Source organism: Cajanus cajan, chromosome 10 (assembly GCF_000230855.2).
Source record: "Cajanus cajan strain Asha chromosome 10, NIPB_CcT2T_4, whole genome shotgun sequence".
NCBI classification, from domain to species: Eukaryota; Viridiplantae; Streptophyta; class Magnoliopsida; order Fabales; family Fabaceae; genus Cajanus; species Cajanus cajan.
The window spans coordinates 29010779-29082867 of NC_138526.1; the positions used below are offsets into that span (position 1 = coordinate 29010779).

The 72089-nt window shown below is 36.1% G+C and overlaps 3 protein-coding genes, 1 long non-coding RNA gene and 1 other non-coding gene across 5 annotated transcripts in view; 2 read left to right on the forward strand and 3 right to left on the reverse strand.

Annotated features, from left to right (window-relative positions):
- Positions 1–26938: 26938 nt before the first annotated feature.
- LOC145952411 (ERBB-3 BINDING PROTEIN 1-like) lies at positions 26939–28377 on the reverse strand. Its single transcript, XM_083064769.1, has 5 exons — positions 28329–28377; positions 27790–27846; positions 27449–27629; positions 27172–27325; positions 26939–26998 (listed from the first exon to the last, which is right to left on the reverse strand). The coding sequence occupies exons 1-5, from the start codon at positions 28375–28377 to the stop codon at positions 26954–26956; spliced, it is 486 nt and encodes a 161-aa protein (XP_082920895.1). The 3' UTR covers positions 26939–26953.
- A 94-nt stretch (positions 28378–28471) lies between these two features.
- Positions 28472–29511, reverse strand: LOC145952836 (uncharacterized). The gene is made up of 3 exons (XR_014430328.1): positions 29454–29511; positions 29133–29242; positions 28472–28914 (listed from the first exon to the last, which is right to left on the reverse strand). It is a non-coding gene; the product is annotated as an uncharacterized LOC145952836 (long non-coding RNA).
- Positions 29512–37304: 7793 nt separating this feature from the next.
- Positions 37305–39265, reverse strand: LOC109806985 (uncharacterized). Its single transcript, XM_083064770.1, has 6 exons — positions 38644–39265; positions 38315–38562; positions 38017–38199; positions 37700–37780; positions 37453–37515; positions 37305–37355 (listed from the first exon to the last, which is right to left on the reverse strand). Exons 1-6 carry the CDS (start codon positions 39263–39265, stop codon positions 37305–37307), a joined length of 1248 nt encoding a protein of 415 aa, XP_082920896.1.
- An 18148-nt stretch (positions 39266–57413) lies between these two features.
- Positions 57414–57520, forward strand: LOC145952967 (small nucleolar RNA R71). The gene has a single exon (XR_014430471.1). It is a non-coding gene; the product is annotated as a small nucleolar RNA R71 (small nucleolar RNA).
- A 9239-nt stretch (positions 57521–66759) lies between these two features.
- LOC145952582 (cytochrome P450 87A3-like) overlaps positions 66760–72089 on the forward strand; it is a 16248-nt gene continuing 10918 nt past the window's right edge. The window contains exons 1-3 of the mRNA XM_083065216.1: positions 66760–67066; positions 71019–71340; positions 71448–71597. Of these exons, the coding sequence (XP_082921342.1) occupies positions 66873–67066; positions 71019–71340; positions 71448–71597 (666 nt within the window). The 5' untranslated portion in view covers positions 66760–66872. The remainder of the gene's footprint in view (positions 67067–71018; positions 71341–71447; positions 71598–72089) is intronic.

Sequence of the window (72089 nt, forward strand, 5' to 3'; positions counted from 1 at the left end):
GATTTACCCTCTGATTATGGAGTCAGCACCACTTTTAATGTTAGTGATCTTAAACCTTTTGTAGGTGCTAGTGATGATGAGGAAGATTCTTCAGATTCGAGGACGAATCCTTCTCAAGAGGGAGGGAATGATGGAAGAGCATGGGCTAAAGGCCCAACCACTAGAGCCATGGCCAGGAGGTTACTTGAAGATTTGACTGCTTCAGAGCTTAGTGGGCCCAATGGGCTTGGTGGGCCTAGGGTGCTTCTCACTTGGGCTTCGATTGATTAAACACCATGATTAATTGTATTTTCTTAGTATAGGAATTTACTTTGATGTTGGTCTTGTATTTTGACCATAGATCAGGGTTTAGGTGTCTTGGGCTTAATTTTGGGCTTCTTGGGCTTTGGGCTTTTAATACCCAATATTGGGCTCATTCTTCTTCTTATATTTTTTCCTATTCATTGTATTCATTGGACCAATGTATTTCGGCCAATAGCATAGGATTATATGAAGTATACATTAATAGGAGAAATAGGTTTCATTTAAGTATTATTTAGAAGTAATTTGAATTGAATTTGAGTCACATGGATGGCATGGGGTGGATCCGGCCATGTGAGCTTCAAATTCACTCCAAATCACTCCTAAATGATACCTAAATGAAGGTAGCAACCGGTTTAAGCTTGTAGGAAGCCAAAGTTTGAATTTCAAATTTGAAATTCAAACTTGGCGCCAACTTTGCTAGCCTAAGTTGCCGCAAACTTTAACCTAGTCTCTCTCCTATATATGTAACACTTCCCTCCTTTGTAAGACACTTTTGAATATATGATAATCTAAATTTACTTCAGCCATTTCGAAAGTCACCGAAATCCCCAAGAGAGAGCTATAGAGAGTGCCTTCATAGTTTCTTAGGAAAACCCTAGTTTCCTTCACTTTGAAGTGTGCAATCCCTTGAGTTCTTGAGCTTGGATGCTTCCTTCAAGGTCTTGACCTTGTCTTCAGCTGGAGAACTTCGTTCAAGGAGTTCAAAAACTTAGTTCCATCTTCATTGAAGAGGATCTGTGCCTAGGAGGAGCTTAGGAGGAGCTTGTTCATCACTTCTCCTACTCACCTCCATCATGAAATGTATACTTTATCTTATTTTTCATTGGATGTATCCACAGAGATCACATTAGGTGCCCTTGTAGAATTGACAGAGGAATTATCTATCCTTTTACAACATTATTCCTCTGCTTTTTAGGTCCCTCATGGTTTACCTCCTCCACGCACTCAAGGCCACTCTATTTCTCTCCACGATGGGGTCTCAGCAATTAAAGTGAAACACTACTGCTACCTTTTCTCTAAGAAGGCAGAGATTGAAAATATGGTTACAATCATGCTTGAAGAGGGTCTTATTCGACCTACTACAATTCCATTTTCAGCTCTTGTTCTTTGGTGCATAAGAAAGACGGGCCATCACACTTTTGCACTGATTATCGAGCTTTAAATGCGGTCATGGCGAAGGACTCATTCCCCATTCCTACTGTTGACAAATTGTTGGACGAACATTATGGTTCACTATATTTTTCTAAGTTAGATCTATGGTCCAGCTACCATCAAATTCTTGTTCTTCCTGAGTATTGCCATAAAACAGTGTTTCCTACACACAATGGACATTATGAGTGGTTGGTGATGTCGTTTAGCTTAACAAATGCACCAACAACCTTTCAAGCAATGATGAATAATATTTTCAGACAATTTTTACGTAAGTCTGTTTTGTTGTTCTTCAATCATATTTTGGTTTATAGTCCTGCTTGGGCCGTTCAGCTTGATCATTTGGCGAGTGTTGGAATGATTACAACAACACAAGGTGTGGAAATCGATCCTTCCAAAGTCTTGAAGTGTCCTTTTCGTCAGACTAGACTTGTTTACTTGGGGCATATTGTATCTCATCAAGGTGTGGAAATCGATCCTTCCAAAGTCTAGGTAGTCCGCGAATGGCCCCGTCCTATTTTTGTTACTCAGTGTAGACCCCTAAAATTGTCCGGGTCGGAAATAAAACTCGAAGACCCTCAAAGATCGAAGGAAAGTCAGCCAGAAGGACTCCTAGAAGACCATAGGATGGCTATCTGTAGGTTTAGAGGTCTTAGAGTAGCTTAAAATAAGGAAGTGGAGGGAATGAAGCCCAATACGGCCGTACTAAACTTAATACGGCCGTATTGAAGCTTCAATATGGCCGCAGTGAACTCAATACGGCGTATTGAAGTTTCTGAAACTTCAATACGGCCGTACTGAAATCAATACGGCCGTATTGAAGCTTCAATACAGCCGCAGTGAACTCAATACGGGCGTATTGAAATTTCTGAATTTCAATACGGCCGTATTGAACTCAATACGGCCGTATTGAAGTTCAAAAATTTCAATACGGCCGTATTGATTCTGTAGCCCGTATTGGGCCTGTTCCCTATAAATATGGCGTCATTTTAACGTCATAGGACACTTTGGAACATAGTTTCAACCCTCTCCTTGAGTATTCTGGGGTTTTTGAGCAGTGTTCTGCCCTAGAAATCACTCGGAGAGTTGATCCGACAAAGTTCTTGAGCCCTGAGCCATTTTGCTTGAGGATCGAACCTAGTCGAAGGGAAATCCTCCGGATTTCCATAGTTAAAATTTTATAGGAGGGAGCGAGCGGGCTTGTAGAGCGAGGGAACGCCAAAAAGCTTCCCAGTTTTACGAAATATATAAAAGCACGCTTCAAAGGTTTCTTCTTAAATCCTTCCTTTTACTGCTTTCTGTGTGCATATTTAAACTGTCATCATGTAGATAGTTAATTTATAATTGCTTAGAATAAATAGGGGTAATTTAGTAATTTTACGCTATTATTTTAGAAATAATCTGTCATAGGGAACCCGAAAGGGGCGCTGTGGGGTGCTAACACCTTCCCCACGCGTAACCGACTCCCTTACCCGACTCTTGTTGTAATGGCCGAAGTCGATTTTTGAATCGATTGCCTTATCCCTTTTTCCAATGTTTTGAGTAAAACATTGGTGGCGACTCCAAAGAACCCTCCTTTTGCGAAAACCACTAATCCATGGAGGGTCCCGCTTGGGATTAATATGGATTGGTGAGACATTTTAATAAATAAATTGGATAAGATCGACAAGGTCTCAGTTTGAGAACAAGTCGTTCTAATAATCCAATACATTTTCAAAACTAAAATAAAAGCGAGCTCGACCGTCTTCGCGACCGCCGAGGCCCGTTTGGGCCGGTGGCGACAGATGGCGACTCCGCTGGGGAAGCTTCGAGAGTCAGTCCCATTTAGTGACAGATTATTTTTAACAAATAATAGTTAAAAATTACTTTATTACCCCTCACTTGTATGATAACATGTTTATCTATTTGGCTTTAATAACTGTTGTATTTTTAAATTTACGCAATTGTTTGAAATAAAAACTGCACACAAACCTTTGCACACAACAGTTCCCTCTATACCCGGGGGCATGAGTGATTAACCATAGGGAGTGGATGTTAGTACGGCCGGTTGTCGAATGGGTCTATAGGTGCCCGTAGACCGTTGTCGGAAAACATCACTCAAGGTGATAACCATGAACTTGAGTCCGACGGTGCGTTGGAGCTTTCCATCGACCTACGATGAGAGGAATTGGGTCCCTATAATGGGGGCACCTTGGGGGCCTCAGACCAGTGAGAACAGTTAGATCCACCTTGAATATGCACTTTTCTGCAGGATACCCCTACCTCGTGATTCGCTCGTGACTGTTCGTGGATGAGTGAATTGTTTGTGCATTGTTTATGTGACATTGTTTGAGCATACATTGCATTTCTTTAAACATACAACATTCCTTTTTAAAAATAAGAATAAATAGGAATAAGAATCTTCCATTGCATGGTGTTAACATCTACCTTCATCACATTCATATAGGTAGTTTCCCTTTTCACCCAAAAAATAATAATAATAATAATAAAAAATACCCAAAAAAGAAAAAGGGTTATTTATCCAAACCAAGCAATATCATGCATCATCTTAGGGACATCCTAAAAACATGATAATGCTTAGTTGAATAAACACAATGCATGCATATTCAACGTCATCATCTCATATCATGCATATAGATCATGGAGAGATCTAGGAGTCATTCATACATCTCTCCTAGTAATCCATTAATAAACATTAATAAAAAGAAAGAAATAATCGATGCGTATATTCAAAGAATGGATCACACGTCGTTCGTTATCAAGTGTAAGCCAACAACCGCGCCAAGCGAGCACACGTCAACTCCGTTGTTGGTAATCAAGACAAACAAAGGGGAAGGTCCAACACCATTAAGGATCACAGTTCCAAGGCCTTTCCCTTACAAATCAAATAAGGTTGTGCCGTGGATATACGACATCCACTCTTCTGCCGACAGCGATATCTCCAACATCGCTGGACTTGGGGGCATGACTAGGAGTAGTAGGATCTACACTCCCGATGATCTTCATAACAAAGCCCCCAAGAATAAAGAAAAAGAAGAAAAGAAAACCGAGGAAAAAGAATCCGAGGAGGAGACTGACAAGCTGTTAAAATTTATCCGACAGAGCGAGTACTCCATCGTGGATCAACTTCATAGGACGCCAGCAAAGATTACGCTGTTGTCGTTGATCCTATGCTCCGAACCGCATCGGCAAGCTCTATTGAAAGTCTTGAACGAGGCATACGTGTCGCACACTATCTCCCAAGACGAGTTTGAGGTGATTGATAGTCACATCAAGGCTAATGATCACCTCACCTTCATCGATGAAGAAATCCCCGCCGAGGGATCAAACCACAACAAGCCCTTGCACATCTCTATAAAGTGCAAGGAGTATCACATCGCTAAAGTCTTGGTAGATAATGGATCTTCCTTGAACGTAATGCCAAAAAGAGCGCTCGAGCAAGTGGCAATCAAGGGAATCCAAATGCGCCCGAGCAACATGATCGTTCGAGCCTTCGATGGATCTAAAAGAGAAGTGGTGGGAGAGATCAATCTTCCAATACAAATTGGACCCACTATCTTCAACGTCGAATTTCAAGTGATGGACATCACTCCCGCATACAGCTGTCTCCTCGGCCGACCTTGGATTCATGATGCGAAAGCTGTACCCTCTACGCTCCACCAGAAAGTCAAGTTCATAGTGGGTGACAAACTGGTGACTGTACAAGCTGAAGATGACATACTCATCAGCAAGCCATCCAACATACCTTATGTGGATGCAGCAGAGGAAGCTTTGGAAATCGCCTTCCAAGCATTGGAAATTGCCAATGTTGAAACGTTTCCTCGAGAAATGAAGAAGGTAGCTCATATGCTCACAAAGAACGGATACCTGCCAGGACAAGGATTGGGCAAGTACTCCCAAGGAATCCCGGAGCTACCCATTATCAAGGACAATCCGGGGAAACAAGGGTTAGGATACAACCCTGTTAAAGATCAAAGAACGAAGAGGAATCAAGATCATTCTCGACGTTCTTTAAGCCAGATCTTTAGGAAGGCCGGTTCACAAGCGTCAAGGCCGGTCGTCGTCGTCAAAATGTTTTTCTCCTTCCGATAGGGATGTATAGACTCAGTGACTATTAGAGATCACTCCTCGGGGACAGCCCGACCCCCGAGCCTCGATAGGGCACATGTTTCCGCTGCGATTATAATAAATTCATTCTTCATTAATTCTTTATTGCCTCTTTTCTTGCTTGCAATAAAATTCTAGACCACATTATTTTAACCCTGTTTGAATAAGCATAAATGAGGTTAAAATCATCTTGATAACAATAAACCCGCATCATTTTTATGTGGAAATGTGCATGACAGCTTGGAGCACCTTTTCTTGGCATCAATAAGTGCCATCATGGATAAAAGAAATCCTAAAGATAATAAGCTCGGCAGGAAACCCAAAAAGGGGACTGCGCAAAAATAAGAGCAAAAGACCCGCTAGGAATCCCACAAAAGGGTGACCTAGGCAAAAGTTAGGGTTACAAAATGAAGACAAAAACCCGCTAGGAATCCCACGAAAAGGGTGACCTAGGCAAAAGTTAGGGTTACAAAATGAATACAAAAGCCCGCTAAGACATCACAAAAGGGTGTTTTAGGCAAAAGTTAGGGCCGTCAAAAAAAAGAACAACAAAATAAATCCATGATGGTACCATCAATTGAATTCAACAAGGGGCTCAAGAAAAGCTATCCAAGTTGTCAAAGCACAATCATTAATAACAAAGATGTGCTTAACCTCACAAGTGTTTAATCGAACAAACCTAAACACAATAAGCCTACCTTGGCCAGCCATTCTTACAAAAACAATTTTTCAAAATAAAAATAAATCCCCTCTAAAACACAAACTTTCGAAAAAATATACCTTTCCTTCTTTTCTCTCTTGTCCCAAACGATTTTAGAATAATCTAGTGGAAACATGGAGATATAGTGGTCAATAGGAGGGTTGACACGTCTTCTAAAGAAAGGGAAGAATCATTTGATTGATGACACCAAAATCAAATACGCATCATTCCTCGGTAACAGAAATCGGCAGAGCACAGTCCATCTGGAGGAATGGCAAAATCCAAACAGAAAAACGCATCGGTTAATTCTTTTGAAAAGAGAATCAAATAGAATTAGGTGCATCATACTGCATACATGCATACAGATGATAGGTGTAATGGAAGATCACTTATTCTCTGTTTACTGAAAAAAACAAAAAAAAAAAATATATATATATATATAAAAACTTCAGAAAAACAATACGCCCGTATCATGTTCAGTATGCCCGTACCAAAATTAGGGTTATGAACAAATTTTCAATTCAATACGGGCATACTGAAATGAATAACGGCCGTATTGGCAATAACAGAAATCCTCCCTCACATCAATGACAAAATTCCTCCAAGAAGAAGAGGATAGGGGGAGCCATTCATTTTTTCCAAAAATAAAATAATTAAACTTGCATTTTGTGCATCGCGCACATTAATTGCACATTCAAAGACCTCGTCATGAGGCAATTGCATAAAATAGAAAAAATAGAAAAATTGCTTGTGTATGACAGCAGCAAACAAAATGCAAAGATTCAGAAAATCAACAGCGTCATACAGAATAACTGAGCCTGGAGAGGCTTGCCGAAAGAATACTCTCAGAATAACTGAGCCTGGAGAGGCTTGCCGAAAGAATACTCTCAGAATAACTGAGCCTGGAGAGGCTTGCCGAAATAATACTCTCTCAAAATAACTGAGCCTGGAGAGGCTCGCCGAAATAATACTCTCTCAAAATAATTGAGCCTGGAGAGGCTCGCCGAAATAATACTCTCTCATAATAACTGAGACATTTCTGTACAGAAAAAGCCGAAAAACAACAGAAAAGGCAAAAATACAGAAAAAGCCAAAAAATGACAAAAAAGGCAAAAATACAGAAAAAGCCAAAAAATGACAAAAAAGGCAAACATACAGAAAAAGTCAAAAGTCGACAAAAAAGACAAAGATTTCACATCTTTCAGAATAATTGAGCCTGGAGAGGCTTGCAGAAATAATACTTCCTCAGAATAACTAAAGCCTGGAGAGGCTTGCAGAAATAATACTCCCCCAACTGTACAGAGTAAATGAGCCTGGAGAGGCTCGCAAAAATAATACTCCCCAGAGAAACCTCAACTCAAGCTCACGGAACAAATCCCCAGCGAGAGCTATCAAAGCAAAATCGTCAAAATCCCCAATGGAAGTACGATCTCCCAAGCAGAATATCCAAGTCAAAGGACTTAAACTTCCTCAGTGAAGATAGCTCTCCAACTCAAGTGTTGAGTGAGGCTAAGCCTGTAGAGGCTTCCTAAATAATACTCTGGGATACATAAGATCCCTCATTCCCCAATCGCCTACTCAGAGGCATCCCTGCAAAAGGAGAAAAATCAAAAAAACATCAATAACCATTCCCCAAGCGGAATTTGGCACTCAGCCGAACACTGAACTTCAAATCCCCAGTCGCCTACTCAAGAGGCACCCCTTCAAAAAGAGAAAAAATCAAAAAGATCAATAACCATTCCCCAAGAGGAATTCGGCATTCAGCCAATCATCAAACATCAAGATAATTCGCCTATTCAGAGGCACTCTTTCAAAAAAGAGAAAAAAATTGAAAAGATCAATAATCATTCCCCAAGCGGAATCCGGCTCTCAGCCTATCATTGAACATCAAGATGATCTGCCTAACAGAAGAGGCCAATCACAACCAATGACAAAATCCCCTGGCGGATAACAGCCTACACAGAGGCAACAAAATCCAAAAATTAAAAAGAGTTACCCGAATAAGGATAACCGGGATACTCCACCAACGTCCAAAGGACGTCAGCCAATCATAAGGCACTGCTCGTCTCAGAAAGAGCATCTTCGTGTCTACACCCCAAGGAAACAGAAATTCCTCAATGGGCGCCAACTACTCAATGGAAAGTTGGGACACAAGAACCTATGAGTAACTGCACATCCCCTAGACGGATCCCTGCGTTATCCAGCCCTCAGTGGCACAAAAATCAAAAAACAATCGTCGAAGCAGCATCGTGGACTGTGGAGACAAAATCAACATCCAGAATCCCCAGCGGATAACAGCCTACACAGAGGCAGCAAAAATCAGAAAATCAAAAAGAGATACCCGAATAAGGATAAACCGGGATACTCCACCAACGTCAAAGGACGTCAGCCAAACATAAGGCATCGCTCAACTCAGAGAGAGAGCATCTGTGTCTACACCTCAAGGAGTCAGAAATTCTCCATGGGTACCAACTAAGCAATGCAAGTTGGGGCACAAAAACCTATGAATGACTGCACATCCCCTAGACGGATCCCTGCGTTATCCAGCCCTCAGTGGCATCAAAATCAAAAACAACTGTCGAAGCAGCATCGTGGACTGTGGAGACAAAATCATCACGACAAAATCCCCTAGCGGATAATAGCCTACACAGAGGCTACAAAATCAGAAAATCAAAAGAGACACCCGAATAAGGACAACCGGGATACTCCACCAACGTCAAAGGACGTCAGCCAAACATAAGGCATCGCTCAACTCAAAGAGAGAGCATCTGTGTCCACACCCCAAGGATTCAGAAATTCCCCATGGGTACCAACAATGCAATGCAAGTTGGGGCACAGGAACCTATGAATGACTGCACATCCCCTAGACGGATCCCTGCGTTATCCAGCCCTCAGCGGCACAAAATCAGAAAAAACTGTCGAAGCAGCATAGTGGACTGTGGAGACAAAAATCATCTCAAATCCCTGGAGAGGGTAAACTCGCATTGCCGAAGTGATCAGAAGACACGGACGCAGTCCCTGGAGAGGGCAAACTCAGCTGCCGATGTTAAGACGCAGTCCCTGGAGAGGGTAAACCCAGCTGCCGATGTTAAGACGCAGTCCCTGGAGAAGGTAAACTCAGCTGCCGATGTTAAGACGCAGTCCCTGGAGAGGGTAAACTCACCTGCCGATGTTAAGACGCAGTCCCTGGAGAGGGTAAACTCGCATTACCGAAGTGATCAGAAGACACGGACGCAGTCCCTGGTGAGGGCAAACTCAGCTGCCGATGTTAAGACGCAGCCCCTGGAGAGGGTAAACTCAGCTGCCGATGTTAAGACGCAGTCCCTGGAGAGGGTAAACTCAGCTTCCGATGTTAAGACGCAGTCCCTGGAGAGGGTAAACTCAGCTGCCGATGTTAAGACGCAGTCCCTGGAGAGGGTAAACTCACCTGCCGATGTTAAGACGCAGTCCCTGGAGAGGGTAAACTCACCTGCCGATGTTAAGACGCAGACCCTGGAGAGGGCAAACTCAGCTGCCGATGTTAAGACGCAGTCCCTGGAGAGGGTAAACTCACCTGCCGATGTTAAGACGCAGACTCTGGAGAGGGCAAACTCAACTGCCAAATGTTAAGCGGCAGAGCCTGGAGAGGCGGTACTCAATCATCAGGGTGATGTTAACACACTGGTGTCTAGCTTCCGGCTCGGGCGTCGAGTGAGGCTAGGTCTGGAGAGACGGTACTCAACCATCAGCGTCATCAGAGGTGCGTTGGTGTCCAACTTCCGGCTCGGGCGGCGAGTGAGGTTAGGCCTGGAGAGGCAATACTTAATCATCAGGGTGATGTTAACACACTGGTGTCTAGCTTCCGGCTCGGGCGTCGAGTGAGGCTAGGTCTGGAGAGACGGTACTCAACCATCAGCGTCATCAGAGGTGCGTTGGTGTCCAACTTCCGGCTCGGGCGGCGAGTGAGGTTGGGCCTGGAGAGGCAATACTCAATCATCAGTGATGTTAAAACACTGGTGTCTAGCTTCCGGCTCGGGCGTCGAGTGAGGCTAGGCCTGGAGAGGCGGTACTCAACCATCAGCGTCGTCAGAGACACGTCGATGTTCAACTTCCGGCTCGGGCGTCGAGTGAAGTTGACCCTGGAGAGGGTAAACTCAGCTACCGAGGATGTCAGAAGCGCCGAGGTATGCACCCACCTGGAGAGGCTACTCAACAATTTTCCACCGGAAGACATTACAAGTCAGAAGGTCGGCACATCACCCGGACAATTGGGTCAACTCCTTTACTTGTCAGCCGGTACACCAAAAGGCCGTCCGACTAAGTAAAGGGGGGGCAGCTGTAGACCCCTAAAATTGTCCGGGTCAGAAATAAAACTCGAAGACCCTCAAAGATCGAAGGAAAGTCAGCCAGAAGGACTCCTAGAAGACCATAGGATGGCTATCTGTAGGTTTAGAGGTCTTAGAGTAGCTTAGAATAAGGAAGTGGAGGGAATGAAGCCCAATACGGCCGTACTAAACTTAATACGGCCGTATTGAAGCTTCAATATGGCCGCAGTGAACTCAATACGGCGTATTGAAGTTTCTGAAACTTCAATACGGCCGTACTGAAATCAATACGGCCGTATTGAAGCTTCAATACAGCCGCAGTGAACTCAATACGGGCGTATTGAAATTTCTGAATTTCAATACGGCCGTATTGAACTCAATACGGCCGTATTGAAGTTCAAAAATTTCAATACGGCCGTATTGATTCTGTAGCCCGTATTGGGCCTGTTCCCTATAAATATGGCGTCATTTTAACGTCATAGGACACTTTGGAACATAGTTTCAACCCTCTCCTTGAGTATTCTGGGGTTTTTGAGCAGTGTTCTGCCCTAGAAATCACTCGGAGAGTTGATCCGACAAAGTTCTTGAGCCCTGAGCCATTTTGCTTGAGGATCGAACCTAGTCGAAGGGAAATCCTCCGGATTTCCATAGTTAAAATTTTATAGGAGGGAGCGAACGGGCTTGTAGAGCGAGGGAACGCCAAAAAGCTTCCCAGTTTTACGAAATATATAAAAGCACGCTTCAAAGGTTTCTTCTTAAATCCTTCCTTTTACTGCTTTCTGTGTGCATATTTAAACTGTCATCATGTAGATAGTTAATTTATAATTGCTTAGAATAAATAGGGGTAATTTAGTAATTTTACGCTATTATTTTAGAAATAATCTGTCATAGGGAACCCGAAAGGGGCGCTGTGGGGTGCTAACACCTTCCCCACGCGTAACCGACTCCCTTACCCGACTCTGGTTGTAATGGCCGAAGTCGATTTTTGAATCGATTGCCTTATCCCTTTTTCCAATGTTTTGAGTAAAACATTGGTGGCGACTCCAAAGAACCCTCCTTTTGCGAAAACCACTAATCCATGGAGGGTCCCGCTTGGGATTAATATGGATTGGTGAGACATTTTAATAAATAAATTGGATAAGATCGACAAGGTCTCAGTTTGAGAACAAGTCGTTCTAATAATCCAATACATTTTCAAAACTAAAATAAAAGCGAGCTCGACCGTCTTCGCGACCGCCGAGGCCCGTTTGGGCCGGTGGCGACACTCAGCTACGAGCTTTTCTTGGCTCAACAAACTATTATCATCAGTTTATTAAAAATTATGCTTCTCTTGCAAGCCCATTTACTGATCTCTTATAGAAAGAAATTTCAATGGTGAATGGTTGCTCAAGCAGTGTTTACCTCGTTACAACAAGCCTTTAGTGATCTAATTTATATTTACATTTAATTGGACTCAATAAAAGTGATATAAATTTATTGAGCCTTCAGACTGTCAATATAGGAAAAATTGATATGGGCCCAAATAAGTAAAAATTAGATTTGACCTGTTATAGGTTAATGAGAATCCTAACAGGTTTAAAATTGTAAAGATGATCATGGTCTTCAATATGCCAAATTAGAAATACATGTCTCTCTGTCTCCCCATTAGAAGAAGAGCATCAAGTCCCGTTAAGAAATCCAGTGATTTGGCTGAAGAATACTATTGTACTAAAAGACTATTTCGCTGCAACCTTTTGGTCAACGTCAATAGATAAAGGTATGTGTTACTAATCTTAAATCTGTAATTTGAAACAACGGTTCTTAATATTGATTTAAAGGAAAATTTCTATTTGGCTTAAGAAATTTATCTCAACATATATAACATTCAAGTTTGAAGACCTTAATTTCTCAATTATTTGGAAGAATGAGTTAAAGTTAAATGAAACTTTAGAGGACTAAATTAATAGTTTCATCTAAAATTGATTTTTTTAGAAAATATTTTAATAATCACTTAATGCATATAAAAAGTGATTGATTATTATAAATAAATTACATTTACCAACTCCTGATAAAAAGATTGATTCGAGTTGAAACTTCATATTAATATATAAAAAAAAATTAAAATCCAATTTAATTTCATATAATTAAATAAAATTAAAGTAAGAGTTTGAAGGCAAATATTTTCATTTTTTTTCTCTTTCATTCATATATTTTAAAGGTGAATTTATCTTCCTTTGTTAAGACGGGAATTGAGAATGGTTTATATATATATATATATAGTTAATCACTTATACACTGTCAGTGTAAAGTTTTTTTTACACTAACAACCAATCAGATCTATTAATAGTATCATGTCATTTACTCATTTAATTAAATTAAAATAAAAAAGGTACTATTAAGATAATTTAAATTAAATATTTTAAGTCTAGCGTCGGAAAACCCGATGCTATTCTTTAAATATAGCGTCGGCTTTTCCGACATTATTTGCATCGGCTATTAATCGATGCTTATTTTTCGCCGCTTATTCACCGTTTTCTTGTAGTGAATAAATACACTAATTAATAAGAAAAACAATAGTGGTTTTGTAAATTTTTGTATAGTTATTTGAATTGATTGAGACAAATTGTGCGAGTTTGTTTCTACTTCTCTCATCGTTAATTATACCAAGTACTTTGGCTTTTGAAACATTATTACATACACGAGCAACTGAAGGTGGGAACTCATGTGAATAGTGGCACTTCAAACTAATTAAGGTCTATTTTTTAAGAAAAAGTTAAATGAGAAAATTTTGATAAATTAATTTATATATAAGTTAATTTTAATTTATGAAAAAAATTTATTTATTTTTCCTTTCTTTTTCCCTTGAAAATATTTTTTATGCAACAACATCACACAAATAGATCCAACAGGTTTGTTGTAGCATAGCTATATGATTACCACACTTATCTGCTTCTTCTGAGAATGAAGATAGGTGTTTGCTCACTTATTTTTTTAATCCATGGATATGTGATTATGGGTGTTTATATATATTATCGAAGTAAAAATTATATTATTTAATATAAATTTTATTAATATATTTATATATATTATCGAAGTAAAATTCGTCTGGGACCAACAGAAACTTCTTATCATTACAAGTATTTTTTTTTCCTTCCCAAATGAAGTTATTGTAGTAAGGTGGCTTAGCTGTGTGGTTATGGGTGTTTAGCTTGTCGGCATTAGTTGGGAGTTATTGTAGCACGCAGCCCTAGTTATCTAGCTATCTGTCTGGTTATGCGAATTTAATTAGCTTGTCTATGCCTAAATTGGAACTTGCATGGAATTCACGTAACCCATATATATATATATATATATATATATATATATATATATATATATATATATATATATATATATATATATATATATATATATATATATATATATATTCAACTGTTTAATTAAAAGTTTATAATACATGAATCAACTTTTCAAATTTTTTAAGAATTTTAAAATTATTTGATATTATGTTTCATTAATTCAAATTGATGGAAAATCATAAAGATGTTTTATACATTGATTTTAATTAATGAAATAGAGTATTAAATGATTTTCAAGAATTTTAAAATTTTGTAAACTTGATAACTTTATATTAAATAGAATACTAAATAACACCAGTGTAATTTTTACTAAGTATTACACCACTTAATAATTTTATATTAAATGTTAATTTTGTAAATCCAATTGTTAGATTGAAACACTACAAGAAAAATGCTGATTTCCGACGGAAACAAGTAAATTTCCGACGGATTTTTTTTTCCGAGGGATTTAAATCTGTCAGAAAAAGTGGCGTCGGAAAAAAAATCAGAAATTATGATTTTTTTTAATTTTAATAAATTTATTAATGTAACAAACCTCTCAAAGGTTCTATTTCTCGACATTTCACTGTTTAGCGTGTTTTATCCTTACTTGCGCAATTTCTGGGAAACTTCCCAACAGGTCACCGAAATGTATATGTATGTTGTCAGTATAACTTGTACAAATTAATTCATTTAAGGCATCCTCAAATATACAATCTCATACTTCTACTATAATAATAATATATAATAATTTTATATTACGAATAATAATAATAATATATTTAATTATTCTTTATGTATATGTACTTACTTTTATAATTAATTAACATCTACTTATTTCTATTTAAAATTATAATTTAAATTATTTAATTTTATAATTTATAATGATAATATAATTTATAAAATTATAAATATTTATTTAATACATACTTATAAATTAAATTTTAATATTTTAAATAAATTATTAATTAATTTAATATATTTATTTACCTTAAATCAAACATATAAAATTCAAAAAATGTATTTATCCTTGTTTTATTTTCTAATTATCAACCATTAATAAAATAATAACTTAAAATCTTATATAATTATATCATAATGATCTCATATCAAATTTAAAACCAGATATTAGTTATACAAAAATATTAAGATCATATAGTAAATTGTCAATAAGATTTTAGTTAAATAATTTAAAATAATTAATGTTTCAATTATATTGTTAATTAGTAAATAATTTATTCCAAAGCTAATTAATTTTTTATATTAATTATTAGTAAAATTTAATAACTTTTAATTTAACAATTAATTGGATCGATGAAATTCAACACACACCATGAGTTATTGAGCGAAATAACTTTACCAAGAGTTATTTTGTAAGTTATCTTAAATCAAACATATAAAATTCAAAAAATGTATTTATCCTTGTTTAATTTTTTAATTATCAACCATTAATAAAATACTAACTTAAAATCTTATCTAATTATATCATAATATTTTCATATCAAATTTAAAATCAGTTCTTACATTTTCTGTAACGACCTGCCTGACCGTCACACAGCACAACACCACAGCATCACACAGAAAAGAGCAAGTATATATATAAGCAACTAAAATACACAAGGTATAATCTAGGGCTAAGAATCAGAGTATACAAAATACATCCAGCAATGCTACACTAAGAAGCTGAAAACAACAAAAGAATAAACTCCATCTGCCAGTTGCAGACCTGCCTCAACTCACCAACTTAACCCTGCTCTGCTCCTATACATAGTATGATCATTACAGTCCAAACCACATGGAAACAACAAAGGGTAAGCTAGTGAAAAGAATCAACATACATATATATAAATACATGAATTGTAAACAGCTACTCTAAGCAGTCTTCATCCTCTCCTAAATCAGCTTCACCTTCTTAGTAGTCTATAGAATAAGCTCCGGTCCCACAACCACTGACTCACCATCCTGATACCAGCACAGAGGGTCCTACATCTTCTGCCATACAAGGCTTCAAACGGTGCCATCCCAATACTAGCATGAAAGATATTATTGTAAGTGAACTCCACCAGCGGTAGGACCTCCTCCCATCTTCCCAAGTGGCCTAACACACAAGCCCTCAACAGATCCTCCAAGGACTGGATTGTCCTCTCTGACTGACCATCCGTCTGTGGATGATAAGCAGAACTCAACTTCAGCTTCATGCCTAAGGCTTGAAGTAGATGTGGAAGAACCTATGTAAAAGATTTTGATGATACCAAAGAAATTGTAGAAAATAAGAGGTCAAGTTAAAGCAAGGAGATCAAGAAACAAAAATCTCAAAGTATTTTAGATAAGTCTTGTCAACCTAGCTTTATATGTAAAAAGAAATCTTTAGAAATATTGCATAAGATTCTTGACCATTTAAAATAAAGAATTTCAAAGAAAACCCAATAATATAATCTTTTTTTTTATATATAAATAAGGTTTTGAAAATAGAAGTTTTCTATATCTTAAGTTTTAATAAGGTAATTATTGTTTTCAGAGTCTGGTAATCGATTACAAGAACATGTAATCGATTATCAGAGAATAAAACTCATATGTTCAAAATTCACTTATTAAAACGTGCTCTGGTAATCAATTACTCATTCCTTGTAATTGATTACCAGAAGATAAAATTTCAAAATTTGAATTTAAATTATACAACGTTCCAAACATTTTGAAATTAAACCATTGTAATCGATTACCAAGTCATGTAATCGATTACCAGAGCCTATTTTCTGGAAAACTTTAGAAAGTCACAACTCTTCATGAAAAGTCATGACCTAAGAAACAATCATCTATAAATACCAATAATTTTTCAGGGAAATGTTACGAACTCTATTGTGAAAATTATCTTTACAAATCACTTGGCCAAAATCATTTGCAAACATTATCTAAAGAGTTCTACTAGATCAACAAAGTGTAAAATCCACTCTTCAAAAGAGAGTTGTTCTACGTTATTCAATTCATCTATTGATCTGTAAAGGAGAAAGTGTTGTTCTCCTTGTTGGTCTGTGATTCTCAACACGAGGAAAGGGAATTCCTAGGTGTTGGAGAATTTGAGTTTTGTAAAAGTTACAAGCATAGTGAAAATCTCAAGTGGGAGACTTGAGGACTGGATGTAGGCAAGGTTGGTCGAACCAGTATAAAATCAAGTTTGCAATTCTTTTTCCCTATAATTTTAATTTTTTGTGTGAAGTTTTTGCATCATTACATTCAATTTGTTTATGATATTGAATTTATAAGAAAGAAGTTAGAAAAACATATAAAGAGAAGAAAAATTAGATAACTTAATTCACCCCCCCTCCTCTTAAGTTATACGAGGCTACTTGACTAACAAGTGGTATCAAGAGCAGGTTTCTTGTATAAGGCTTAAAAGCTTCAAGAATTGAAATGGCCTCATCAAATTTTTTATTTCCTGAAGGAAACTCTATTAATAGACCTCCTATATTCAATGGTGAAGGGTATCATTATTGGAAATCTAGGATGCAAATTTTTATAGAAGCCATAGACTTAAACATATGGGATGCTATTGAAAATGGTCCTTTCATTCCCACTATTGTAGTAGGTCATGAAATAAAAGATTTGCCCAAAGATCAATGGAGTGAAGATGATAGAAGAAAGGTTCAACATAACTTAAAAGCCAAAAATATAATCACTTTTGCTTTAGGAATTGATAAATATTTTAGAATTTCAAATTGTAAAAGTGCTAAAGAAATGTGGGATACACTTAACACATGAAGGCACTAATGATGTGAAAAGATCTAGGATAAACACTCTCACTCATGAATATGAATTATTTAGAATGAATCAAAATGAAAGCATACAAGACATGCAAAAGAGATTTACACATATAATTAATCATCTTGCATCTCTAGGAAAAGTGTTTCCTAATGAAGATCTTATTAACAAAGTTTTGAGATGTTTGAGTAGGGAATGGCAACTGAAAGTGACTGCAATTGTTGAATCAAAAGATCTGACAACCATATCTCTTGCCTTATTGTTCGAAAAACTTCAAGAACATGAAATGGAATTAATGAGACTAAATCAAAATGAGGAAAGTGATAAAAGAAAGAAAGGGATAGCACTCAAAACATCATCATCTATTCAATAAGAAGATGAGAAAGAAGAAAATATTGAGGAAGATGATTTAGAAGATGATGAGGATTTCAGCCTCTTTATAAAGAGATTCAACAAATTCCTTAGAAACAAAGGAAACCGAAAAAGATTCAACTTCAACAATAAAAGAAAAGGAGAAGACTCTTCATCAACCCCAAAATGCTATGAGTGTAATCAACCAGGACATTTGAGATTAGAATGTCCAATCTATAAAAGAAAGATGGAAAAATCTAATAAGAAAAGTTTCAAAGAAAAGAAGGGGAAGAAAACCTATATCACTTGGGAAGAAAATGACAGATTCTACAAGTGACTCTGAAAATGAAGTTATAAATTTGGGACTTATGGCCAATGACTACGAAAGTGAAGAAGAGGTAACATCTTCTAACAATGATATCTCAATCTCATTTGATGAACTTCAAGATGCATTCAATGATTTACATAAAGAATCATTTAAACTTGCAAAATTAGTATCATCGTATAAGAAAAAAATTTCAAAATTAGAAAACGAGATTTCAAAATTAAATAATGAATTAGATAATCTCAAAACTGAAATTAAGATGATTAATTCTAAAAATGAAAAACATGAAACTAAAACTAAGTTAGATACTAATAAAGCAAATCATCCATGTTCAACTTGCAATAAATTTAAGGAAGAAATTAGTAATTTAAGAAAGACTCTTGCAAAATTTACGAATGGAAGAAATAATTTAGGTATAATATTAGGAAAGCAAAAATGTGTGTTTGATAAGACAGGATTAGGATATAATCCTCAAAAACAACAGAAGAAGTACAAAAATTTCTTTGTTCCCACACAAGTTACTAGTTTTCCTTTAATAACATGTTTTTATTGTGGGAAGAAAGGTCATAATTCTTCAACTTGCTATATTAGAAAGAATTTTAACAATCTCAAGAATATGGTGTGGATTCCAAAAGGTTCTTCTGTTAATACTAACATTAAGGACCCAAAGAAAACTTGAGTACCTAAATCAACCCTTTCTTTGTCTTGAAGGATTCCACAACCAAACTTGGTACATTGATAGTGGATGTTCCAAGCACATGACAGGAGATATTTCAAAATTTATTAACTTCACTCCTAAGAGAAGTGGACATGTGACCTATGGAGACAACAATAGAGGAAAAATACTTGGCATTGGAAAAATTGGTACAAATTTCTCAACCTCCATAGAAAATGTTTTACTTGTAGAAGGTCTTAAACATAGTCTATTAAGTGTTAGCCAACTTTGTGATAAAGGTTTTTCAGTATCCTTTGATTCACAAAAATGTCTAATTGAACACAAAAATGATAAAAAAAAAGTTAAGATAGTGGGATTTAGAATTAACAATGTATATAAAATAAAAATAGAAAATAATCTTAAACATTCTCAATGCCTCATGAGTAAAAATGATGAATCTTGGTTATGGCATAAAAGAATTGCTCACATAAACATGGAACACTTAAATAAATTAATCTCAAAAGATTTAGTAATAGGATTACCAAAAATTAAATTTGAGAAAAATAAATTATGTGATGCTTGCCAAAAAGGAAAACAAGTAAAAGTATCTTTCAAACCAAAGAATATAGTTACAACCACAAGACCCTTAGAACTCTTGCATATGGACTTGTTTGGACCTTCTAGAACTATGAGCTTTGGTGGAAGTTACTATGGTCTTGTCTTAGTGGATGATTTCTCTAGGTACACTTGGACCTTATTTCTTGCTAATAAAAGTGATACATTTGGTGTCTTTAGAAAATTTGCTAAACTAATTCAAAATAAGAAAAACCTTAAGATTGTCTCCATTAGAAGTGATCATGGAAAAGAGTTTGAAAATAAAGATTTTGATTTATTTTGTGAAGAAAATGGAATTGAACATAACTGTTCTGCACCTAGAACTCCATAACAAAATGGGGTAGTAGAAAGAAAGAATAGATCATTAGAAGAATTAGCAAGAACAATGCTTAATGATTCAAAACTCTCCAAATATTTTTGGGCAGAAGCTGTCAACACTGCATGCTATACTATGAATAGAGCCTTGATTAGACCTATTCTTAAGAAAACTCCTTATGACACTACAAGAAAAATCAGCATTATCTACGGAAAAAATCCGTAGATAATGATGAAAATCCGGATAACTGATAATTATCTACGTTAAAAAATCCGTAGATAATAAGGTCGTAGATAACGTTATCTACGGAAAATTTTCCGTGGATAACGTTATCTACAAATTTTATCTACGGATATACAATTTATCTACAGATGAGTTTATCTACGGAAATTTCCGTAGATAACTTATCTACAGAAATTTCTGTAGATAAGTTACCTACGGAAATTTTCGTAGATAAATTATCTACGGAAATTTTCGTAGATAAGTTACCTACGGAAATTGATGGCATCCTTACTTGCATGAACTTGAGATGATGAGCAAGGAGGAGGACGCCTTCTCCAAGGATCAAGTTCTTCAAAGGTGGACCAAGGTTTTAGGGTGGATGATGATGGGATGGACGAAAATGAAGGTTGGGTAGAAGGTGTTTGAGGAAATGCTTGAGAATGGTACTCTAGGGTTGGCTCACTTCATGATGATGAAGGCCACTTCTAGGGTTGTTTCTCTCAAGGTGGAGATGGTAGGGTTTGGCCGAAAATAGCCAAGGGTGACTAAGGAAAGATATAAAGGCACTAAAGGCTCTCTTTATATTCAATATCCAAAGTATTTACAAGGTGTGGGGTGTTGGGTATTTATAGGAGGGGAGGCATCTAGGGTTGCATTTGGAGTAGGCAAATGCATTCCAAATGAAATGCAAATGAACCCTATATGCAACTTAGTGGCCAAGGATGGAATCTTTGGGTTTAGATTGGCTATATCTAGGTGCATGATAAGACCATGCAACCTTTGCCCTACACTTGGGCCTAAGCCTTTCTAACACCAAAAATAGATCCAATGAACACCAAAAAAATGCGTCACCCTTCTAGTTAACACCCTAGCCCAAAATTAAAACCCTAATCATCTAGAGCACCCCATAATACAAGGGTAAAAAGGGAAATACAAGGGAAAATAAATTCTAAGTCCTAAACACCCCAAAATACAAGGGTAAAATTGGAAATATAAGTAAAATAAATTCTATGATTAAAAAGAACTTAAGAGCTAAGGTCCAAAAGTGGCCTCACTAACCCATTCCTCTTGCCTCCTTTAATATATCACCTCTTGGTCTTCTCGGCCTTAGTGTTATTCCATCATTCCCTCCCTCTTGAAAAGGATTTGACCTCAAATCAAGAGGTTCCTCATGGTGGGCATCATATCCAACAAAAACATAAAAATAAGCATTAGAGGTAATAGTATATGATAGAAATGGAAAGTGTATCCTAAGAGGCGTTCTACTAAAAATGCTAAAAAGATTGTCTAAATTAAAAGAACTAGACTTTCTAATGTTAAGGATAGGATCCTCCCCACGGTGAAGTCTAGGTGTATAACTAAAACCTAAAAAGGTAAAAAGACTAAAACTATCGCACACTAATGTATTAGTCCTAAAAACTAAAATATCTTGTTGGAAGTGCCCAATGTAATGACCTAGGTATGTATTGGAAAATAAAGAAAACTTAACTAAAAAATTATCTAAACAACTTAGTATTGCATAATTTGTTAGATACATATGAGAAAAAGGTGTTAAGAGGAGTCTAGGAAACTCATATAATCTAAGTTTGTCTTGTAGGAAAGTATTCAAGTTAAGTTCAAATAAGTTTGAACTTCCTTCAAGATCAAAAATAGAAGATACAACACCATGAGATGTATCCAACAAACCATACAAACCAAAAGTTGGGTGCTTTATGAAGAAAACTAAAGTAGAAAGAGTCTTAAAGAAAGAAGGCTTATCTTCCTTGGGCACCACCAAGGAAGTAGCACAAGAAGTGGGACTAAGGTAAGTCCACTTCTTCTTCACTAAATCTTGAAGTTGAGATTCTTTTTCTTTAAAAAGGATTTGTTTTTGAATCTCCACTTCATGACTAGTGGCAACGTGAGAGAAAGAGTTAAGGTCTTGATGAATGAAGAAAGTCTTTTTAAAATCATTTTCAATGGGAAAGTGACTCTCTTCAAGCATAAGCCCTTTGAAAGAAACATTATCCTCCTTACTCTTCTCTAAGAGTGTTGGTTGTTGTTTTTCATTTTCTAGCCACTCTTTAACTTTCTCTATACTTTTCTTTATTTTTTCTTTCTTTTATATTTTCTTTTCTTTTTCTTTCCTTCTAAGTTCCTCCTCTCTTGTTGTATTTTCTTGCTCATGCATACTCTTAGGAACTCTAACTTCTTTGCCTTTTTGAGATCTAGTTGGAACAATCCTAGGTTGGGATCCACTAGTTTCTCTCCTCTCAACTAATTTTGCAAGTAGTTGTTTTATTTCCTCATTATTTTTTTCAAACTCTTTTTCTTTTCTTCTCAATTCTTCCTCTCCTTTTATATTTTCCTCTTCTTTTTTTCTTAGGTACTCTTTGAGTTGCCTAATTTCTTCCCTAACACTAGACCTAGTACTACAAGAGTTATGACCATGGACACTAGAATGATCACTCATCTTTGATCCAAAAAGGTTTTCACAAAGTGTTTTCAAAAAGGTTTGAAAAAGTTTTCACAAAGAGTGAGTGATAAAAGGGTTTTCACAAAAAAGGATTTTCAAGGTGCAAGATAGGTATGAAAAGGCCTAAGTGTACAAAGTGAACTATCAAGGGAGGTGGACTACTAAGAATCACTTAAAAACCAAGCCTTTTCAAGTAAAAATCACTAAGCCTTTTCACACTTTTCTCACAAAAACAATTTTCACAATACTAAGGTGTGTGATGTGCACGCCCCCCTAGTAGGCAAATGAAGCCTTCTAAACGAAACAAATAAACAATGTAAAGTCCTAGGCAAATATACTACCAAAGCTTTAAAGCATGCAAAGGAAAGCACTTAAAGCATATGCTAGTCGGTTTCCTAGGTGAAGGTTTTCAAATCACCTTCAAACTACACGAAACTACCACCAAATTGAAAAGGTTTAAAAATGGCCAATTACAAACCAAAAATGAATGAAACCAAGGCCAAAAACACAAGAGGCCGAAATTTAACAAGAAAGAAATAAGTAGAAAAAAAAAAGGAAGTCTCCAAGTCTTCAATTCTCCACCCCTTCACAATGAACACCCAATGTTAGTCTTGAAATGGTGCTTGCACTCTTTGAATTGGTGTGATCCTCCAAAGTTCCTTGAACTCCAATCGGATAACCCCTCCACTCAATCCACCAAGAAAGTGTGTAGTGTTTTAGAAGTTTTCCCCACCTAGATCAAGAAGAAAACACAACCCAAGAGTACAAGAGGCCAAGAAAGAAAAACTAAAAACGCACAATTAAGAAAAGGCTAAACTCAAATGGAATTTATGAGACAAACTTAAGAGTAGAAGAAAGACTCAAAAACTGAAATTAAGGCACATTAATAAAAGGAAAGCACACAAAAGAGTAATTCCTAGAATGGCACTAGAATAGAATTTAGCAAGTAGGCTTAAAAGAAAAATTATGCACTTAACATGTTTGATTTATTGTCTCATTCGGCCATTAAGTATTGTCCAATGGTCCAAGAATTAACTCCAAGTGCTATGGTATGAAAGTTGGTCCAAAACTCCACAAGTCTAGCAAAGTTTCCCTTTTTCTTGTTTTTGGTTTCTTTGTTCTATTTGGGCTTGTCCAAGTCTTGGCTTTTTTTTTTTTGTTCAAAGTCCAGCCACTTTTCTCTTTTTTTTTTGAATTTTATACTTCCTTTGCTTGGGTTTTACACTTGTTTTTGGTGGTTTTGTTAGCAACTTTTTGGAGTATTCTTTTAGCAACTTACACTAGCTCAACGAGACAAAATTTGAGTGTTTTTCTTAAGTTTTTAATAGCCCACGTCCAGCAGCAAAGATAGGCATATTGAAATCAATTTCACACTCAAATTATCAAACATCATGTAGGCATACAAGTTCACCAAGGAATACACAAAAAATTGGCCGAAAATTTGAAGTAAGTATGTGTAAAGGAATTAATCACACATGATATTTTAAGTGATGTAGAACATGCTAGAACTAATTAGCATGCATGATTGACTCTCTAAAGCACATCAAGGACTCACGGCCATTTTATCAAACAAGTGGCATGCATGTCATTTTTTGTTCATTTCAAAGGCTAAGCATAAAAAACTTGGAATTTCTTTCAAGGTAGTTCAAAGAGACAAGCTTATGACAAAACCGGATGGATTAAAAAAATAAAAACATTAATGTATAACATGCAGCCCAAAATTTCCAGCAACTCAAAAATTTAAAGAAAAAAGCAAGAACCTAAATAAGAAAGCCTAAAATGCCAAGATGATTCACAAAGAACATATGGTATGAATCAACACATGAGAAGAGATTTATGGATCATCAAAATATGGCAATTAAGATGATTCATTTAGGCACACTTAGGAGACATGTAAGGAAGACATGACATGACCGAATAATTTTAGAGATAAAGAGATTGTTACCCTTGAAGAACCAAGGCTCTAGATACCACTTGATGGCATCCTTACTTGCATGAACTTGAGATGATGAGCAAGGAGGAGGACGCCTTCTCCAAGGATCAAGTTCTTCAAAGGTGGACCAAGGTTTTAGGGTGGATGATGATGGGATGGACGAAAATGAAGGTTGGGTAGAAGGTGTTTGAGGAAATGCTTGAGAATGGTACTCTAGGGTTGGCTCACTTCATGATGATGAAGGCCACTTCTAGGGTTGTTTCTCTCAAGGTGGAGATGGTAGGGTTTGGCCGAAAATAGCCAAGGGTGACTAAGGAAAGATATAAAGGCACTAAAGGCTCTCTTTATATTCAATATCCAAAGTATTTACAAGGTGTGGGGTGTTGGGTATTTATAGGAGGGGAGGCATCTAGGGTTGCATTTGGAGTAGGCAAATGCATTCCAAATGAAATGCAAATGAACCCTATATGCAACTTGGTGGCCATGGATGGAATCTTTGGGTTTAGATTGGCTATATCTAGGTGCATGATAAGACTATGCAACCTTTGCCCTACACTTGGGCCTAAGCCTTTCTAACACCAAAAATAGATCCAATGAACACCAAAAAAATGCGTCACGCTTCTAGTTAACACCCTAGCCCAAAATTAAAACCCTAATCATCTAGAGCACCCCATAATACAAGGGTAAAAAGGGAAATACAAGGGAAAATAAATTCTAAGTCCTAAACACCCCAAAATACAAGGGTAAAATTGGAAATATAAGTAAAATAAATTCTATGATTAAAAAGAACTTAAGAGCTAAGGTCCAAAAGTGGCCTCACTAACCCATTCCTCTTGCCTCCTTTAATATATCACCTCTTGGTCTTCTCGGCCTTAGTGTTATTCCATCAGAAATTTCCGTAGATAAGTTACCTACGAAACTTTTCATAGAAAACTTATCTATCTTAAAAAGTAAAAATTATACGTCAAACACGACACCAGTGGACTATCTATCTTCTTTGAGGTTCCAATTCCAGATGGAAATCCATTAGTGTGTCAACCCCGTAGAAAAGGGAAGCAATATTCCTTTCTCGAATTGGTCACATTTCAAAAACAAATAAACAACACAAATAACCACAACTAATCCCCACAACTAATCCCCTTTCAATTCAATTCAATTTCAATCACGCTATTTCACCACAACTTATATTATAAAATTATTATTTTACTTAAATCACAGTTTAAAACTACACACAATATTAGTTACAATTATTATATAAAAATTCTTAATTCTTTAATACTATAACTATACTGCAAAATCATTAAATATGAGAGGCATTAGATTCCAATGAAAAATTCAAAACTCCAAATAAGATGCAACCATGCACCAAGAATAGTTTGAGTGGCTCTGGTGATGATTTTGAATGTCAGAAGAGATTTTAGAGTCATCACAGCCTAATTTTTGAACAGCAAGTCCATAAAGATACATAGCAGTGTACGTAGTGCTTACACTTGCACATGTCCCATACATACATTTCATAACTCTAAAACTTAGATTCTACCTCCATAACTGCTGACGCATATCAATCATACTAATACTATATTCAGACACTTTCTATATAATCAATTCCCAGCCTTAGAATTACTGTCAAAAGTTGAAAAAGTTATTTTCTACTTTGACTTTAAGTGATTTTATTATTGATTTTAATCGAATAGAAAATTAATTCAAAAACTCATGCTATATATGCAGACTTCATTACCTTTCTGGTATTACTTATCAAAATTAAAAAAGAAGTCTAAAGTAATCATTAGCATAACAAACTAGTTCCAGTAGAGAGGGTGGGGGAGTGCATGCATGCTTCAAACCTGCCTATGTGAAATTAGACGAGGCAGAGGAGAGGCAAGTATATATAAATTCTTAGAAGAATGAATGCTGATGCATCAAATATATAAAAAACTATTTTCAGAATTTAAAGTGTGAACGATGGAAACTATATACAATTTCACTATTGATTTGATTCAAACAATCAACATATTGTTAACCACTAAATTACTTAGCTAGTTCAATTCATTGCACGCCAGCTAACAAAACCAAAACCATAGAAATTTTAAGAATAAAAAAGTCATACCTAACTAGCAATCAAAGTACGTAATGCACACTATAAACCAAATCAAGATAATTTTAGAAGAAAGTGGAACACTGGATAGAAATATGAGATATCCAGCCAAAAAATTATTGAAACAATTTCAATCAAAACAAAAATATCAAGTCTTTTTGATGAAAATGCATGATATCATTTAAAATGAAGATAAAAGAACAATACAGACATCAAGAGGAGTTCCCAAGATTAATGATGTGTTTAATCGGCAAGACAACACATGAAAAATAATGAATGACCTCTATCAGTGTAACTATGACAATAAAGCTTCATTGGAGTATATCCATAGCCATGATACTTTTCATCATTTAGAGATCAAAATCCACAAGGCACACATTTAGGCAAAGAAACCCCTTCAAACAATACACATGAAGCAACCTAATTTTACTAAGCTGGATTGCTTATATAGTGATGACCTTATACCTATCTACCAAACATACAATTAATAGAGGCAACATGTTGAAAATTCCAAATCAAATCATACAAAAATTCAAATACAGGGGAAAAAATCCTGAAAATTGATTACCTTTTTTCCCGGCCTAACAAGCCTCAAGGCCACCTCAGCAGCAGTATTTGCAGCAGCAATAACATCAGTTGCCCTTCCTGTGACAGGACCTTCCTGAAGAACATCAGTGTGAGCCACAGCCGCGATGAAACCATCTATATGACAAGCCAAATCACTACAAACAACCAAAGAAACTACCATCAGCTTCCCAATAATAGCGAAAAACACAAATTTCATTCCCCCATCACTCATAACAAAATTCCTACTGAGAAAAAAAAACCATGCTCAAAAATGTTACATTTTCAATATATCACCTTCTTCCAACACTGTCTCGTCACTGGCTAGTGGAGAGAAATGGCAGACCACATTGTTTACAGATAAGCAAGTTGGGAAAGCAACACCTCTCTCAATCTTCCTCTTCACGTTCTTGTACATATTTCCAGTTTGTTTGTACACACACATAAAACAAACTCTATAAGCTATAATCCAAAAATATTAAAAATAAATAAATAAACAAAACAGCAATTCCGTATGCATATATGAACATGTATGTTAAAAAATATCACAATTCACAAATAATTCTCCTTCATATATAAATAATAAAACCTTACTCTCTAATATATGAATCCCCTTTCTCACAAATGTCCACAGCTTTGGCCTTAGGTTTACATTCTGAAATAACTAACTTCAAGGCCTCTGCAAAATCATAAACAGACAAACAATAAAAGGTGAAAAAAAATGAAATCATCAATAAAACCAAAAATGCAAATAAAAAAGGTGTCCTTCATCAAGATTCCAGAAAAAAAAAAATCATCCAAGATACGAAATTAAAAATAAAAATTCTTGAGAAAGATAGATGCTTTCATCTCAAATAATCACTTGTGTCATAGGTATGATTCTTGAGTTATGAGGGAGGGAGAGAACAGAAATTGATTCAATAAGACCATGCTTTGAATTTGGAGCTAGTAAAATATTCAACAAATAAAGAAATTTTCCCAAAGAAATGCAAGTAAGGACTGGTGTCCTACAATAAGAGAAAACATTAGAAATTACATTTCCATTTAGCCGAGAGAAATAAAAAACATTAGTTCTTCAATAGAACCCATGATCTATTAAGACAATATATAAATAAGCCTTTACTAATTTATTGACTTATTTGAGTTTATTAAGCAACAAACCTCCAAGTACTTTCGGCTCTAGTGAAGAAGAATGTGAGAAGCCTGCCATTTGACTGTTGAAACAAGAACAACAGAAGGTGATATGCAATCTAATTTGATAAAAAATAAACAACAGAAGTTATGATCAGTAATCTGCTACTTGCTTTGATAAAAGCATTTTTTAATTCCTTCAAGACAAGAAAAGCAAGGAATAAGCTGTCTTAACTTGAACTAAAAGGAAGAAACAACTCTGAAACCATCAAATTATGAACAATGATCAACATATTTGTCGATCATAAGACATGTTGGCATTTTATCATTAGAACAAGCATATAAAAGAGCCATTTGAAACAAACCGTGAATGTCAATCACAGAATTTCAAGATGAAAACAAGAATTGACAGAATCAAGAGGGGTTTGGTTTCTTGAGCGAGCATGATGCTTTAAAAGCCTCAATCTGTGAATGACATTTGACATAGTCTCCCTTATTCTCTTCCAAACACTTCTTCAAAGCCTCAACATCACATGATGATATTATTTTCTTCACACTGCTGCCATCCCCTGCTTTCTGATCCATAATCTCACTTAAGAATACACTGGTTCTGCTTCTGCATTTTACATCAAATACCAACTAATTAAATCAAAATAACCGTATCACAGACAAAAAAATAAAAAAAGACTAAATTTTGGAATTAAATAACAGCACAGCATAAGCATCAAGTAATCTAGTCCATTGTTATGTCACTTGAATTGCTTAAAAATAGAAAAAATAGAATTTGTAGTGAAGGAGGAAGAAAAATAGAAAGAATGATGCAAAAATCCTGACCTTTGACCTTGAACTGCTTCTCGACCATAATGGTCTTAACTCCAAATCTGAATCAGCATGTATTATACCTCATGGCAAGCCTTTCAACTCTAAGAGGTTACAGGATATGCCTGTACCAACAGTTATAAAAAATGAATCCAAGTTTCAAAATCATTTTTGACAAGAATTTGTGAACACACAGGTTCATCACAAATTTTGAAAGCAATCATTGCCATCATTTACTATAAAGAGAAGAGCGTTTGTAAATAATAGAAGATCTAATCTGAAAAAAAGAGAATCAAAAAGCTACTTGGTCTAGTAATCTAACTTCAAAGATTTTACCTTTGGTTCTCCCCGGAAACTTCAAGACCTCGGCATCAGTATCGACCTCATAATGGTGCATCACCTCCTTCTCACGAAACTCTAACAAGGGAATGAGAGCTTCGCCCACACACCCACATCATCACTATAATCAGATTTGGAAGATCGAAGACGAAAGAGACAAAAAAAAAAGGATTTTGTTGAAAAGGTACGCTATGAGGTCGCGATGCTCGTCCCCCGCCGTCGGCGAGCGACACGACGAGCCCTGTGGAAGCTTTCATTGGCCTGGAGGAGGTGGACACTGCAGTGGAGCCTATGTCGAAGGACATGAAGGGGATGCCGGAGTTCGGTTGGAACGGTGGATTGGGCACGCGCTGTTTCTGGAGGTTTTGGGCTGGCACGGCGGGGTTTCTAGCAGAGGGGAAAGCCACCGACGGGACTTTGAACTCTTTATTAGCCGTCACATTGATAGGAAGAATTAGGGTTTTGAGAAGGTTCAGGGGGTTTCATTCTGAGAGTTGACAGAGTAGCAAACACAAATGACGCTGTCAATTTTTTGAAAATTAAAATTTTAAAATATATTTATTTTTCAGAATTGTGTGTCATTTTAGTTTGTGTTATATGGAATTTTAAATTAATAAGTAAATTTTTTTTTAATTGGTTATCTAATTAATGAAAATTTTTAATTTCATTCATTATTTTAATAAATACTAATTAAATAAAAATATCATTTCAATTTTAAACATATTTTATTAATGATGTTATGCAAATTTAAAAACTATAATTAAAATAATATTGTATGAATAAAATTATTTTAAATTAAAACCATTTTTTTATATATTTGAATCTATATCATGTTAGGGATGAAAATAAGTTAATCCATACTTGGAATATACATATCTGATTTATTATTTATTATGAATTTTTTATAGGTCTAACCTTTTTAAAAATTTAGTCTATCCTAATAAAAGTCTATTATATATTAATGATATTAATAAATTTAAATTTTTAAAAAAATTAACAAATTTATTTTCAAATATATTATTACGAGTATTTTTTAATTTACGTGATAAAAATATGTTTTTCCTCGTTATCATTAAACAGGTTTCCTGTAAACATGATCAAAACATTCTTATTTTGTCTCTTTCTCATAAACAGGTTTTTCGTAGGAACCTATAGAGCACTTTAATACATATCAAAACATGATCATTCTCAAAATCAACCACATATCTACACATCACATCCAACAAGAAGCCCAACAGAATAATCAGAAGACAAAACAGAAAACGTTCATATGTTGTCTGTTCCTAGAAGCATACATCAGGCAAGGAATTGGGGGTCAATCCTACTATCCAACAATTATTCCCACACCCCGAGCGAAGTTTCTCACTCCCCCTTACTTGGATAAGCAGAAGGCGAAGCTAAAGTAGAACGTTTCAAATCCGGAACGGCCCGTCATGGACTCAAAAGAAATTTAATATTAAATCAAAATATTATATAAATCATAACTAAAATTATAATAAATATTCTGATATTAAATTTATTATATATTAAAATTAATTACATATTTGTATCAAAGAAATTGCTCTAGATTTTAGATTTTATTTATTATGTTTTATAATAAATAAAATCCAATATTAAATCAAAAGATTATAACAATCATAACTCAAATCGTAAATATCTTTCATAATCAAAAGAAATCCAATATTAAATGAAAAGATAATAAAAATTATAACTAAAATATTTATAAATTTTCTAATATTAAATTTAGTATATATTAAAATTAATTAATTAAATATTTGTATTTAAGAAATTGTTACAAATTTTAGATATATATTTTAAAGTTTTTATTTTATTAAATTAATTAAAAATTAATTATATTTTATCACTTTTTAATCAAGTGAGTTTAAAATTCTAAAATATATTTTAATTAAAAATAATTTTTTGGTAAATACGGTAACTAAAAAGTATTATAATAAATTATTAAATTAAAAAAAATAAATTTTATAATGATTATTTTTTTAATGATGTTAAATTAAATATTCTAATTATTTTATAATAAATAAAAATGAAAAGATAATAAAAATATGTTTTACCTACGGAATTATCCGTAGATAAGTTATCTACGAAAATTTCCGTACATAAGTTATCTACGAAAATTTCCGTAGATAAGTTATCTACGGAAATTTCTGTAGATAAGTTATCTACGAAAATTTCTGTAGATAGCTTATCTACGGAAATTTCCGTAGATAATATTCCGTAGAAAATTAAATATTATCTACGAAAAAAATTCCGTAGATAATATTCCGTAGATAATTAAATGTCATCTACGGAAAAATTTCCATAGATAATATTCCGTAGATAATAACAGTTTTTCTTGTAGTGTGAGTTATTCAATGGAAGAAAACCAAATATTTCACATCTTCATATTTTTGGATGCAAATGTTTTGTACTTAATAATGGAAAAGATAACTTAAGAAAATTTGATGCTAAATCTGATGAGGGGATATTTCTTGGATGCTCTCTAAATAGCAAATCATTTAGAATATACAACAAAAGAACTATGACTATTGAGGAATCAATACATGTTGTATTTGATGAAACTAACCTTGTTTGTCCAAGAAGAGATATTATTAATGAAATTGTAGAAAGCTTTGAAGATACTCATATTAATGAGAAAACTCACAAGGATGACAAAGATAAAGAAAAAGAGGATTCAACAATCCAAGAAGGTCAAACAAACATCAATTCTCAAAGAGAGTGGAGAATCTCAAGAAATCATCCTCTTGAAAATATCATTGGAGATATAACAAAAGGGGTAATTACTAGAAACTCCCTAAAAGAAGCATGCAGTTGTTTCTGAAATAGAAGTTAAAAATATTGATGAAGCTTTAAATGATGAAAATTGGATTAATGCTATGCAAGAAGAATTAAATCAATTTGAGAGAAATCAAGTATGGGATTTGGTAAATAGACCCACTAATCATCCCATTATAGGAACAAAATGGATTTTTAGAAACAAACTTGATGAACATGGTTTAGTCATAAGAAATAAAGTTAGATTAGTTTCTAAAGGTTATAATCAAGAAGAAGGTATAGATTATGAAGAAACATATGCACCAGTAGCAAGACTAGAAGCCATTAGGATGTTACTTGCCTATGCATCAATAATGGACTTCAAATTATACCAAATGGATGTTAAAAGTGTTTTTCTAAATGGTTTTATTCAAGAAGAAGTTTATGTAGAACAATCCCTCGGTTTTGAGAACTCAGAATTTCCAAACCATGTCTTTAAATTGAAAAAGGCTCTTTATGGATTAAAACAAGCTCCTAGGGCATGGTATGAAAGACTTAGTAAATTTCTTTTGGAAAAAGAATTTACAAGGGAAAAAGTTGATACTACACTCTTTATCAAAAGAAAAATGAATGACATCCTTTTAGTGCAAATCTATGTTGATGATATTATTTTTGGAGCTACTAATGACTACTTGTGTAAGGAATTTTCAAATGATATGCAAAGTGAATTTGAAATGTCCATGATAGGAGAACTAAATTTTTTCCTTGGACTACAAATAAGGCAAACCAAAAATGGAATTTTTATTAATCAAAGCAAATACTGTAAAGAATTTCTCAAATGGTTTGGAATGGAGAATGCTAAATCAATGGCAGCACCAATGAGCACTACTTGCTATCTTGACAAAGATGAAGTGGGAAAATCCATAGACGTAAAGAAATATAGAGGTATGATTGGATCTCTCTTATATTTATCTGCAAGTAGACCTGATATTATGTTCAGTGTTTGTTTATGTGCAAGATACCAATCTAACCCTAAAGAATCTCATTTGAGTGCTGTTAAAAGAATTATGAGATATCTGTTAGGAACCATAAATCTAGGTCTATGGTAACCTAAAAACATGCCTTTCAATCTAGTAGGCTACTCAGATTCTAATTTTGCTGGGTGTAAAATTGATAGAAAGAGTACTAGTGGAACATGCCATTTTATTGGATCCGCTTTAGTATCATGGCATAGTAAAAAGCAAAATAGTGTTGCTTTATCTACTGCTGAAGTAGAATATATTGCTTCTGGAAGCTGTTGTGCACAAATTCTATGGATGAAACAACAACTATCTGATTTTGGTTTATCATTAGATCATATTCTAATTAAGTGTGATAATACTAGTGCTATCAATCTCTCTAAAAATCCAGTTCTTCATTCTAGAACAAAGCATATTGAGATAAGACATCATTTTCTTTAGGGATCATGTTCAAAAAGGAGATTGTGTTCTAGAATTTGTTGAAACAAAGAATCAATTAGCTGATATATTCACAAAACCCTTACCAAAAGAAAACTTCTTTTCAATTAGACAAGAATTGGGGATCCTAGACTCTTCTCACATTACTTTTTGAGTCTATAGTAAAAAGACAAAATTTTAAGGATAGTAATCGATTACAGGAATGAATAAAAATTTTGGAAATTTGAACAATCGTGATCGCTTACAGGGTCATGTAATCGATTACCAGAGCGTATTTGCTTGTTCTGGCACACATTAATCGATTACAAAGTTGTGTAATCGATTACCAGAGCGTGTTTCACTTATCTGGGTAAAGTGTAATGATTACCATCGAATGTAATCGATTACCATGGAATGTAATCGATTACCAGTAGCAAAAAATGCACAAATCTGAAAAGGTGTAATCGATTACCATATGCATGTAATCGATTACACAACGCATCTGCACTTATATTCGTGCAGTTTCGTCCTCTTCCTCACGAAAACCTCCCAAAAACCTCCGCGCCCTAACCACTTCAAATCTCCATATCTTCCTCAATTCTTAACGAAATCGAGTCCCGTTTGTTCCATTCTTCATCATTTTTTATTCTCTTCAATTCTATCGATTCTATTTTTCAAAACAATCACTCAATGGCGGAATCATCAAAATGTCATAAGGGTTCTTCACGTTCAACCACTGCCGGCCGCCGACAACAACCTCCCTCCAACGACGCCCCTACTTCTACGAATCCCAATCCATACTCTAGACGTGATCTCATTCTGTTCTCCACAAACGAACAACGAGATAGGTACTATTAGTTATTTTCTGAGTAAAATATTGTTGATCCCAAGTATATCAGTATTGATTTTTTTTAGGGTGAATCATTTGAGTGTTATACGATTTTTAAAAATTTTGGGTTGCTAGATTTTATGTCTATGAAGAACCCTGTTTATCTAGAATTAGTCAGGGTCTTTTATAGTAATTTGGAAATCAGGAATGGGGTTCTTCACAATGAGGATAAAAAAATTCCAATAGTGATAAATCAGTCTCTGTTCTGTGATTTATCAAAATTAAAAGATCAGGGTACACTATTTGAGGGAACAATCCCGGATACATGGAAACTAGAATATTCCTATCCCAATGCCCGAAGTATGATTTGTATGGATGATGCTGACATGACTGGACAATTATTGGCTAGATCAATAAAATTTGATTATCGCATCATACATTATATAATTGTTCGGGTACTGCTTCCCCGTACCACTAACCTTGCACAGGCATCAGAGGAAGACTTAATCTTGATATGGGCTCTAATCACTGGCCGGGAGTTTAGTTGGGCTCATCTGATTAGGAGTCGTATGAAAAAGGCCTTGCGGGTTAATGCTTCTCTTCCATACCCACATTTTATAACTACTATTTTGGAACATTTTAATGTTCCTCTGGAAGATGAAACATGGGTTCCAGTTAAGAGGTTCTTTGAGATTGGGGCAAATGCAATTGCTTCTTTTGGGTACAAGAAAACACTGGAAAACACTTGGGTCAGGAAGCGGGATTTTCAAGCAGTTGACACTGATGATAAAACTCCATCACCACCTCCTCAAGATCCTTCATCAGCACTTCTCTCGGATGTTCTCAATGAAATTAGAGATCTTCGTTTCTATGTTGGTGAACGTTTTGATTCTCTTGACACCCGCATGACTCGTCTTGAAGAGGAAGTAAAATCTCTTCGCCGCCCTTCCGAGTAGCTAGTTGACTGTGATTCTGATAGTTGTTCTCTTAGTTTATCTTATGTTTTGGACTATTTTTTAGTCAATTTCTGAACTTTTTGATTAGTATGTTCTAAGATAATTTTGCACGTTTGACTCTGACCATTTTGCTTTTGGGACATATTTGTTTTAACTTCTGTTCTGAATGGTGTTTGTTTATCTCATTCTATATCTTCTTTGTTATGTTGTCTCATTCTTTTTGATGTTGCCAAAGCGGGAGAGGAAAGGAAAGAAGAAAAAGGGATAATTTATTTTGGTCCTGATCAAAAATTGGATGTTATGATTTAAAACAATTTAACATGATCATTGAAATTCAAATCTTTTTATAAAATAAAATTAACACCAAACAATGATTTATTAAGGGGGAGACTAAGGGGGAGTGATCGATATACACTGGTTTATGTTTCTTTCCATTTATAGTATGTTGTCATCATCAAAAGGGGGGAGAATGTGGAAGAACGTATGTAAAAGATTTTGATGATACCAAAGAAATTGTAGAAAACAAGAGGTCAAGTTATAGCAAGGTGATCAAGAAACAAAAATCTCAAAGTATTTTGGATAAGTCTTGTCAACCTAGCTTTATATGTAAAAAGAAATCTTTAGAAATATTGCATAAGATTCTTGGCCATTTAAAATAAAGAATTTCAAAGAAAACCCAAATATAATCTTTTTTTTTATATAAATAAGGTTTTGGAAATAGAAATTTTCTATATCTTAAGTTTTAATAAGGTAATTATTGTTTTCAGAGTCTGGTAATCGATTACCAGAACATGTAATCGATTATCAGAGGATGAAACTCATATGTTCAAAATTCACTTATTAAAACGTGCTCTGGTAATCGATTACTCATTCCTTGTAATTGATTACCAGAAGATAAAATTTCAAAATTTGAATTTAAATTATACAACGTTCCAAACATTTTGAAATTAAACCATTGTAATCGATTACCAAGTCTTGTAATCGATTACCAAAGCCTATTTTCTGGAAAATTTTAGAAAGTCACAGCTCTTCATGAAAAGTCATGACCTAAGAAACAATCATCTATAAATACCAATAATTTTTCAGAGAAATGTTACGAACTCTGTTGTGAAAATTATCTTTACAAATCACTTGGCCAAAATCATTTGCAAACATTATCTAAAGAGTTCTACTAGATCAACAAAGTGTAAAATCCACTCTTCAAAAGAGAGTTGTTCTATGTTATTCAATTCATCTATTGATCTGTAAAGCAGAAAGTGTTGTTCTCCTTGTTGGTCTGTGATTATCTCACCATCATACTTGACATGTGGATGGATTTCCTACTCAGCGCATCCACCACAACAATGGCCTTCCCAGGGTGATACATCAACTGGCAGTCATAATCCTTCAGAAACTCTATCCACCGCCTCTGCCTCATTTTCAACTCTTTCTGACCAAACCGGTACTTCAGACTCTTGTGATCACTGAAGACACTGAACCGAGCACCATAAAGATAATGTCTCCATATCTTCAAGGCAAAAACAACCGTTGCTAACTCCAAGTCATGAGTGTGATAATTCCTCTCATGATTCTTCAGTTACCTTGAAGCATATGCCACTACTTTCCTGTTTTGCATCAACACACACCCCAAACCCTGGTGAGAAGCATCACAATACACATCAAAGGGCTCACCAGAGTCAGGCAACACCAGCACAGGAGAAGTAGTCAACCTCATCTTCAGCTCATCAAAACTCTGCTCACAAGCATCAGTCCAAATGAACGGTTGCTCCTTCCTTGTCAACTGGGTTAGAGGAGCTACTATCTTGGAGAATCCCTCAATGAACCTCCTATAGTAACTCGCTAGACCCACAAAACTCTAAATATCAGTGAAAGTTCTTGGACGCTCCCGCTGCAACACCGAGTCCACCTTAGCCGGATCAACAACAAGCCCCTCAGCTGAAATCACATGTCCTAAGAACTTCACCTCCTCAAACCAGAACTCACATTTTAAAAGCTTGGCATACAACTGCTTCGCCTTCAAAATCTTCAGCACCAACCGCAAGTGCTCCCAATGCTCCTCCGGGGTCCTTGAATAAATCAGGATGTCGTCAATAAACACCACAACAAATTTATCCAAATAGGGCCAGAAGATCCTGTTCGTGTAATCCATGAACACTATCGGGCGTTGGTCACACCAAACGACATCACAACATACTCGTAGTGACCATACCTAGTCCTGAAAGCAGTCTTAGGTATGTCACCCTTCTTTACCCTGATTTGGTGATAACTTGACCTCAAGTCAATCTTCGAGAAAATTGATGCTCCCCTCAATTGGTCCATTAAGTCATCTATCTGGGGGGAAGTGGATATTTGTTCTTAATGTTCAACTTGTTCAACTGCCAGTAATCAACACATAGTCGACTACCTCCATCTTTCTTCTTTACCAACAACACGGGAGCACCCCACGGCGATACACTCGGTCGCACCAACTGCTTTTCCAACAGGTCTTCCAACTGACCTTTCAACTTAACCAGCTCAGTTGGGGCCATCCTATAAGGAGCCATCGACACTGGCCCCGCACCTGGAACCAAGTCAATGCTGAACTGCATCTCCCTAGTAGGAGGCAACCTAGGCACCTCATCCGGGAACACCTCAGCAAAATACCTCACCATATCTATCTCAGCTATGACCCTCTCGGTTTCCATACTCATGGCAGCAAGCAGAAGACAACACTCTGCTCTATCTCTCCACAATGATTCAGCTTGGCAAGCCTGAAATCAACAACTCCTCCTCCACCTGAGGAAAGATCAACTGCCTATTGGCACAATCTATAAGGATGTGATTGGCAGACAACTAATCCATCCCTAAGATTATGTAAATGTCCACCAAAGATAAACAGATCAAGTTCTCGTTATACCTCTTCTCATTCACAATAATAGGACAACCAGCACACAGCTCAGAAGCAACTACCGAAGCAGAAGCGGACGTCGACATTAGTAGTCTCAACCCCAAATCACACACCGACACACCAAGCACAGCAGCACATGCATAATAGATAAAGGAGTGGGAAGCTCCAGAATTAAATAAGATTATCTCATCCTTACCAGTAGTTTTACCCTTCCCCTTCACAAGATCTTAGGAAGTAGAAGCTTCAGCCTCATTCAAAGCGAATACTCTCCCAGCAGTAGTAGGTCTATCACCCTTCTAAGCATCACCTCTGTGAGAACCCCTCTCCGGTCTGTTCCTGGCAAGACAGTTGGTTGACTCGTGACCCATCTGATGACACCTAAAACACTGGCTCTTCGTGTGTGGACAATCCTTGACAAAATAGGGTCCAGCACACCTATAGCATCTAAGAGTGGAACCTCCACCTTGTCTCCCTCCTCTAGCAGCATCAGCAGGTTGCCTTATGACAGGACCCCCTTGCTGTGATTGTGGCCTATCATATGGCTTCCTCTGATTTCCTCCTTTCTTGGACCCAGCTGGTCCCTCAGCAGTCTTCATCACACGGTTGCCACCTTCTAACCGCTCAACCACCTTAGCCTTCTCCACCAAGGCTAGAAACTCAGTGATGGCCATAGGCACCACCACCCTCTTCATCTTTTGTCTCAAACCCTCAACAAATTTTCTGCATTTCCAGGCCTTAGAAATTGCCTGCAAATATAAACAAGCCAGGTGCTCGAATCTTATCGCATAGTTAGACACCGACATCCCTCCCTGGTGCAACCGCATGAACTCGGCCTCCTTGGCGTGCCTCACGCTTTTCGGGAAGTACTTCTCAAGAAACACTCTCTTGAAGCACTCCCAGTCTACAACAACACCCTGAGCAACCAACATATGGTGGGTGCCTCTCCACTAATGTTCAGCCTCTCCAACCAACATGTAGACAGCATACACCAACCTCCTCTCCTGAGAACATCCCAACACTGTGAAGATCTTCTCTAGCTCACAGATCTAATGGTCATCTACCTCTGGGTCTGCATCTCCCTTTGAACTACGGAGGATGGCATTTCCAGAACTCAGCTAGATCCCGACTCTCTTGTGACCTAACTAGTCGTGTTGCACCAGCTGCAACTCTATCAGCGTCCATCCTAGCAAAGTAAGCATTTTGCTACTGCATAGCCATAGCCATCATCTCCATGGCACGGGCTATCTGCTCATTGGTTCTAGTCATTATCTATAAAAGTAACAGCACCTTCAGTATACAATAACTAAACCAAACAATAATCAATAGCACAATAATCAACAAGGAAATCAACATAGCAAGGCAACACAACATAGAGCTCAACAACAAAAGCCTAAAGGAACCACTCCCATAGAGTGTCCACCAGACTCGAACTGCTCTAATACCACTAAAGTGTACCGACCCGCCTAGCCATCACACAGCACAACACCACAACACCATACAGAAAAGAGCAAGTATATATATAAGCAACTAAAATATATACACAAGGTCTAATCTAGGGCTAAGAATCAAAGTATACAAAATACATCCAGCAATGCTACACTAAGTAGCTGAAAATAACAAAAGAAAAAATAACTGTTCAGCCTTACGGCCTACAACAGCTCAACCTTACGGCCTACAATAGCTCAGCCTTACGGTCTACAACAACTCAGCCTTACGGCCTACAACAATTTATATCATCATGCAGCACAGCACAGCATACAACAATAACAACATACAACACAACTTAATATTTTTCAGCACAGCTTAAATAACTCACAGCACAGCAACAACATAAATTAGCTCAACAATATTCATCAATAACAGCTCAGCTCAGCATATACCAACATTTATCAGCATTTCACAACATCTATCAGCATATAACATCATATAAGTGAATATCACACCCGTGCCTGACGCAATCATGGTCGCGCCCAGTGTGGCCTAACCAGAGAGCATCAGGGCTCAAACGCGCCCGGCATAATTCCAATTGTGCCCGGTGTGCTAGGAGGCAGAGACTCCAGAGAGTCTTACACGCCTGACGTGCCCAACCCACGCTCGGCGCAAGGTAGGCAGAGACCTCCCCAAGGTCTCACGCTCGGTGCAATACCAATTGCGCCCAGCGCCACCTCTGGCAGAGACTCCCAAGGAGTCTCCACGCCCGGCGAGACATAGTCACGCCCGGCGCCATACCAGAATCCCAAAATGCCAAGTTACTTCCTGATATCACGCCCAACGTGGCCCAACCATGCCCAGCGTGAGCCATCCAGGGGCATCCATCCTCCAGCTCACCCGGCGCACACCACTTGCGCCTGGCGGGCTAGACCAATGGAGCCCTCTAATGGTCACGCGCCTGGCGCCAAGAACTGCGTCCGGCTTGATGCCAAACAACAACTTCCCAAGTTCAAAAATTTCCTTTAAAACCTGCAAAAATTGGTACCCCAAGCACATGCAATCGGCCCAAAACATCACAATTTCATCAAACAACCCAAAAATCCCAGCTTTTTCAACATGCATCCATCAATTATCAAAAACCTCAGATTTTAATCAAACCCCGAAAAATGAAGTTTCTTCAATCTCAGCCAAAATCATCAAACATCAGACCACAAATGGGTTTCTAAACTCATTTTCCACACAATACAGCCAAGAACTAGCTTTCCTTACCTCGGTGTGAAGGTTCCGAGCTCCGGGAAGGAGAAATGGAGAAGAAGGAGAAAACGAACAGAGATCAACGATGAAGGAGAACTTCAGCTAGCTTCCAACACTACGAATCAGTACCTATGCTCATGACTTCAGCTAGAGAGAATGAAATTTGCAACAAGGTAAGGGCTTGAGGGGAAAAGAAATGAGAGTGAAGGTTATGAAAAGAAAAGGAGAGTGTTGAGGGAGAGGAAAAAAGACGAGTCTCACATTTTCGATAAATATAAATTTGTCTGAAATATTGTATCAATAATATAGCTTTGCCTACAAAATTTTTCTCATCGAAAATATAAATTTTTCGACAGATTTAATTTTGTTTTATAAAAAATCATCTTCGATTAATATAACATTTTGTATATATGATTTAAGAGTAAAGAATTTTCAATTTAACGGTCGGATTTACAAAATTCAGATTTAATATAAAGGTATTGAGCGGTGTAATACTTAGTAAAAGTTACACTGGTGTAATTATAACCCCTATATATATATATACACTATACATTGATTTTAATTAATGAAATAGAGTATCAAATAATTTTCAAAATTTTTAAAATTTTGTAAACTATACATTATAAAAATTTAATTTAACAGTTTGGTCGTTAAAATTTAATATAGAGCATAAGTTATTGAGTGGAGTAAGTCTAAGTAGACATATTCCACTCAATAACTCATATTTTACATCAAATTTAAATAATTTAACCATTAAATTATAAGTTCTTAATATATAGATAAAGTATGCGAATCTTTAAAAAATTTGAAAATTATTTGATACTTTGTTTCGTTAATTCAAATTGACGAATAATTATAAAAATATTTTATATGTTGATTTGAATAAGTCTGCGAATCTTTAAAAATATTTGAAAATTATTTGATACTTTGTTTCATTAATTCAAATTGACGAGAAATCATAAAAATATTTTATATGTTGATTTGAATTAATGAAATGGAGTATCAAATAATTTTCAAATTTTTTAAAAACTTGATTTATGCATTAAAAATTTTTAATTCAACAATTTGATCATTGACATTTGATATAAAACATGAGTTATTAAGTGAAATAATTTTATTTTGATTAACTATTAGTGATCCATTCTTTATATATATATATATATATATATATATATATGTATGTATATATATGAGTCAGAATTTGTTGACATCAAATGTATCTAAACACTTACATCAAATATACATGTACTATCCGTACTTCGAATCCGGGCTCCCAGCCCGGATTGGCCACGCAAGGCGACCTCGAACACGAGTTGGACGACGTCAGCCCAGCATTTGAGTAAATCGCAACTGAATCCCTGGGATCCCGCCCTAGACGGGCTCCCCCACTCAATCATATTATTATTATATAATATCATAACATATCTTATCTCAGGCCCAAAGCCCAAGGAAAACCTAAACTACTCCAAGGTACGTGCATTATATATACGAGACTAATATTCATACAAACCCTAACTTTGGCATCAGAGTCTCTTTTGCAGGTACCTCCCCCATCTCGGAGCATCAACGTATCAGCAAAGGAGGCTCACCAATCTTACTGGACGGATCACCTCTACGACCAAATTTCGGTAAGAACATTTGGCGCCCACCGTGGGGCCGATCAAGAAAGCTCTTATCGGCCACCTGTATGGTTTCTACTAGAAGCCATACTAGACGAGCGATAGACGACGCGAGCCACTCAACCACCATGGACAACGACGCTGCAACCCTGAGGTGGCTGATTGACCAATTCGAGCAGATGCGACAACAGCACGACGCCGACCTTCAAAATATGCGTGCCCAGCACGAAAACGACCTTGCAGCGATGCGGACCGCCAATGAGGCAGACCTCGCGACATTACGTGCCGAGAATGAGCGCATTCGCGCCCAGCTCCCTCGACACCACTCCAATCAACCTCCACACGAGAGCGACACTCCTGAGGAAGAGGCACATTCAGCCTCCCAATCCCGAGCGACGACCAAGGCACCAACTTCACGGCCTGCCACGCACCGATCTCACGCATCGACGCACAAATCAGGGCAGGGTACCAGCAGAGCCCCCACTCATGTTTCTGAGGGCCAACAACCCTTCTTCCGTCATCCTTTTGTGGACGGCATCATGGAGACCACATTGCCCCGCGGGTGGAAACCCCTCCACCTCGATCGCTACGATGGCACAACGGATCCCGACGAGCATATCGACTCATATACAACCCAGGTAAACCTCTACACTAACAGTGACACTATATTATGTAGGGTTTTTCTGACCTCACTCAAGGGGCCCGCACTTCATTGGTACACCCAACTGCCCGCCGGATCCATTGACAGCTTTAGCACCCTGATACGGCGATTCACGGCACAGTACGGCACCAGTCGACCTCATCATACAACCTCGGCCGCCTTGGCCAACCTTAGGCAGAATGACGACGAACCTCTGCGAGCTTTCATGGAACGCTTCTCCAGCGTCTCAGTAAGAATCCAGAATTTGAACCCCGAGGTCGCCCTGCATGCCATGCTCATGTCACACAAACCTGGGTCATTCGTTGACAGCCTATGTCGCGACGCCCCCCGCGACATGGACGAACTGCGTGCCCGCGCCGCCGGCTACATTCAGATGGAAGAGCACTCGGCCTTCCATGACCAGGTTTGCGGAAAAGGCCCCATGAAACCGGAACAGGGCCACAAAGACCAAATAAAAGTCAATAATGACAACCAATTCAAGAAGCTGGCCAAAGCAAGCAGAGGCGGGAGGTACGACTTCTACACTCCCCTTAACGCCCCAAGAGTCCACATCCTGGAGGAAGTCAGCAACAGCAACCTGCTAGCCCTTCCGCCACCCGGCCACACTCCTAACAGCGCCGACAAGTCCAAGCACTGCCGGTATCACAGGAACCATGGCCACACCACGGAGGAGTGTCGCACGCTCCGAGATCGTATCGAAGAACTCATACAGGCAGGCCACCTCGGCCAGTACGTCCAGCGACAGCAAGGTCATCGAGGTGGCTATGGCGGCCGGGGGCGAGGGAGAGGTCGCGGGTCAGGAGCTCGCGCGGACCTACCCACAGGATCCCAACAACATGCTAGCGGCACAGTGCAGGCCGAAATAAGTCAGGAGACAGAATCGGCTCCCTTGCGGGGAGTAATCAACACAATTATAGGCGGCTTCGTTGAAGGAGGCGCCAGCAGCTCGGCCCGCAAAAGACACCTGTGAAGTATCAACTGCACCCACTCTACTGTTTCGGTCCCGCATCAGAGCTCGCCGCCGATCTCTTTTTCTGACGAGGACTACGCAGGCATTAGCCCTAATCAAGATGATCCCATGGTCATCGTGGTGGAAGTCGCCAACTGGGAGGTACAGAAGACGCTCATCGACCAAGGAAGTTCGGCCGACGTCCTATACTGGCCAACGTTCCTCAGACTAGACGTCCCACATACCCTCATCCAGCCGCACACAGAGCCCCTAGTCGGCTTCGCAGGCGAGCGGGTTCACACCCGCGGGTACGTAGACGTACTAACAACCTTCGAAGTACCCCCAGATGCAAGGAGAATCATGGTTCGATACCTCCTCATGGAGGCCAACACCTCCTACAACATCGTCATCGGAAGGCCGACCCTGAATCATCTCGGCGCAGTGGTATCCACCTCGCACCTCACCATGAAGTTCCCAGGGAATGACGGTAAGATCATCTCCGTCAAAGCAAACCAGAAGACAGCTCGGCAATGCTACGCCAAAAGTCTGAGGATCTCCTCGTCCGGCAAGGAAAGCAAGGGGGGTTCCCCCCCACCATAACCCGCTAGATCCCGTTCTCCTTTAATGTATGAACAAAGCTGTGCACCCCGCCTCAGTCCCCGACTGAGAGGGTTTTTAACGAGGCACACAAAAACAATCAATAAAATTAAAAGTTTTGCTCAATCCATTTTCTTACCTATTTCTTTTGTAAAGATCAAAATTGAACTAGCCTCTTTTACAATTATCAGAGAACGAATTCGAACCTTCAGTGTATTGTTTATCTCAAAGCGAGGTCGAGTACGAACCTTAATCAAATCATTTCACGAAAACCCGAGGTCGAGTACGAACCCCGGTACTCACTTCAAAGGTCGAATTCGAACCTTCAGTGTATTGTTTATCTCAAAGCGAGGTCGAGTACGAACCTTAACCAAATTATTTCACGAAAACCCGAGGTCGAGTACAAACCCCGGTACTCACTTCAAAGGTTGAATTCGAACCTTCAATGTATTGTTTATCTCAAAGCGAGGTCGAGTACGAACCTTAATCAAATTATTTCACGAAAACCCGAGGTCGAGTACGAACCCCGGTACTCACTTCAAAGGTCAAATTCGAACCTTGAGTGCATTGTTTATCTCAAAGCGAGGTCGAGTACGAACCTTAACCAAATTATTTCACGAAAACCCGAGGTCGAGTACGAACCCCGGTACTCACTTCAAAGGTCGAATTCGAACCTTCATGTATTGTTTATCTCAAAGCGAGGTCGAGTACGAACCTTAATCAAATTATTTCACGAAAACCCGAGGTCGAGTACGAACTCCAGCACTCACTTTAAAGGTCGAATTCGAACCTTCAGTGTATTGTTTATCTCAAAGCGAGGTCGAGTACGAACCTTAACCAAATTATTTCACGAAAACCCGAGGTCGAGTACGAACCCCGGTACTCACTTCAAAGGTCGAATTCGAACCTTCAGTGTATTGTTTATCTCAAAGCGAGGTCGAGTACGAACCTTAACCAAATTATTTCACGAAAACCCAAGGTCGAGTACGAACCCCAGTACTCACTTCAAAGGTCGAATTCGAACCTTCAGTGTATTGTTTATCTCAAAGCGAGGTCGAGTACGAACCTTAACCAAATTATTTCACGAAAACCCGAGGTCAAGTACGAACCCCAGTACTCACTTCAAAGGTTGAATTCGAACCTTCAGTGTATTGTTTATCTCAAAGCGAGGTCGAGTACGAACCTTAATCAAATTATTTCACGAAAACCCGAGGTCGAGTACGAACCCCGGGTACTCACTTCAAAGGTCGAATTCGAACCTTCAGTGTATTGTTTATCTCAAAGCGAGGTCGAGTACGAACCTTAACCAAATTATTTCACGAAAACCCGAGGTCGAGTACGAACCTCGGTACTCACTTCAAATGTCAAATTTGAACCTTCAGTGTATTGTTTATCTCAAAGCGAGGTCGAATACGAACCATAATCAAAACATTCATGCAAATCCGAGGCCGAGTACAAACTTCGGTGCTTTCGTTAAAGGTCGAATGCGAACCTTAATCAAACCGGTCACACAAGTGTGAGGTCGAATACAAGCTTCGAACACGCAAATTTAAGGTCGAATGCAAACCTCGACACCCTCATCTAAGCCCGAGTACAAGCCTTAATTGAATCGTTTACTCAAACACGAAGTCGAGTGCGAACCTCAAGCACATAAAGCTTAAATCAAGGGCAAGCCCTGATGATCACGTTAAAGGTCGAATCCGAACCTTAACGAAATCACCTCATTCAAACTTAAAAATGAATACAAGCCATAAGCGCACCAAAAGTCAAAGATAGAACCATCATTGATCCGTTTTGCCTAAACTCGAAGTCGATCTCGAACCCTGTCTCGGTCAACACAAGGCAAAGGTATCACCACGCACAAACAACAAAAACTTAGACCAAGTCCAAAGCACACCATAGGCATCAGACATATGCCTTAGAACACGCAAATGTCAAAAAATTAGACGCAGTCACAAATAAAGAAAAAACACATATACACATACATACAAGACTGATTCTCAAAGTACAATACATAAGTCCGAGAAAAAGAAACAAAAACAACCAAGCTATTACAAAGGCAGCCTAGGTGGAGGCATTCTCACTAGAACTGTCGTTGACATCATCCTCCTGAACCAGCCTCCCAAAGCGGACCACCTTCTCCGCATGCATGGAAGAGAAGTCAAACCCGGGAGCAAGGAGTCGTGCCTGGCGGGCAACCTTCTGAAAACCCCTTTTGTGCTCTGCCACGACGGAGCGCTCGACCTCCGCGAGCCTCCCCTCCACGGCCGTCTTCCCCGCTGCCAGCTTCGCAAGCTCCGCCCTCAAGGAAACAATCTTGTCTTCCCGGCCCCAAGAATGACCTCGTTGCGGAGGCGCTCCTCAGCCGCCGCCGCCAACTCCCCTTTGAGAGATGACACAGTATCCTCCAGAGCCCGCACTTGGCCATGGGAAGACACCACCTCATCTTCCAAAGAGCGAGCGCGACCACGAGAGAAGGCGACGAGCTCTTGCAACCCCCCCCACCTGAAAGGCATAAGTCTCGTTAGACCGCAAGGCGATCTCGAGAGACTTCTGCACCCTCACAAGGTCGCTAAAGGCAGACCGAAGCTCAGCCTCCTGCCGCTTCGCCTCGTCAAGAGCCGCACCAAGAGCCTTATTCTCCTCCCTCAGTATCTTGTTCACCTCCTTCCAGGGTTGAAGTCGGCCCCTTAACTTGGCCAGGTCCTCTTGCTGCTTGGTCAAATCCTCTCGCTGCTGGCTCCACTTTGGCTTCCAATGGCCCATTATGCCTATAACTCTCTGCAGCATGACCTGGGCAGCATCAAAAATGTCCTCAGGACCGACCCCTTCAATCAATCCCTGGTCCTCGGAGCTCAGCGAACCCTGAGGGAAGAACCTCTCCGCGGTCACCCCCGCACTCCACAATGAATTCATGTCGGCGGAGACGCTCACGTGGTCCAGCCGCACCTTGTCGAGACCCTTCCCGAAGCGGTGGGATAGGTACTGGGTTTGGGAAGGCCCCTACGACGAGCCCGCCGGTGGCTCTGGTGCTGCAGTAGAGGCCGGCATTCCCTGCTCGGCATCCAGAAAGTCCACATTGGGGACCCCCGACCCCGCCTGCAAAAACCAGTCCCATGTCAAGAACAAACAAGACGACATACGGGAAACCACCGGAACAAATAGACAAGCACTCCCTACCTCAGCAGCATGAACAACCTGCTCGGTGGCTGGAACCCCTTCAGCAGCCTGGGCGACCAGCCCAGCAGCCTGCGTCGCCGCCTCGGCGGCATTTCCTGCCTGCAAAAAACGATCCCAGATCAGGCGACCGGACAGCATAATAAAAAAAAAAAGAAAGGGAAAACTTGAGAGAAAGGATACTCTCCACCTTGGAAACTCGAGCGACCTGCCCAGCAACCTGGACCTCGTCCTTGGCGACTTCCACCCCGGCCTATAAAAGGACCCATATCGTTTCAACAAATCAAGCAAAGCCAACACAAAACTTACGTGCACAAAGCAGTAAAATACTCACCTCGGCAGCCCGCACAGCAGGCTCAACAGTCCGAGCCACTTCCTCAGCAACCACTGAGGAAACCTCTTTAGACGGAGGACTCTCAGTAAGGTCCACCGCATCAACATCAACGGCCTTGGAGGTCACCTCCTCGGCACCACGAGGGGCGGAGGTCCCCCCGACCTCTTTCTCCCCACTCTTTCTTTTTCGGTGTGTCTTCAGGGGGGCAACATCCTCCTCCGGAGGCTCGGGAACCTCGAGCTCTGTAACGTTGTAGCGATGCTTAAGGTCGCGCCACAAGTATTTCCCCATTATGCCTGCTGATGTATGGAAAACCGCAAGTGTACGGTTGTCGTCAAGTAATAAATATCGAATCACAGGGACTACGTGTTTGACCTAGAATTACTAGTATTTTAATTTGAATTTTAAAACAGATGGAATTTTTGTTTTGAGATGATAAGATCAGATTCGATGGTAAAAGAGATAGTAATGCAATTAATGAATAAGATAAAACTTTAAGATAAGATAAGGAGATTTCCGGGAATCTAGGGTTTGCACAAAGAGTTCCAACATTATTGAATTATTATTTTCATTAATTAATTCTATTCCATCTTGAAGGTAGTCTTAACCTAATTTAATCCTTGCACCTTCTCAGGCTACGAGGACGTGTTTAATTAAAATTAATCTCTACTCTCGTGGTAATTACGTTCAATTAAACCCATTAAGATCTTTGTTAATCTATTGCTCCTCGAAAGCTTAAATCAACTCTCGTGATTTAACACTCAAGTCTGTTCCTTTAGGCTCCGATAATTAGGTTCTCCTCTCAGTTCATCCCTAATTATCTATGATTATGAAAATTAAGATTAATTGTTTATCATAATTATAATCAAGTTCTCCTCTCAGTTCATCCTTAATTAATGTTATTATGAAAACAATAATATTAAAGTTCATATATAAAATATAAAAGAACAGATCAAGAATTGGAATAAAATTAAGAAACTGAATAATGCATTAATAAAGAGGTTCTCAGAGGCTAAGCCCTGATCCCAGAAAAAGGGAAACTACTCACAGGAGTTCATAGTAGTTCTCCAAGAAAAAAAGAATAAAAGAAAAGCAAACCTTAGAGTCGATGGCACAGGCGCCCAACCTTCTCCAAGTGTCAAAAACTAAAAAAAACTGTCTCCGAAACAAAAATTCCCGTTCTAGGCTAACCTCATCTAATCTATAACCTAAAAGGGTAAAAAGGTAAAACTACCAAGATAAAAAATTACAAAGATAAAATAAAAATAAAACATAAAACTTAAAAAGTTGGGACGCGAAGTGAATCACGGCCGTGACTGAGAATCACGACCGTGATCTTCTCTGGAGCACATCTATGAAGGGTCAGTGGCGTTCACGGGTGTGATTGGGAGTCACGGCCGTGATTTTCTCTGGTGAATCACGGGCGTGATTTAGAATCACGGCCGTGATTTTCCCTGTAGCTCAGCATTTCCTCTTTAATTCTTAAATCTTGATCCTGCTCAGAGAAAACACAACACATACCAAGAAAAGCATAAAATAGGAAAATGATATAAAAATTTATTAAAAACATGAAAGATATGCATGATTATGCTATGAATTCTTGTGAATTAAAGTGCTAAAATACGAGTAAAATTCACAACATCAAATAACCCCAAACTTGAACTTTTGTTTGTCCTCAAACAATAATTAGCACTTTGAAAAAAAATTCATCAAGAATTAACTGAGCATTTAAAATCTTCACTCTTAGTCTCACAAGGTCCAATTAGAATCTTAATCTTTCATTACTAGCGCCAACTCTTAGTTTCTAAGAGTTTCATGATGTCAAATCTTGTAAAGCTCATTAGTCGAACGAAGATAATTTAACAGAAATAATTTTTCAATGCTTGTGACACAAATAGGGGTAATATTTTTATTTTTGTTTTTGTCTCACCTAAAACATTTCCCCAGTAGCCAATCAGTGTAGAGAGGATGATAATTTCAAGAACACGTAGCCTCAAAGGGGGGCTAGCTATTTTACTAAACAATTCCCCAGTAGCTAATTAGTTCCCTTAGTTTTCTAAGGTTAAGAATATTCTCCCTCTAACCTATGACCTCAAAGGGGTGCTAGGTGATTTTTTTTTTTTTTTTTTTTTTTTTTTACCCCCCAAAAGCTTTTAAGCACGAATTAAAAAGAATTTATCTTCAAGAGACTATTTTTATAATTCTCGATCATTTCAAGCCTCAATACTAAGAACCAAGTGCTAGCCACAAAACCAGCTAATTTTTCAACCTTTTGTTCTGAGACTTCAAGATTCAATTCATCACATTCAGTGTTTTCAAAGACGAACAATTTCATTAAAAATATTTACTTTTCAAACACAAATTCAAGCTGGGATTAACTGAATATGTATATATGCATGATTTTTTTTTTTTTTTTTTTTGCATGAATGAATGAAATGCGTACATCCTCCTAACCCCAAACTTAAAGATTTGCTTGTCCCGAAGCAAAGAGCTAATGAATGCATGATAGATTATTTTGACAAAATTATAAAATGCATGAATATGCAACCAACCCACAACAGAAAGGAATGCTTGTCCCTAAGCATCAGAGTAAAATAAGGAATAAGAAAGATCTCACTGTGGTGGAAAATCATCTGGATACTGTTGAATGTGCCATTGATACATTTGATCAACCATGTAATTATAATGCTGCTGGCGTTCATCCATTTGTTTCAGCCGGTTATCCATTGATTGAATAGCTGCTAGGATAGCAGCATTGTCCACCTCAGGTCCAGGATGTAGAGGGGGTTGTTCAGGAGCTGCTTCCTCATCTGCAGGAGCCGCTTCCTCAGCTGCTGGAGGTAGGTCCTCTAATGGCTCCAGTGGAAACTGCCGTGTAGCCCGGTTCTTCACGGTGTATGTTGGATTTGGTAACTGGTGGTGCACTCCCGACTGGGTTACTACAAAGTAGTATTTATCATCTTCATCTTTCGCAATGCAGTTCATAGAAGAGCAGGTAGCAAAATTAATAGTACGGCTTCCAGGGAGTAGTTCTAACTGGTCCAGCCAAGCGTGATAGCCAAGGTGTTTGGCTATAGTGGTAATGAGGCCGCCATTCACAATCGCACCGTGGCTGGTATTGGAAATACTCTGGAACTGTCGTGCCAAATGACTGCCAGAATCAATAGGCTCCTCTCTGTTTTCTATCATAGCCCATAAAAGTAAAAGGTCGCTCAAACGAACCTTTCCTTCAGAATCACCTCGGGCCAAAATAGTAGAGGCAAAAAAGCGGTGCATAATACGGATGGCGGGATGGCGGAAAGCAGAGGAATTACATTTTCCAGCGACCCAATTACTTGTACCTGTCAAACTATACCAAAAAGAACCAGGGTTGAAAGAACTTGGGGTTCTCGTGCTCCCTCCAGTGGGAAATCCAAAAATATTATTGAACTGAGCCAGGGTTAATTCGTGTTCTTGGTTAAACATACGGAAAGAAATCAAACCTTCAGAACAATTTGGCCCAGATAATATTTCCGTGTGGAGAGAGCTCAAGAACTCAAGAACTAGTCGAGGATAAACAACATCATTATGCATGGTAGCAAAGGTTGTCCACCCAATGTTAGTTAACATGAAATTGATATCAGCACGTAAACCCAACTTACGAATAAATGGGAAGTCGAGATACCTGGTAGGATGGATAGTGCGGAAGCGTAATACCTCGTTCCGCTCACGCTGTTCATCGTTCCGATAGAACCTCGGAGGAAGGTGCGGAATTTCACTTGCTTCTTCCTCGTAACTGTGGGTATCGGAAGCGGTGGAGGACGAACCAACGGTACGGGTGCGCTTGGGAGCCATGGATGAACGGAAGGAGTGAATGTAGGAGGAAGGGGGAAGAAGAGGAAGAAGAAGTGAGAAGCTAGGGTTTGGGAGAGAAGAAAAGAGAGAATGGGCAGAGTTCGTAAGTTTGAGAGAAGTGAGAATGTAAAAGGAGGGGGAAAAATATATAAGGGAAAGGGGAATTTCAAAAATCACGGGTTGTATCTGTTGAGCGTCAGCAGGGAATCACGGGCGTGATTGGAAATCACGGCCGTGATTCTCTTTGTGAGTTTTCAAAAATTCAAACAGAGGAGATCACGCCCGTGATTTATAATCACGGTCGTGATTCTCTCTGGGGTTTTCCAAAAATTTTCCAGAGAAGATCACGCCCGTGATTTAGAATCACGGTCGTGATTCTCTCTGGAACTCTGAAATTTTATTTTATTATTTTATTATTATTATTATTATTTTTTTTTTTTTTTATTTTTAAGAAACTTGAGTAGGTTCCTGAAGAACCATAGAGTATAATTTTTCTAAGTGTTCCCCATGGAAATATAACTTCAATCTCTGTGCATTGACCTTGAATATGTCGCCTTTATCGTTTCTGATTTCTACAGCTCCATAGGGATATACTTTTTGAACTGTAAAAGGCCCTGACCATCTTGACTTCAATTTTCCAGGAAACAATCTGAGTCTGGAATTAAATAATAGCACCGAGTCCCCTTGCTTGAATTCTCTTCTATGTATATGCTTGTCATGCCACCTCTTTGTTCTTTCTTTGTAAATCTTAGCATTTTCATATGAGTCTAATCTGATTTCATCAAGCTCATTGAGTTCCAATTTCCTTTTTTCTCCAGCATCCTTTAGGTCATAGTTGAAGTATTTTATTGCCCACAAAGCCTTGTGTTCTAGCTCTACAGGAAGATGGCAAGATTTGCCATAAATCAGCCTAAATGGAGACATGCCAATAGGTGTTTTGTAAGCAGTCCTGTAGGCCCAAAGAGCTTCATCTAATCTTAAAGACCAGTCCTTTCTTGTTGTAGATACAGTCTTCTCAAGAATCTTTTTGATTTCTCTGTTGGATATTTCTACCTGTCCACTTGTTTGAGGGTGATAAGGTGTACCAACCTTGTGAGTGACTCCATACTTTTTTAAGAGAGATTCAAACTTTCTTTCAATAAAATGTGAGCCTCCATCACTGATCACAGCTCTTGGGACCCCAAATCTTGGAAATATAATTCTTTTGAAGAGTTTAATGACAGTATTTGAATCACTCGTTTGAGCGGGAATCGCTTCTACCCACTTGGACACATAATCAACTGCAACTAATATGAACTTGTAACCTTTAGAACTTGGGAATGGTCCCATGTAATCTACTCCCCATACATCAAAAATTTCTACTTCTAAAATCCCATTTAATTGCATTTCATGTTTCCTGGATATATTCCCTGATCTTTGGCATTGGTCACAAGAATTTACCATCTTCCAAGTATCCTTAAATAAGTTTGGCCAGTAAAAACCAGATTGTAGAATTTTAGCTGCAGTTTTTGACGTACTAGCATGCCCTCCATATGCGGAAGAATGACATGAGTGAATGATGTGAGGAGCTGCTTCTTCTGAGATACACCTTCTGTAGATACCATCTCTACACCTCTTATATAGGTAAGGTTCATCCCAAATAAAGCTGTTAAGGTCACTAAAGAATTTCTTCTTTTGTTGATAATTAAAGTCGTCAGGAAGGACTCCACATGCTAAGTAATTCACATAATCTGCATACCAGGGACTGTTTTTCACAACAACTGCTAAAAGCTTTTCGTCTGGGAAGCTGTCATTAATAGGGAGTTCCTCCTTTGTTGCTTGGTCTTGTGGAAGTCGAGAGAGATGATCAGCTACTACATTTTCTACTCCCTTTCTGTCCACAATCTCTAAATCAAATTCTTGTAAAAGGAGAATCCATCTGAGGAGCCTAGGTTTAGCATCCTTTTTATTAAAAAGATACTTTAGGGCAGAGTGATCTGTGTAAACAATAACCTTAGACCCCACAAGATAAGATCTGAACTTTTCAAAAGCATAGACGACTGCTAACAATTCTTTTTCTGTTGTTGCATAATTGGCTTGGGCTTCATCAAGAGTCTTGCTGGCATAGTATATAGCATGAACCTTCTTGTCCTTTCTTTGTCCCAATACAGCTCCTATAGCATAGTCACTTGCATCACACATGATTTCAAAAGGAAGGCTCCAGTCAGGAGTTTGCAGAATAGGAGCTGTAGTGAGAGCTTCTTTCAACCTGTAGAATGCATTCTTACAAAAAACATCAAAGTTAAAAGGTACCTCTTTCACAAGTAGATTAGATAATGGTTTAGAGATTTTTGAAAAATCTTTAATAAACCTTCGGTAGAAACCGGCATGCCCTAAGAAACTTCTAACACCTTTAACATCAATTGGAAGAGGCAATTTATCAATTACTTCTATTTTTGCTCTATCTACCTCAATTCCTCTCTCAGATATTAGGTGTCCTAAGACAATTCCTTCTTGTACCATAAAATGACATTTTTCCCAATTTAAGACTAAATTCACTTCAGAGCAACGCTGCAATACTTTAGTTAGATTTAATAGACAGTCATCAAAGGAAATACCATAAACTGAAAAGTCATCCATGAAAACTTCCATCTCTTTTTCTAATAAATCACTAAAGATTGCAGTCATACATCTTTGAAAGGTAGCAGGTGCATTACATAGGCCAAAAGGCATTCTCCTATAAGCAAAAGTACCATAGGGACATGTAAAAGTAGTTTTCTCTTGGTCTAATGGATGAATAGGGATTTGATGAAAACCGGAGTATCCGTCCAAATAACAAAAGTATGAATGCATTGCTAACCTTTCAAGCATTTGATCAATAAAAGGTAAGGGAAAGTGATCCTTTCTAGTGGCATTATTTAATTTTCTATAATCAACACACATACGCCACCCAGTCACAGTTCTTGTGGGAATTAATTCATTATTATCATTTTTAACTACTGTCATCCCACCTTTCTTAGGAACCACATGAACTGGACTTACCCAAGGACTATCAGATATAGCATAAATTACCTTAGCATCCAATAATTTCAAAATTTCTTTCTTTACCTCTTCTTTCATCTTGGGATTTAGTCTTCTTTGAGCTTCAACAGAAGGTTTGGATCCTTCCTCCAAGAAGATGCGATGCATACAAAATGAAGAACTAATTCCCTTTATATCAGCCATAGTATATCCAATAACTTTTCTAAATTTTCTCAACTCATTGAGAAGTTTTTCAGTTTCTTTTTCATTTAAAGCTGAATTTACTATGACTGGATAAGTGGAATTAGCCCCCAAAAACTCATACCTTAAAGATGAAGGAAGTGGTTTAAGTTCTAACTTTGGAGAGTTTTCTTCTTGCCAATCTGTTGAAGACTCAAGAAGACTTTCTACTAGAGGATCTTTTTCTTTACACGGGGGACTTGAATCGATCAAGCAAGCATAATTAGGTTGAATCCCCTCAAGATCTATGTGCTTTCCTCCAACTAGAAAATTCTCCAAGGGATCCCTCAAAATAGATCTCATGACTTCTTCCTCCATGTCTTTAGGCAATATATCAACCCTGCAGGAAATATTTTCAAGAGAAGGTTGTCTAACAGATTTAGCAATATTAAATTCCATTGTTTCATCATTAATGGATAAGGACAATTTTCCATGTTTGACATCTACTATCACGCCTGCTGTAGCCAAAAATGGTCTACCTAGTATGATTGGTATTTGTTTGTCCTCTTCCATTTCTAAAACAACAAAATCTCCCGGAATTAAAAATTTACCTATCTTAACTGGAACATCTTCTAAAATTCCTATGGGATATTTTATAGATCTATCTGCTAACTGGATTGACATTGCTGTAGGCTTTAATTCTCCCATATCTAATTTCTTGCAAATTGATAAAGGCATTAAACTGATACTTGCCCCAAGGTCACATAAGGCTTTTTCAAACCTTAGATTTCCAATGAGACAAGGTATAGAGAAACTACCAGGATCCTTAAGTTTTTTGGGCAAATTATGATGGATCAATGTAACAGTCTCTCTATCATCCAATTTCCTTCGGTTAGCTAAAAGATCCTTAAGAAATTTAGCATATGTAGGCATCTGTTGTAGAGCTTCTACAAATGGAATGTTTACATACACTTGTTTGATCATATTTAAAAATTTTTCAAATTGTCTATCAAGTTTAGTCCTTGCTAACCTTTGAGGAAAAGGAATTGGAGGGTGATAAACAGTTTGAGGCTTTGATGAAGATACTTTTTCTTTTTCTAATCTCTCTTTTTCAGGTTTTTCAACCATAGGAGAAGCGTCTTCATCAATCTCAATATTATCATTTTGATTAGACACAGGTCTGTCTAATTTCTTCCCACTCCTTAAAGTAACAACATTAACATTTTCAGCTGGGTTTGCAACTGTTTTACCTGGGAACTTACCTGAAGAATTGTTTGAACTAGGCATCAACTGTGCAATTTGATTTTCCAGCATCTTGTTGTGGAGAGTAATATTCTCAACCTTGACAGCAAGGTTTTGAATAGAATTTGCCATTGAATCATTGGTCTGTTTTTGATTAGTGACAAAATTCTCCATAAGGTTTTCTAATCTTGAAACACTTTGTTGAATTGAGGGTGTCTGTACTGGATTTCCTTGCCCATTAATGAAGTGATTGGACGGACGGAAATTAGGTTGCTGATTGCTACTTCCTTGAACTGGGTTATTCTTCCAAGAAAAGTTAGGATGATTCTTCCAACCAGGGTTGTATGTGTTGGAATATGGATTACTCTTCTCTCTTCGAGGAGTGTCATAGAAATTATGAGAAGCTGCCACTTGTTCAGTAGTATCTTCTTTTTCTCCAGTAAAAATTGAGGTACAATCTACTGCAGTGTGCCCTTGTTCCCTACAAAGGTCACATACTTGATTTGTAGCCACTGAATTAACCTTAGCTTTTTCCATCTTGTCTAATCTTTGATTAAGAGTATCAAATTTTGCTAAGAGTAACTCAATATTGTTCACTTCATATCGCCCCGGAGTTCCTTTCCTTGCTGTGACTTCTCTTTCACTGTATTGGCTGTGATTTGAGGCTACATTTTCCAAAATAATCATGCAGTCATTAATAGGTTTCCCCATGAAAGATCCTCCAGCTGCTGAGTCTAATATCATGGTGCTTTGTTGGTCCAATCCTTCAAAGAAAAATTGGATGGTAAGCCAACGGTTGAAGCCATGTTGTGGGCATGCTTGAAGATATCCTTTGAACCGCTCCCATGCTTCATAAATAGTCTCTCCAGTGCCTTGTTGGAAATTAGTGATTTTCTTCCTCAATTCTTTAGTTTTAGAAGGAGGAAAGAATTTCTCTAGAAAAGCTCTTTCACATAATTCCCAAGTTGCTATCTTTTCTCTAGGCACTGTTCTTAGCCACACCTTTGCCTTATCTCTCAAGGTGAGTGAGAATAAGCGGAGTCGCATTCCATCAGAAACTTCATCATCAAATTGCTGGGTCTCACAGATTTCCAAGAACCCCTCTAAGTGGTCATTAGGATCTTCTGATGGTAGTCCTCCAAAGGTATTCTGTTTGAGCATATTCACCAGAGAAGCTGGTACAGTAGCTCCAGTTTGCATCTCCCCTCCAGGTATCCCACGAGCTACGGGTGCAGAGTAATCCCGAAGCGGTAAATTATCTCGTTGTGCAGCCATGTCAAATTCTCTAGAAAGGTTTCTTTTCCTTCTCAGGAGAGTTCTTTCAATCTCAGGATCAAGTGGTGTTGGTTTCCCAAGACGTAGAGATCTCTTTTGCATTAACCCTAAGGCACTGCAAAAAAAAAAGAAAGTGACCCGTGAAATCTGAATTGGAGAAGTAAACACTAAAAAAAAATTATTTATTTATTTAATTTTTTTTTTTTTTTTAAAAAAATTCGAATTAAAATAATTGTAATTTAAATCAAGAGACGTAGTCCCCGGCAACGGCGCCAAAAACTTGATGTATGGAAAACCGCAAGTGTACGGTTGTCGTCAAGTAATAAATATCGAATCACAGGGACTACGTGTTTGACCTAGAATTACTAGTATTTTAATTTGAATTTTAAAACAGATGGAATTTTTGTTTTGAGATGATAAGATCAGATTCGATGGTAAAAGAGATAGTAATGCAATTAATGAATAAGATAAAACTTTAAGATAAGATAAGGAGATTTCCGGGAATCTAGGGTTTGCACAAAGAGTTCCAACATTATTGAATTATTATTTTCATTAATTAATTCTATTCCATCTTGAAGGTAGTCTTAACCTAATTTAATCCTTGCACCTTCTCAGGCTACGAGGACGTGTTTAATTAAAATTAATCTCTACTCTCGTGGTAATTACGTTCAATTAAACCCATTAAGATCTTTGTTAATCTATTGCTCCTCGAAAGCTTAAATCAACTCTCGTGATTTAACACTCAAGTCTGTTCCTTTAGGCTCCGATAATTAGGTTCTCCTCTCAGTTCATCCCTAATTATCTATGATTATGAAAATTAAGATTAATTGTTTATCATAATTATAATCAAGTTCTCCTCTCAGTTCATCCTTAATTAATGTTATTATGAAAACAATAATATTAAAGTTCATATATAAAATATAAAAGAACAGATCAAGAATTGGAATAAAATTAAGAAACTGAATAATGCATTAATAAAGAGGTTCTCAGAGGCTAAGCCCTGATCCCAGAAAAAGGGAAACTACTCACAGGAGTTCATAGTAGTTCTCCAAGAAAAAAAGAATAAAAGAAAAGCAAACCTTAGAGTCGATGGCACAGGCGCCCAACCTTCTCCAAGTGTCAAAAACTAAAAAAAACTGTCTCCGAAACAAAAATTCCCGTTCTAGGCTAACCTCATCTAATTTATAACCTAAAAGGGTAAAAAGGTAAAACTACCAAGATAAAAAATTACAAAGATAAAATAAAAATAAAACATAAAACTTAAAAAGCTGGGACGCGAAGTGAATCACGGCCGTGACTGAGAATCACGACCGTGATCTTCTCTGGAGCACATCTATGAAGGGTCAGTGGCGTTCACGGGTGTGATTGGGAGTCACGGCCGTGATTTTCTCTGGTGAATCACGGGCGTGATTTAGAATCACGGCCGTGATTTTCCCTGTAGCTCAGCATTTCCTCTTTAATTCTTAAATCTTGATCCTGCTCAGAGAAAACACAACACATACCAAGAAAAGCATAAAATAGGAAAATGATATAAAAATTTATTAAAAACATGAAAGATATGCATGATTATGCTATGAATTCTTGTGAATTAAAGTGCTAAAATACGAGTAAAATTCACAACATCACCTGCAAACAAAAAGCAGAGGCACATCAGTAAAAGGACACCACACAAGCTCTAGCAATCCACCAAAACACGGAGTACTCACTCTCTAGGCCCCTCTCCCTGTAAGGCGAATTTGCAAGCAACAATACGAGCTTGCAATCCAGCGAACGAGGGAGCGCAGCAAGGTTTTTAATGGCGGCCGCCTCCGCGGCTGTCACTTTCAGGTCACCCAAACCGTGATACCTGGACGGTTTGGGGCACCAGTAGAAAGGGAACTTCGGCAAACCGCCGAAGTGGAACACCTCATCATCCAGGGGGTTGACACCCACGAGAGCAACCCGGAAGAACTCCTGTTTAAAATTTTTATAAGACTGGGAGTAGAGAGTGAACAGACCCCCATTCAGGGACAAAATGCCATAAGGCGGAGCACCTATCTTCAGCTGATAAAAATGAAGGAAAACACGAAGAGACACCCCTATCCCTAAAACTGTACACAGGACTTGGAAAGCCCTCAAAAAACCCCAACTGTTGGGGTGCAACTGGCAAGGAGCCGAGTTGGTGAAGTTCAAAAAATCACACTCGAACTGAGTGAAGGGAAGACAAACACCTAGATCCCTAAAAAAGCATTGATACATATAGAAATGGGGAGGGTCAGTGGACTTTCCCATGTACACACCCTCATCGGCCTGACAAGGCTCGAGCCGTATCATGTGGGAGATGGAGGAATCGCAAATCCTATGCGTCCTCCCAATCGCATTCACTTCAAGAAAGGACCGGAAAACACTCTGCCACCTCACGTTTAACCCAGTCGTAACCAGGGACGCAGGGCTCCAGGCCCCTAGGTGGCGACAGGACCTTCTTCTCGGCAGTGACCCTTCCAGCGGCCACCGCCTTGCCACGCGCCTTGCCCCCAGCAGGCGCAGAAGAACCAGCACCACTCCCACCAGCCATCGAAGGAAGAAGAGCACCCGAAAAATGATTTGGAAAAAAGAGAGAAGAAACAGTAAAAAAGAAGTACCTGGTACTCCTCCTCAGAAAATAACCCTAACAGGGAAGGGGTTACCGGAAACGGTGACTGAAGCACAGAAAAGACGAAGAGAGGAAACGAAGGGAAGCAAGAAGGTAGGAAAGAACTACCGTACTCAAGAAGCCAAAGGGGAAACAAAGAGTAAAGTGTAAGAGCCGAAGAGGCGCGAGAGGGAGAAAAGAAAAAAGGCTCTCCCCCAAATTCAAAACCGTCGCGACACGTGTCGGCCAAGGGGCACGCTTGACGACACATTAATTGCAAAACCATCATTGCATAACCGTCATTTCCCTTAACGCGCCACTTGCACGTTTCCGGGAAATGAACAGTCGTGACACATGGCACCTCCTTAGACAGCGTACGCGAAAAGCCACTTCCCTCCAACGAGCCCGGTCTTAACTCCTCGACCTACGGTCCTCAGAGCTCGGGGGACTAGTGTACTATCCGTAATTCGAATCCGGGCTCCCAGCCCGGATTGGCCACGCAAGGCGACCTCGAACACGAGTTGGACGACGTCAGCCCGACATTTGAGTAAATCGCAACTGAATCCCTGGGATCCCGCCCTAGACGGGCTCCCCCACTCAATCATATTATTATTATATAATATCATAACATATCTTATCTCAGGCCCAAACCCCAAGGAAAACCTAAACTACTCTAAGGTACGTGCATTATATATACGAGACTATTATTCATACAAACCCTAACTTTGGCATCGGAGTCTCTTTTGCAGGTACCTCCCCCATCTCGGAGCATCAACGTATCAGCAAAGGAGGCTCACCAATCTTACTGGACGGATCACCTCTACGACCAAATTCCGGTAAGAACAATACCTTTAATAATTTTTTTTATATAATACAAGTTTAATTTATCCAACCGTTGAATTATATAATATTATACTCAATTATTTATGAGGTCATTGGTCTCAAAGTAGAAAATCGGTAAAAATGAGCTTCAATTTATAATGGGATAGAAGAAAGAAGTGAAAGATTGCAATCATTGGATCCAAAATGAATTGATGGCTATGATTAAGAAACTCTTTGTATACTAAAAGAATGTAATTCTTTGTTTCAAGAAGAGAAATGAAAAGGCACATTGGTCTATGGAAAGACATAGTTAAAACAACAATCTAGCTCAAAAATTTAATGAGACACAATGTATGAGAAACGACAAGATGTTTAAGTTTTCTTGAGATTTCTTTTAATTAAAATCTTGAAAGTCTAGAGGCCTGTATACTGGAAGGGTTTAGTCGACAGGTAAAGTCGAACACTCCTTGAATCCTATTGAAGGTTATGTAGTCTGGATGAGTCAAAGGCAACGTTAAAGGTAATAATAGGTCTAACATTAAGGTTCGAATCCAATAAGGGTAGTATACATAGTGACGTGTCGAGAGAGAAAAAAAAAGCTACTTTTACATTTATTATAGTATTAATTGTGTTGATCTATTTGAGATTTGGTGATTGACTTAAGCAAGTGCCTTTTGTAGAAACCTTCCTTTAACTCTATTAGATAAGTATAACCGAGGACTATCCATCTCAACCTTAAAGGTAATAGCTACTAAGAACTCCTCGGATGAGCAAAACCAATGACTACCAAGATATAGAAGATGAAGAATAGGATAATGAAGGATAGAAGATATGAAATTACATATGTATCCCTATGCACATACAAATATGTATAGGGATGGAAACGTGGCGGATCGAGTACAAGTTTCATGATACCCGTCCCTGTCCCTGCGAATCAAACCCATCCCCGTCCCCGTCTCCGTACCCATCGGGTATGTGATTTTCATCCCCATCTCCATCCCTGTCGGGTATCGGGTATACCCGTACCCGTACCCGTACCAGTACCCGTCAATTTTTTTATTTTTTATTTTTTGTAAAAAAATGATATTTTTAAATTATTTTTTTATTATATTATAATTATAATTAAGTTATTTCTCTATCTCATATTATAATAAATAATCACACAAAAAAATATTAATTTTTTAATATAATTAAATAGAAAGTGGGTATTAAATTAAAAATGGAAATGGGGACGAGCACGGGTACGGGTACGGGGCGGGTAAGTACATACCTGTACCCGATTTAATATATCGAGTTTTACCCGTACCAGTACTCGTATGCAGTCAAATTGGGTATTTTCCGTCAAAGTCGGGACGGGTTCAGGTATTACCCGCGGGTACGAGTATATTTGTCATCCCTAAATATGTATTATATATAACTAAAATTTATGATAAATTTTTTATACAAATAAGTATTGTGTTTGAATATATAAATTAAATTAAAATTATATATATATATATATATATTGAATTGTATAAATATGATAAATAATTTATATTATAATACAAGATTAATTTTATTTATTGATAATTTATTTAAAAATAGTTAAAATTTAATTTATAGATGATTATGGTAAATAAAAATTGAACTAGATAACTAGTTTAAAGAATCCTTAAAAATCCTACGATTGAAGTAAAATCCCCAAAAATATTCTCATATTAGACAACAATTATGAAATATACATGGATTGATTTGTTATTGATTTTAGTTTAACATTTTATCAATCCTTATATATTAAACATAACATCTGTCTTACATGAGTATATTTTTAAGAATTTTTCTTCAATGAGAAATTTTTAAGAATTTTTTAAACATTTTTTAACTAGTATTTTAGTTTATGTAATGCACAAACATGTTTATTATATATATTATAATTAAAATTTATAATAAATTATATATAAAAATACTATATTTGAATACATAAATTATATTTCAAATATGTACAAATATTTTTAAACATATAAATTATATTTAAATTAATGATAAATAATTTATGTTGTGAAAAAATATTTTTTATTTATTGATAATTTATTTTAAGGTATTAATATTTAATTAATAAGTAATTATGATAAATAAAAACTGAATTAGATAAGAGGTTAAAAAAATTCGTGCAAACCCTCTTGTTGAAGGAAAAACTCCTAAAAATTCTCTAATGCATGATAGATGTTCATGTTTAATATATAGAGATTGATTTGATTTTTATTCATCAAAATTATTTAAAAATTAAATTTTAATATTTTACAATAAATAATTGATAAATAAAAATAATCTTGTACTAAAATCTAAACTATTTATCATAAATCTAAAATATAATTGATAAGTTTAAAATATCAATTTATAAAATTTTTAAATATATATATATATATATATATAATTTATTATAAATTTTAGTTATATATAATAAATATTTATCATATATATTACACATGATAAAATAATAATTTAAATAATTGTTGTAAGATGAAAATAATAATAAAAAATGTTAATCTAAACAATTAACTAATAACTATTTAAGCCTATGGATAACTAACCTATGAGTTTAACAATTAAATTTTGTCATAATTTGTATATAATGCAATAATAGTACTATAGTGAACTTATTGCACATGTTAAATATATATTATATATAATAATTTTTTTTAATAAATAATATACATAATGAATATCATATTAAAAAAATATAAATTATATTTTAAATTTATATTAAATTTTTTTTATATAAATATATAAATTATATTTTAAATTTATATTAAATAATTTATTTGTAGCAAAAATTTATTTTTTTTATGAATAATTTATTTTAAGATATTAAAATTTAATTTATAAATAATTATGATAAATAAAAATTAAATTAAATAAGAAGTTAAAAGAAGTTAAAATAATTCCTAAAAATTATCTTGTGGAATTTTTTTCTTCTAAAAACACTTTCACATAAGATAGTTCTTCATATTTAATATATAAAATTGATTTTTAATATCATAATTTTTATATTTCAATTCATTAATTTTAATTATTATAGTAAAAATTATTTATAATATAATACAAGCCGTTAAAGACACAACAAAAATTTAAAAATAAATTATAAATTTTAAAGTAAATTATTGTTTTCTTTTTTGAAAAGTATAACGTTAAAAGTAAGTTAATGAATTTGAAGGTTAAAATAATATTCAATTAAAAAATTATTTTTCATAATATTAAAATAATAAAATAAAATAATATATAACTAACTTATTTATATAAAATAATAAATACATTATATATAAATAATTTCATTAACTTATTTACTTAAAAGTAATCTAGTTACATTAATTTAAAATGTTTGATTTTATCTTAACTATTTTAATATTTTAAACTTTTTCGTCACTGAAGCAACTAAAATTAATGGTAGAGATTATAATAAAATATTAAAGATGTAACAATGAGAAAAATAAAAATAGAAGGAGGGAAGAAGCCTTTTTCGTTAATGAAACTGTTATTATTCATCTTTCAATTATTTTTTATTGAATTTTTTTTTTTTATAAATATTGTAATATATCTTTATCTTTATATTAATAAAATTTAAAAGTTTGGAATAAAATTCTTGTATAATTAAACAAAATTAATTAACTTTAATTTATATTTAAAGCATTAATGGTCGGTAATTAATGAGCAAGTGTTGATGTACTGCATCTTCACACGTTAGTGCCATGGTTTCCATGTTCAGCGGTGATAACAAGACACTCCTTTTAATATATCTATTTTTATTATCTAAAATTTATTAAAAGTTATAAAGGATGTATTGATTTAGGATTTTAAAAGTTTTTTTTAAGTATAAAAGTTCATTGATATTTAATTAAGATTTTATGTCACTTAAAATTAATTGACTGGTATTTAATCTGTATTTTCAAGATTTTTTAAATAGTCTATTAAAATTCATTGGTATTCATTTAAGAGTTTTAATAACTTAAAAACAATCCATTAGTATTTAAAAATATAAGAATTTTAAAGAATTGTTGTATCAGAGGGATTTTGAAGGACTTTTTAATGATATCTATAAATACCAAATTCATAAAATAATTTCATCCAAACCTATTAGATTTTGGAGGATTGTTTGAAGTGACTTTTCAAATACTTCAAGAATTTTCAAGTGAGTTTTTTTTTTCTTCTATACTCCTGACTTCTCCATTTTTTTTTCTCTGCTAATAATACTACACAACTGTTCATGTATAATATTGTACTACTGTACTCATTTCATTCCCCTATTTGGTAAAACTCTAGTACATAAATGATAGTGTTGACTTGCTCTATTTTTCTTTTCGTTTTTATTTTTTTCTATTTAGTTGAATTTGTTTCTCAAATATATAACACAAAAAAATGCTTGAAATTTCAACTTTTAAGTGATAAGTTTTTATAACATGTGTCAAGAAAAGTGAAAGCTGAAAGCTGAAATTGATATTATAATTTCTACAATCAACTGTAGATCTTCAAGACCTTTTAATCAATTTAAATTTACTGGAATGTATATATATATAAAAGATGAATTTGAGTTAGGATTTTTGCGAGTAAAATAAGATAAGAATGAATCTTAGTTGGGGGAAGAACTCTCTTAACACAAAAAATGCGATATTTCTCCCTCCCTTAAGTTTGTTATTATTATTCTTCCTCCTTTTATGACAACAATTTTTTTTTTACTATGAATTTTATTTTAAAATTTTGTTAGGAAATAAAGAATTTTTATATTTTAAAAAAGAAAATTAACATAAAACATTACATTATCTTAGAATTTAATACTAAAATATTTCTGCGTGAGTGAATAATTAAAAACAATTAAAAAATCAAATTTTATTTTGTACCTATAACAAATTTCATATATATTTTTTCTTCTCCTAGTTAATACTTGTAAATTTCTAAAATATTTTAAATGAATGAAAATGCATGAAAGACACACTTTCACTCAAATACCATATAAAATCCAGGGACATATTTAGTTATAAGAGAGTAGGGCAAAGTCTTTTAAAATATCCACAGGAGTTTTTTCAATTAAAAAAGTCATTTAAAATCCTAATCCAATACACTCCCCTAAAATTAAGAGAGAATCATAAAATAGAGTGTAACACCTATAAAATTTTTTATTTTCAATAAACTTTAACTAATTAAAGAGAGTATGTTTAAAAATAACATATTAAAGAATATATTGTTACCAAACTACTAGAGTTATTTTAGTGATTGAAAGAGGGAAGAGGTTAAAATAGAAGTGAGAGGATCTAAATTTGATTATCGTTGCACCTTTATAATTTTTTAATAAATAAAATAAAAATACAAAGAGAATATCTTGGTAACATTTTTCAACACTCAATGGTTTCTCCCTCATTAACTGCTTCAAAGAAGTAGCTGGCCTATTTAATGACATCTTAGATGCTCTTCTCATAGTATTCTGAAATTGTTCTTCTCTTCTAACTTTTCTGTCAAAAGTCATTTCAGTCTTCACTCTTTAGTTTATAAAATTCTCTGTATTTTATTAAGTATAAAAAAATGTGGGTTCTATATCTTGGAACATTGATAATTATAGGCATTATACACATGGTCTATAGATGGAGAAATCCCATTTACAAGGGAAAAGTCCCACCAGGTTCATTGGGTTTGCCCCTTTTGGGTGAGTCCCTTCAGTTCTTCACTCCCCACAAATCTGATGATATTCATCCATTCGTCAAGAAAAGAATGAACAGGTATACATGAGAGTATTTCAGTCTCCAATATTTTATTTATAGTATAAACTACATGTAATATTATTTACTAGAGGTAATCTTATTCAATAAAATCATTAAAGATAACTGTTTCGATAATATATATATATATACTTATCATTGAAGCATTTTAATCTCTCCTCCTCCTTGATTGTATTTGTTGTTTGATATCCCTAAGTAGTTATTGACTTATTGTTACTAATATTTCTTATTTTCTATCCTCCTTTTTTAACTACCTATATTTGGCATGATTTTAAAAAAATTAATTCACATATCATTTATGAAAATTACCATATCTCAATCTTCAGATATAAGTGCTGGATCAAATAAAATGTCATGAAGGTATACAATAACAAAAGTCTATTTTTTAGTATTTAATACAACTGCAGACTTATAACTAAAATTTGATATTACTAATTAAACTAAAACTCGGTCATGATATCAACTAAGTCTTAACCTTAAGTTTTAGAAAAAATATGTTTAATATAAATATTGATTAATTTATATTTTTAATTAGTTTAGTGTTGAGATGATCAATAGACTTGAATTACTTTCTTGCATAGTTTTAAAAACCGGACCGGTCATCGAACCGGTTAAGGTACTGGGTCAATGGGTCAAAGGTTGAACCGGTGGGTCACTAGTTGAACTGCATGACTCGATTTTAATTAAAAAATATTTATATTAAATATATTTTATACTTATAAATTTTAATAAATTCATATCTTATTTTAAATTTCAATTTTTCTATCTTATTTAAAATTATTTTTATTTTTATTTTGTAAAAAAATACATAAAAAAATTACAAGTTAAACGGTATATTAATACAAATTAAAAATATAAATAATATGTACATATATAATATTCTTGCAATTAATATCACAAAATAATATATGTAATATTTACATAGATATTGCATTATTAAATATATAATTTAAAATTAATAATATACTATAAAAGTTATTTAAGTTGTATATATTGTAAACAAATATATTAGAACAAGTAGTCATTGTTATATTTAATAAGACTCCTTGCTTTTTCATTAAGAGATTCAATTTTCATTATTATTTTTGTGATTTATAGTCCCTTAAAAAAATTTAAAAAAAATAAGAAAAAAAAGTGGTTGAACCGGTTTGACCCACCGGTTCACCGGTTGAATCGGAAAATTGACTGGTTCAATCCGGTTTGAAACGGGTCGACTGCATAACCGATCCAACTTCAGATTCGAATCGGCTGGACCACCGGTTCCCGGTCCAACCGGTCCGACCGGCCGGGTTGGTCCGGGTTTTAAAACACTGCTTTCTTGTCCATAATAGACTTAAATTACTTTTTTATCCATGTAAAATAGAAATATTTTTCTTTTAGTCCTTTTTAAATTAGATTTTTTTTCAATTTTGCCGCTAGAAAATTGCTTTGTTTTATTTTTGTCTATGACGTTAGATTGATCGTTAAATTTAACAGAAAAACAAAAATTATAGAAATCAATTTTTAAGAGGAATAAAACAAAAACTATTAAAATTTGGGAGAACCAAAACTTTATAAGTTAAATTTATAAACTTTAAACTTTAATTTTCACTAATAGAGAGTAAAAAAGTTAATCTTTAGTAAACAACTAATTTTTTTTTAAGAAAATATAAACCTTAAATATAAAATTTTCATGTAATGGTGTAATCATCTTTAAGTTGTGAAGGAAATATAACAAATGAAGAGTGGTAAAAATAAGGCATAAATTAAAGGGAAAAGAGTAATCAACCATCCTTAACTTTACCTTTTTTTTTTTTTTTTTACAAATAGAAACCATAAACTTTTATTTTATTTTAATCAATCCTTAAATTTTATATTATTTGTAAATAGACATTATAAACTTTAATTTTATTTTCGTTAATCCTTAAACTTTATTTCATTACAAATAAGCACCCTCAACTTTAATTTCTTTTTAATTGATTTTGACATTTGATAATTTATTATTTTTACAATTTTTTTATATTATCAATTTAGAGATAAATTATTTATCTTAAATATCAATTATTCACTAATTTTTTCTTTTTATGTTACAATCTTTTTTTCAAAATATAATAAAAATACAAGTTTAGAAAAATGATAAAAAATAATGAAAATAAGTCTTTATTTGATTTTTTCTTCTTCTAAATTATATGGTATTTTAATATATATGAAAATAAAACTAATATATATGTACCAAAAGAATTAATAAATAAGTGTGTTTTAAAATAAATAAATGATTGATATTTTGTTTATCTTAATAATTTAATCTCAAGGTAAAATAAGAGACTTACAAAAAAATAATTAAGATAAAATTGCAATCAAGGAGATTATTTGTAAACATGATAAATTTTAATGATAAATTATAATAAAATTAAAGTTTATGATGTCTATTTTCTAACAAGATAAAATTTAAGGATCAATTAAAATAAACTTAAAGTTTCTGGTGTCTATTTACAAAAGAAGTGAAGCTTAAGGAGTTGAATACTTTTTTCTCTAAAATAAAATAGAGATAATTTTCAATGATTATGTCATTTTATTTCATTTACAAAGTTATGTATTGAATATTTATTACTATTTTTCTCATCACTAATGCATTTGTTATAGGTTTATTTATTTTTACTCCATATTAGTAAATTTATTGTATTTAAATGTTTAACTTTTTTTTATATATAAATTAGGCTCAAATAGTTTTTAGTTCATACAAAATAAGATTAATTTTTATTTTTATTTTAATCCTCTTAATTTTAGTTATTTTTGTTTTATCTCAAATGTTAGTTGTTTTCTTTTTTATCTTTGGAAGGAGAGAAGAGAAAAATCTCTCCTCATCTAATTTTTACTCCCCTCCAATTAATATTAAAGGAATTTGCAAGAGAGAGGAAAATTTAAAAATATTTTTATTATTATATCTAAATATTCTTACTTATGCTATTAAATTCAAAATTATAAGAATATAAAAGTAAATTAGTTTTTAAATCCGTCTCCTCCCCTTACGAACCAAACATAAAAGGAACTACCTCCCATATCTTCTTAACTTAACCAAATAAAATTTTTAACTTCTTTCCTTCCTTCCCCTCCCCATCATTAAAACCTCTCTTCTCTCATTCTCTTCTTTGAATCAAATAAACTCTTAGTGAATAGAACTTTAACACAATTACTTTTATTTATTTGCCCCAATTTTTTTTAATCACTTTTATAAGTACCTCATCTAAGAATCATTTGTGATGACTAAATTTTAGTTATTTTCATATCGGACATCTTAAAGGTTAGTTGTTTTCTTTTTTGTCTTCCTAACTTTTTATGATTGGTTCAATTTTTATAAAGGGTGAGAAGAAGAACAAATTCCTCCTCATCTAATTTTTACTCCTTACAATATTGAGACATTTGCATGGAAGGAGTGAGATGTTAAAATATTTTTAATATTATGTTCAAAATATCGTTACTTATGTTATTAAATTTAAAATTATAAAAATATAAAAATAAAATAGATTTCAAACTCACTTTTCTCTTTTTGTAAACCAAACAAGAAAAGATTTATGGTTCCTCTCTTCCTGAGTTCTCAACCAAACAAAGTTTTTATCTTCTTCCCTTCCTTCTCCTTCCTTTCCATTCTCATCGTTAAAATCTCTCCCCTCTCTTTTTCTCATTTGAATCAAACAAACTCTTAGTAAACAGGATTTCAACAGTTATTTTTATTCTTTTAATTGCTTTTATGAGGCCCTCATCTAAGAATCATCTATGGAAACTAGAAGCAATACGTACAATGTTGGAACCATATTATTATCTTTATATTTTTTCTTACCGATAAGAAAAAATGATCTCATCTAAAATTTCGCTTTAGGCCTGAAAATTCATTGGACCAACCTGAATATGCATGGAAGATTTTCGTTTTTCATCATTATTTGATGATCATTGGTTTTGTTTTGTCTCTTTTCAGGTATGGACCAATCTTTAAGACAAGCTTGGTTGGACAAGCAACTGTAGTGTCCACAGACCCGGATTTCAACTACTTTATATTCCAACAGGAGGGACAAATGTTCCAAAGCTGGTACCCAGATACGTTCAGGGAGATTTTCGGGAAACAAAATCTGTCTTCCTTGCATGGTTTTCTGTTTAAGTACCTTAAGAACATGGTGCTCAATCTCTTTGGTACTGAAAGCCTCAAAATGATGATCTTAGATGTTCAACACAAAGCCTGCACAACATTACAAGAGTGGTCATGTCAAGAAACTGTCGAGTTGAAAAAAGCTATAAGAAGGGTACACTTGTACAACTAAATTTTCTTGTTTTCATTTAAACACTCTTCCTATAATTTCTAACTCTAAACTATGTTGTTAATTATTTCATGTGTATTATTACTATCCAGATGATATTTGAGTTAACTGCAAAGAAACTTCTCAGTTGTGATTCGACAGAGACAACAGGGAATTTAATGGAGGACTTTGATGCATTTATAAAAGGACTCATCTCGTTCCCTCTCAACACTCCGGGAACAGCTTATCACAAATGCATGCAGGTGAGTACATTTTTCACTAACACTAGTCGTTATATTTTACCTCTCTCTATATTTGAACCAAATTATTGCATGTAAGCATATATGTACAAATCAATCACCACGGTGACACTCAGGTCGCCCCAACGTATCATTATTGGTCCTATAAAAATAGGGAAAGTAATAGAAAAATTGGATCCATATAATTTTTTTTATTATTATACTAAATCAACTAATAGTATAAGTAATATAAATAATATATATATATATATATATATAATTCAGGTCTAAAGAAAGAACTTGTTTGACTTTATGATTATTGGACTCACATTAGTGACACACAAATGAATAACATCTTTAAATACATAAATTATGAGTTCACAGAATGAAAGATGTAACGACCCATTAGGTCATTCGTACACTAACACATCTATATCACAATGTAGTAGAAAGCATAAGTCATTTATCATGAAACAAACATGGACATCATGTATGTAGAAAAATATGTATATTTGG

Bases quoted from the DNA above. Each gene is read 5' to 3' on its own strand.
- LOC145952411 (XM_083064769.1), bottom strand. From the start codon at position 28,377: ATGGCAGGCTTCTCACATTCTTCTTCACTAGAGCCGAAAGTACTTGGA. The intron at 27,847-28,328 runs GTTTGTTGCTTA...ATGATTTTGCAG, and splicing joins AGAGCCGAAAGTACTTGGAG to AGGCCTTGAAGTTAGTTATT. The intron at 27,326-27,448 runs GTAACATTTTTG...GGTTGTTTGTAG, and splicing joins GAAGGTGATATATTGAAAAT to TGATTTGGCTTGTCATATAG.
- LOC109806985 (XM_083064770.1), bottom strand. From the start codon at position 39,265: ATGTTGGTTGCTCAGGGTGTTGTTGTAGACTGGGAGTGCTTCAAGAGA. The intron at 38,200-38,314 runs GTGGACATTTAC...TGTTGATTTCAG, and splicing joins ACTTGATCTGTTTATCTTTG to GCTTGCCAAGCTGAATCATT. The intron at 37,356-37,452 runs GTATGCCAAGCT...GATCCGGCTAAG, and splicing joins ATTTTGAAGGCGAAGCAGTT to GTGGACTCGGTGTTGCAGCG.